Source organism: Dermacentor variabilis, chromosome 8 (genome assembly GCF_050947875.1).
Source record: "Dermacentor variabilis isolate Ectoservices chromosome 8, ASM5094787v1, whole genome shotgun sequence".
Taxonomy (NCBI): domain Eukaryota; kingdom Metazoa; phylum Arthropoda; class Arachnida; order Ixodida; family Ixodidae; genus Dermacentor; species Dermacentor variabilis.
This window is the reverse complement of record NC_134575.1, coordinates 65,040,533-65,112,621: the sequence shown is the minus strand read 5'-3', so window position 1 is coordinate 65,112,621 and position 72,089 is coordinate 65,040,533. Positions and strand designations below refer to the sequence as shown.

Here is a 72,089-nt window from a genome sequence, read left to right as displayed (position 1 = left end):
CAAAAATCTGCTTCCTTCCGTCCGCACAGGACACGCGCTAATGGACCTAAGAACGCTTCTCAGTGCAAATGATGCACTTACTGGAAACCTACGCGGTTAACCTTAGAAAATAAAAAAAACGCATAAAAAAAGAAGGTTAACTAATACACACGCGCGTTACGATAGGCCTCTCACCGATAACCTTGACCCTCAGGTTACTCGCACACAAAAAAAAGAAAGCCTATGTACTCATTAAAGAACACCTCGCGAGACTAAACTTTTACCTAAAATGCATCTTTCCAATCTCGGAGCTTCTCAAACGAAAACGCAAAGCTCAAACCTTACACATTGAATGAAATCCTAGTCTCAAATCGCGAAATTTATCCAAAGCTCAAATAAAACAAAACAGAACTTTTTTCTTCTACGGAAGCTCTCTTGGCCTCCCATTCCAAACGCTTACTTCTGACTCATACTTTGAGTCGTACCCGAGGTGGTCGCGGTCCGAAAGCTACTCTGGCTACCGAGGAACAACAAAAGGGCTGACCCACTATCAGCTCCTCCAAGACGTTACAGTCTACTGCCAATTTGCGTCCTGGCGCCCCGCTTTCATCACGAACTCAATTAACCGCGTCGCTACTCCCCACCTGGTCTCGTCTTGCCACCTTGCGCTTCTTTGTACTACACGCTGAGCTTCGAAAATAACGAAGGAACGACGAGGAATTTAACTGCTTCGTGCCCTTTGTCCGCGTCCGTGCAGAACATGCTTCTCGGTCCCCCTTTGACCGGTGGCTCGAAAGTGTTTGATGCGTCAACATCGTCACCGACGACCGCATCTTTCTTTTCCTCGCGCCTGGCCTTTTTGCGACTGTCGCAGTCTCTGGCTGCTCTACATTAGTCACCGCATTCCTACCTTTACGGCGCTTGTTTCTGTGGCGCCTTTTCTTTGTGCTTGCTTTCATGCCGTCGTCTCGCGCCTCATGCTGGTCGTTACACATCTCCTCGGCCCGGATCGGTCTCTTACCCGCACAGTCTGAGTGATTAACTAGATCACCCCTCTCTTGGCTACCTAGACTGGCGGAGAGCCGCACCGATCCCTGAACAATGCAGTTGTTCTCTCTTGAGCTACGCAGCTCGCAATCCTGAGAGCTGCCCTCAACTGCATCGCTCAGCTCGCACTTCACTTCGGCATGCAGATCTGGCTCGACATGGGTGCTCGCGTCTGTCAAGTCCGCAGTATTCTGTACCTCGCCAACGACCTTGCTAACATGACATGCGACGCACATGCGCGGTGACTGTGCCAATTTCTTCGCAGCTCTCTACAGTGCTCTGTTGGCACAGCACCTCGTCGCCTTCACTACGGCCTTTAACGGCCTCTGTTGCCACTAAGCCATCGTTAGCAGCTAGCCCTTTCCCTTTACCTATGAATGTGCAGCCAATATCACAGGCAGTACTCTTGTCGTCGGCTTTTGGCGAAAATTCGGCAGATACTTCCTCATTCTTTTGCTCTGTACTACCTACAGAATTTTCAGACCGGCGTTGTCTTTGTTCCTTTAACTGCTGAAAATATTGTATCTGTTTTTCCAATGCTGCTATCTCTTTCTCGTGCTTTTGCTCACGCTCACGTTCTTGATACTCACGTTCACGTTCATTCTCGCATTCTTGACGCTTACGCTCACTCTTACGTTCACGACGCTCACGCTCACGTTCACGACGCTCACGCTCCCGTGGTTCTTGTATCACCTCCCAAGCAATCTCAATGCTTTTATCATCATTGCCACTATCTTTAATCGCCTTTATGATAGCTAGCGTTTCAATCTGTTCGTCCGCCTCAACTCCCAAATCGTCGCAGACCAACAACACGTCTAACCTCGTCAACCTTCTAAGATCCATGGCAGCCGCCCCGACTGGTGGTTAGAACTGTTTTCCTTAATTGATTTGTGCAAACACACAATGCAACAAATTCCCGATTCCTAGAACTATCAAAATGAACACACAACATTTGAAGTCTGGTGAATCAAAAGGAAAAAAAACCACGCGCTATCTTATGGTTGCAGCACCCTGCCATCTGGTTCATTGGTCCGCTGTTCCCGGCTCCTCAGGACTCCCTGGGTCGAAGGCTCGCTCTTCTTCGCTACTCCCAGTTCCTCACGACTACTTTGGACGAAGACTCTCTTTTCTTCACTGTTCCAAGTTCCTCGGGACTCCTTGGGACGAAGGCTCTTTTTCGCTGTTCCGGGTCCCTCAGGATTTCTCTCGACGAAGGTTGATCCGTAGCGCTGCCACCGGTTGTTGCATTTGGAGGCGATCCTACCGCTGGCAACCAGTTGTAAGAGTTGAGGAGGACGTCGTGATGAAAAACTTGGAAGGTTTATTTACATTATTCACAGTGAGAGTCAATTAACAGTCTTAAAGTCATTACGGGCCGGCAGCAACTCGGACGCTGCGGCCCGCGGCAAGAAGCTCGAAAGAGAAGAATTAAAGAATGTTCTAGGAATCTCTCTTGCTGCTCCCGGTCTGTGTCTTTTAAGCCCTTCGGTGTCTCGAAGACACGTCACGCTCGGCCAATCGGCGAGCCCGCTCAGGCGTCGTCATTTTCGGCCAATGGTAGGCGCCCGTGCGATTGTCAATCCTGGCGAAGAGTCGCTGTTTGGTCCCCAATTGTCCGAGGGCTTACTTCTCCCTGCGGTCTTGACTTGCTGACTTGCAATGCGCCCTCTCAATAGGCGGGTGGGGGTGACGCTGCCAGGCTTTCACGGTGCATTACACCCGTCTTGCCTCTTGGACCCAAGTTACCTGGAACAGTGCCTGGCTCTCGCTTCGCTTTCGGGAAGAGTCAAGCAGTGAATAGCTCCACCTTCGGCACACGAGGCGGGGGCCGCCAACTTGTTTGCACATGCCGCGTCTCTGGAATGTGGTATCCGTGCTTCTGCGCTTCTTAATTAGCTGTGGCGCGATTCGATGTGGTCTGGTGAACTCTAAGTAGGCTCAGGAAACGGTCCCGTATCTAACAGTACCAATGTTCAATGAAACTCTTTGACGTCTACTTGGAGCACTGAATATGTGGGCTGTGCTGATCTTCAATGAACCTTTTTGATGCCACTTTGAGTAACTACGTATGTGCCACTCGGAATGTGCCGTTTTACAATAACGAAAAAAAAGATCCTGTATGTTTTTCCGATGCTGGGCTGAATTGAACCCGTGTAACAAGCATTACTTTTTAAAGGTAGCTACCCGACGATTTAGGAGGCTCCGTCCAGTAAATGCACTGCATATGTGCCCCTTTTAATAAACGTCCTTCACGTCAATGCTTTAGCGAGCTGCGCCATGGATGCAATGGATGTGTGCCACTGTTCTATGAACTTGTCGCCAATTTAGGTCAGTGTGTATGTGGCAGTTGGTGTGCGCAAGTGAGGAGACAATTCTCGGCGTGCGGACGCCCGGGCGCGCCACGCTTCCTATTCTTGGAGGCCCCTCGCAGACTTCAAAGGGCCACTCGATCGCACGACGTTTCAAAAACAAAAAAGTGACAGAGGAGCTCGGTTGCCCCATGACGCCTTTCTTAGCATTTACATGCACCCGGCCGCCATGCATTTCGGAGGCCTGACGCCGGTTTCGCAGTGGTGCTTCTAGATGCGGCCGAGTGTTCTTATGAAAGCGTGAAATAGGAGTCCCGCTGCAGTACAGGCCTCGCACATTACTGGTTTCAACGGTGGCAATATGCTGTTGTCGTTACATTGATTCCATGCTAAACGCATCAATGTCGACAGTCATCGTGAGATGGAATCTGCAGAATTTTTTTTTCTCACAGCAGGACTTGATTTTCGAGTCCAATTGTGCGATACTTGTCCTAGCAGGAATGAACCTAATGAGGGGAATGTGAATTTCAGCTATAGAGTCCGTCACAAGATATATTTTATAGAAATACAACAGTTCAACGCAAAAAAAAGAAACGGCCGGCAATCCCTGCACCTCTCCCCTCCCTCCCCCCCAAAAAAGAAAATTAAATAAGCAAGTGTAATTTTAACTAGACAGGAAGTTTATTGGAAGCTGTTGTCACGCGTAAAGAATGTTTATGCGGTTATAGTGTTACATAACTCAATGTTATATAACCGAGAGAATGTTATATTGCGTATTGTAGCCCGTACGCCTCCTTTTCTTTCTCTGCACAATATCCAGATTTGTGATTTCAAGAACGGTCTTAAAACGGCCAAGTTTGGGCTCGCCGTCTACGACATCGATGCTGACAGCGAGGCTAAACCGTGTCCCGAGGTATTGTACACCGGACAGTACAAGAGGCTGATGCTGCTGCAGAACATCCACAACTTCGTGGAGAACTTCACCAACGTGGCGGAATGCAAGCTCGTCTCCTAGTCGGCGTTTAAGTGCTCAACGCTATGCGGTCCACAATTGCCGGCCCAATGGGACATCTTCATGGGCCAAGGCGCCTGTCGTAGATGGAGAATTTCTTGAACCTACGAGTGTGGCTGTGCTACTGTGAAGTGACATTGCAGTGCTTTTCTTGTTTTATGCATGATTTTGTTTCAGACCACCAAATATTATAGTTCGAGAATAGCATAATTGAGTCTGTTGCTGCCTAACTTGAGAAAGGAGACTTTAACGTAACTGTAAATTGACAAGTTGCTTATATTCATTTGTAGTACACGCGAGGATAGAAATTTTGACTTGACCATATGATGTTGCATGTTTGCCGCCGTCCACTGAATCTTGTTGCTTGTGTTTCATAACTTTATTTGTACCGCTTCGCCTGCGCCTATGTATGACCCCCGTGATGGAAAGCGGTGGCGCGCGCTCTTTTCGGTTGACTGGGAGATAACTGATGTCTTGTATGTTATAGCGAATGGGATATTAAACACAGGGGTTTATGCCAGGAAATTTGTACTGTATTCTTCGTTGTTCTCAGAAGTGGGAAAAAGACTGCAGTAGAAGCGGAAATAAATGCCCCATCAATTGGCTCTGAACTATGCAGTATTGTACAGCCTGGTGTAAAGCAAACATATGAAAACACGACAAGAGCCGTGATTTTGCAGCTATTAATAATGACATGTTTCCAATGCTAATACTATTCGCGTAACATCGGTGATCAGAGTGATGCTCCGCCTGCGTCATCTGCGGCATCAACCGGTCGTGATGGTGGATGATGAGGGTGGCATAAAATCGAGCGCAAGGCCTTCGGTATGGGAACACTGCCCAGTTCCTATTTTACGCCATGTGTTTCTTTTGTTGCTTATTGGGATGTTACAAGAACAATGCACACAAATACCATAACATGAAGAAACGCAACACCAACTTCACAGTAGGTGAGAGACTCGTGATAAGGTTTTGATTATATGCCTCAAGGAAAAGAAAATATAAATACATGAACTGAACGATTCATTCTAAGGCGGACACAATTGTATTACACGCCTATGAGAAATATGGCAAAATTTTTTAGTGAATCTTTTATTTTACTCAGTCAGTAAATTTGTATATCAATCTTATCTGCTTTGGATGATCTAACGAATTCAGTTTAGAGAAGCGGGATATATGGTTTGGTGCAGAGTTACACATTTGAAAACTTCGTCTTTTCTTTTTTGTCACAATGATCGAAAAAAACTTTCAAGCTCTAAATAAGTTTGCTGTTTCCTACAGTCACTAGAGTTTAAATTTGTGTGTCAAATGCAAGACATTTCATTCAAGTAAGTCCAGCATTTGACTCACAAAATCATTTCTGCAGTTGAAATGTATTGGTATAAGGAAGTAGGCGTCGGCCCCTAGTTAAAGGAGGTCTGAAACATTTTTTGAACATTGTACGAAAAGTTTGTCGATCTGTCGTAGAGGCTGCTGTAAACATTTGAACCAACCATTACTGCGCTGCAAGGAGCAGGGAATTTACGACCTCTTGTCAAAAACAGTAAAAATCGCTTGCTTCCACTTCCACAATATTGTCATGCAGCGTCAATGAAAGCCACTAACCACTGAACGCTATTGGCTGATTTCGTGAGCATGAGGGCATTCTCATGAACATGACTCCTAATTTTGACCTCACTCAAAGAAATTTTATATGTCGGCGATTTGAAAAAAAAAATAACTAATCATTTCATATTTGCACTGCGCGTAGCTGCGTCAGCGGCGCGTGGACTCCGAAGTGGCAGTTGCGTGCTGCGTAGCGTAGTCTGCGGCAGGCGCCACACGTTGCTAGAATGAGAGAGAGAGAGAGAGAGAGAGAACACTTAATAATATTGAGCTGGAGCCACTTCCTCGCAGAGTGGAGCCCTTAGTTCAGGGTCTCATGGCTCGCACCACTCTCCCTGCCCACTGGATCAGCCGTCGCTCCTGTTCCGGGTCTAAGCTGGTCAGCGCAGTCTACCTTGGGGAAGTTGAAGGTGAAATAATAGGGAAGTAGCCCGGAGGGCGTAGGAATTCCCAGATTCAGTGATGTATCTTGGGCCTTGTTTCACAATAGGGACAGTAAAATGTATAATTTGTGAGATGGAAGAGGTGTACCTAAAACAGCCAGGGGAATGAATGAGGTTGTAGCTATCGCCATGCGACGACATTAGCTATCGCCTTGTGCCATGCGACGACACCAACCATCACGTGTGCTTGGGTTCAACCATGCGAAGACGCAGTTCAGTGTCCGACGTACTCCACTGCTGCATCGACAGCGGATGCCCGTGTTGTACTTTCGATATTCCATGGGTCAAAAGCAGGGCACCAAAGCGTACAAGAGGTGCGAAGGTAAGAACTGACCAAGTGGAAGACTACGAGACATGGATGATGGAAAAGATGTTCCATATGTTGCTTTTGTTGTATCTGTATAAAACTGGCCTCCATGCTTGCGCTTACTTTCTTTCTAAAGTTAGGCCACGTGACAACGCTAGCGAAAAGCCGAGGACACCTAAGCACTTAATATGAGTTGTGTATGCGAATTCACTAATGTCCAAGTGAACGCTGCTCAGCCATCCTTGTGGCGCTGCGTTTAATGTTTTCGAGATTTGACGTGGTGTATATCGTCAAGATTTACTGAACCGATGCTGTCTCACTGCTTCGAATCGACACATTTACAATTCGCGTTTCTGTGCTAAATGGTCGCTACGTTCCTCAAGGTTCACCTCCGCCACTCGACACCGCTCCGCTTCGCATTTTAGAGCCTCCAGACGTTCGCTTTCTCAGACACACTTCGCTGCATCGCTGCACTTCGCGCAGCGACGTGACGTTCTGCGTCACGTCGCCGTATCATCTCCGTCGAGTCGCGCTAGCGACGTGACGTCGCAGCGATATCCGCTCCCCGATTTCCGCTCCCCGATGTCTTCTCCCCGATGCGGACACCTGTCACGCTATCACGGCAGCAGGTGTTCTGATTCCACCGCTTTGGTCCATCGAGGTGCGCTCGTGACGTGATGCCACAGCAAATAGGAATTTAGATGCTTTTTTCTGCTACGGATGGCGCCGGCTGTTGCGCTCAATGGGCCATTTCATGCTTTCGCAAAAATAAAAATATTATGGACTGAACATGAAGACAGTAGATGACAATTTGAAATATTGGATTATGAGGTTCAGTAAAATAAATAAAAGGCAGAGGGTGATGCTGCTACTATTCACTCGAATAAGATATGGAGAAAAAATTACGTGGTAAGAGATTTGTTTGATTTCTATTTCTATGGATTTCTTCCCAGAGATGACCCCGGGAAGGCTAACATGCAGTAGCAGCTGGCAAAGAGGGTGGCGGGGCCATGAAACCTGTCACAAAAACCGCGCCACATAGCCGAGCTATTTTTCGCTAACTGTGTCAAGCCTGCGTCGCCTGTGTCAATGCGTCGCAAGCTGTGGAACAAAATTTCTCGCCTTGCCGCAGTCCAATAGTGCAGTGGCGTAACGTCGAAGTTCACGAGGAACGCAAGAATTCGCCGGGAGCTCACCAAACCAGGCTAAATTCAAAAATAGACAAACAGGCAGACGGGTGACCGAACAGGCCAACACTAAGATGCGCGGCCGGTCTCCCTCGCTTCGGCGGTGTCTGAGGAATGACGCATGCACCTGGCCCGCCATTTGCCGGTTCGCTTGTCGCTAGTCTACGGAAGTAAGCCGCAAAGTTTAATTTAATTTACACGCAGATATTTTTGCTTTCGCCGGAAAAGAATAGAAAAAATGAAACAAGTTGTGGTAATCTCATTTCACATGTTTTTTTTTCGATGCTCGCAGCAGCAAACGGTCGGCGTTAATACCATAGCGTGACGTGACGTCTTTCCTGTTGCAACTTTTCGCCGAGTGTCCTTTCTCTATGCTTGCGGCGTTGACATTCTGTACAAGAGCGAGTGTACTTTTGCACAAAGGTGTAGATACCGCGCTAGTAAAACCTATGACGTAGTCTGGCGTAGGTTTTGAAGATACCAGCGTGTGCGCACTGAAGGTTGGCGCGGTGCATACTTCAGTGCGGAGATGCTGTGGTATTATTAGGAGCCATTTGCGGCCGTCGGAAGGGCAGTTACGGCGATAAACGATTCCGACGTGGATGGCGAAATGCGAAGCTCGTCGGCATTACACTCGGGATGGTGGGCTTGCAGGCGTATTCGAGAGGTAAATCTATCAAACATGAAATCCAGGAGTGCTTGCGCTGCTCCAAAGCCATGTCGAGCTACGCCGACAACGCCTCGTCATCCGCCGCCCTGTTCTGCAACAGAAATCGGTTTCCAGCTTAATACCACGTTTTCAAAATCCCACCCTCCTCTCACAGATCAAGGCTTTCGTGCGGAAAGAAGTTGCTCGCCAGATCTCTTTCATCTCCCAACTGCCGGAGTCCAGTTTGTCCCTTAGTCGGACCCTACAGCACGTTATACTATAGAAAGTGCCCGAGGTCCCTTCACAGGCGCGGGCGCCTCAGGTGACTTATGCCGATGCTGTCGCACTACCACCGACGTTCCGGGCTCCGCCTCCGATGCCTAGCCCTGTTTTAACGTCCATGCCCCCACGAGCTCGTCATAGCTTTGGCACAGCTCGAATACTTGGGCAACCGTAGAGGGGCTTTACGAAACCAGCGTCTGAAACGGGTCCTCGTCGATACCCTTCAATATGTGCTTTATTTTATTGTCCTCGGTCATTGGCGAATCGACCCGTTTACAGAGGTCGATGGCATCTTCGGCACAGCTGGTAAATGTCTTACTAGGTTGTTGAGAGCACGACTGCAGGCGCTGTTCGGCACGAAGCTTGCGAACAGCAGGGCGGCGGAGAACCTCGCTGAACTTTGTCTTGAACACAATCTAGCTTGGGATATCGCTTTCGTGGTACCGAAACCACAAGTGGGCAACTCTGGGGAGGTAAAAAGGGACGGCGGACATCCCATTTGTTCACACTGACGCGTTCATAAGATGAGAGCCAGTCATTAACGTCGCGGTCGTGAGTACCGCTGAAGATGGGAGGGTCTCGCTGACGGAGTGTGCCGGGGCATACGTTGGACGAGGGAGCAGGTCATGGTGGGCTCGTGGTGGTTTCGGTGGTCATGATAGCAGAGAGAGTCCGGCTGCGCAATTCCAGTATTACAGGGGACTCAGCAAACCTCCACAAATTATGTCAAAGAAGTCCCCGACACGGCTGTGGATGACACGAATGACGCCTACTGGAAGACTCAACAGCGTAGGCTTAGCCAGACACACCAGGAAGGTCTAGCCCGAGCCCCCCTCACGTTGGGCTGGCAATCCAGCCGCGGAACTCTGCACAGTGTACTTCTTCATTAGAATAAATAAATAAATAAATAAATAAATAAATAAATAAATAAATAAATAAATAAATAAATCAATAAAAACTTAGAATTGATTATGCTAACAGTTTGAGCAGTTTGAATGTTTGTGTGGTCTTTAGTGTGGGCTAACATAGTGGCTCAGCGGCGACGACTCCCCGCACCACCGGGCACATTTCGGAAAGGGGGCGGAGCAATCACCCGACTACTCTTGTATTTCTTCTACTGGGGGCCGTTGCGGGAACCTTGAACGCGTGGCTGAAGAGTTCCGGCGCAATGTGCACGTCCGGATGAGCGTGTGCGGCAGGGGACCGTATTGGAAGACGAGCCAGTAAGTAGCGCGGTTGTCCAAGGACGTCGTGGCACCGGCTGAGGTTGACTTACTATCAGAAGCAACTGTTGAGGCAGCCTGGCATCGAGTAATGAGCGGCAAGTCCCCAGCGGTGGCGCACTGCGTCGTCCGGACTCCTTGAACAATGCCGTTCGGCGACGGAGGGTTGCGAGCGTGTAACGGCTTCGGCCCACAGAAAGAAACCGTGCTACATGTGCCCGCTCACCCTAAGCAGCCGGGCATATGCTAAGCGTCGAACAGCTACACGGCTTTCTACACCACCCACCATTTGGTCAGGAGGCTGGGGATGTCTTTCACCGCATGCAGGCTGGCTTCCTGGTACTCTGGCAGACAAACGCCCAGTGCATGAATCCAGTTTCAGCCCAGCAGCGTCGGCGATGACCTCTTGGTTAAGTGAATGGGAAGGGTTGCCTCCCATTCACTTAACCTGTAACCCTGTAACCCTGTAACCAACGCGAATGCTGACCTGTGCCTGACCCTCGACCTGGGAGAGCTGCCCAGAATAGCTGCCCGAATAGCTGCCCGGAATCCTGGACTGAGACTGACACGCCGGGAAAGTACGCTTTAAGAGTTTCCCCGCCATTACTGACACGCTGGCCCCTGTGTCCAGCTTCATGGAAATGGGGTGCCTGCAGATTTCGACGGTCCGCATGTACGGCGGCACGTATGACGGTACGCAGCCTGTGTGTCACATGCCGAAAATCGGTGGGTCCTCGGCCACGTCGTGGAGGCTGGCTGGGGAAGAACTTGAGCCTGTTGCCACACGCCCCCGCCGCGCACCCTTGCGACGGCTACCCTGGCCGCGGGCTTGTGCGCTACCTGGGCTTAAACCAGGCTGCTGCTGTTGCTGCTGCTGCTGTTGCTGCTGCTGCTGCTGCTGCTGCTGCTCGCTGTTGGCCCTCCCCCTTCGGCATACCCGTGCCAGGTGCCCAGTTTTCCCTAACGTGAAGCATTGTGCTTGAGAGAACTGGCACTTTGAGGGGGAGTGGGCACCACCACAGCGACCGCAGGCACTGCCCTTTGTCGCCAACTTGTTGACCGCCGCTTCCGCCGACGGTTAGCCAGTCCCACGGGCAATCTCGCCGGCGTCCTTAGCGGCAGCTTCCATTGCCGCCACTGCCTTCACGGCGTCGTCCAGCGAGGGATCGGGAAGCTCCAGGAGTCGCGCCTGCATGGTAGTATTGTTGATGCGGCAGACGAAACGGTCCGGGTGCAGCGAGTCCAGCTGGTCCCCGAAAACGGAGGCACTCGCTAACCCTCGCAGCACAGCAACGTATTGCCCGAGGGTCTCTCTCTCCCAGCGGCTCCGGTTGTGGAAGCGGAAACGCTCCATTAGTGTGGACGGTGCTGGTTGAAATGTCAGCGCAGTATGGCGAGCAGCTCACCCAGTGTCTTAACATGCACGCTGGCTTGAGAAGGTCGAGCAGGAGACTGAAGACGCGGGTCTCGCAGCTGGCCAGGATGTCCCGCTGTAAGGCCTCGGGTGCGTTGTTTGCCCGGAAGAACACGTGGGCTTGTTCCTCGTAAATTGACCAGGCGGACCCATCTCCCTCAAACGGTTCGAGCCTTACGTACAACAGCATGGCGGCAGCAACGGGGGCGGTGTTTCGCCGCTCATGGTGGCGTTGGACGATCCGTGGTACTCGTCGCCAGTGTAACGATCCGCCCGGTTTCGTGATCGAGGGAGGGCTCGAGGCACCCTCCTTTAGCCAGATGCTCCGCAGTGTGGTGGTTATGAACGATGACTGACCGTCGAGCAGCTGCACTCGTCGGTGTTTATTGGTGCGGTGACCAACGCTGGCTATCGAGCCTGGCAGGACAACAAAGAATATGCCAGAGCGGGCGTCACATGCTTGTTACAAAGAGAAGTTCCTGGCATTTCTGTGATTACGACAGACATTTTTGTCTTTACGACATAAATTATAACGTCGCAGCAGAAACATTCTGCCGCGATGACCAAGCGTTCTGAAGTCGCAACAAATATTTTTATCATGTCAGCGATTCTAACAACAGCAACTATTTGTGGCACCGAGAAGAGTTCTGAAGTCGCAACAGAAACATTCTGTCGTTACAACAGGAGTTCTCAAGTCGCAACAAAAGCTTTCTGTCATGACAACGGTTCTGAGGTCGAAACAGGAACTCTGTCGCGACGACAGACTTCCTGACGCGGCGTTAGAAACGTGCCACTTTCTGTCGCAACGACACAAGTTCTGATATCGCGAGGGAAACGCTTTCCTTCTTGCGTTCCGACTATGCTGATAGCACCGAAACTTGTAATGAAGTCGATATGGCCAATGTGCCGTGATGACATGGCAAAAACAATCACCCTACCCGACTCCTCAACATCGGCCGCTGGTCCAAATCATCCCATCTGAGGCAATGGCTGCGTATTCATTTTGTTTTATTTTGTGAGATGTGAAACACAGGCCTGTGGACTCGCGCATATTGTTACGCTGACAGATTAGTTAATTTCAGAGAAATATTGCGTAAGCTTTTATTGAATAATCAGAACTATTGCACAAAAGAAATTTTGGGTTAGTCACCAAAGCTACGTGAAAATGTGTCTCACTCGGGTGTCAGAGAGAGAGAGAAATTTATTTACAGAAAGGCAGAGAGGTCGGCCTGAGCTATAACTTGCTCTGGCCTGCTACTCTACTCTGGGGAAAAGGGACGGGGAGGGAAAGGGCTGATGAATGATGATGGTATAAGGAAGAGATGCGTATATACAAATTCACAGAGTTGTGGAATCTCTAAAGGCGTGCGTCCAGCCCAGTGGCTTGGAGAAAAGCTACAGCGCCTCTTGTTACCAGGGCTGCGCTGGTTGAATTAGGCCAAGGACCTAAAAGAAACTCGTCCGATAGCGGTCTCTCATGGATGTTTGCTATGGAAGAGACAAGTTGCTGTGGTTCTTGCGCGTACGCGGGACACACGCAAAATATATGTTCAAGTGTTTCTGGCACCTCACAGCATTCACAGTTTAGGCTAGTATCACTGGCACCTATCATACTTCTATAACGGTTGGTGAATGCGACACCAAGGCGAATCCGGTGCACCATGCTCGTGTGGTTTCCTTTGAACTTGTGAGGCATACGAAATCTCATTTCTTGGTCCCATTTGTGTAATCGTTTGTGTCGTCGATCTGGTTGGGTCCAGTGGTCCAACGTAGAGTTGCGGTTTACGCGACGAAGTAGGGCGTTTGTGTCTGTTCGTGAGAACGGAATACGTACTTCACAAGCAAAAAGCAGTTTTCGCTTCAGCGTCTGCCTGTTCGTTCCCTATCACGCCACAGTGTGATGGTATCCACTGAAAGGTGACATGGTGGCCATTTCTAGTTGCGTGGTCGAGATACTCTGTAATTTCTATAGCCATAGAATAATACGGGCCCCGTCTGAGGACACAGTCAATCGTTTGCAGAGCTGGCTTGCAATCGCAGAATATCGTCCATGCGTGAGGAGGCTCCTCGGAGAGAAATCGAAGTGCTTCCCGTATAGCAACAAGTTCTGCGGCAGTTGATGTTGAGCTATGGTCTAGTTTAAACCGGCGAGCGATGATCATATGTGGAATGACGAAGGCTGCAGTGGAGGCATATGGTGTGACAGAGCCATCGGTATACACATGTACAGTATCTCCGTACTCTGTAGAAATGTGCAACAGGGTGAGTTGCCTGAGGCCAATAGATGCAACGAATGACTTTTTAGTAATTCCAGGGATCTGCAATGTAACGACAGGTTTAGGCAGAACCCACGGGGGTGTTCTCGGAATACAGTCGGGAGAAAATCTTGACAGCAAAACACTCTGATGCCGCAATATAGTCCTTGAAAAGCTGGAACCTGGGTGTGTGGTAGGGAGCGATGACAGAGCATGGTGCCTCTGTCGGGTCAACACGCGAAGGTACATTCGAAGAGGCTCGCAGAGCAAGTACACCCGAATAGGACAAGCACGAGCTTCCGCTATTGTTCCATTAGTTGACGTGCATCGTGGGAGGCCCAAACATGTGCGCAATGCTTGAGCTTGAATGCTCTCCAGCGCGTGCACACAACTAAGTCCCATGCTTGAGAGCGCCGGCATGCTGTACCGTATATACCCTACGAATAGGGCTTGGTACAATTGGAGTAATGACGACTCCGAGGGGCCCCATCTTCTTGCTGCCACGACGCGAAGGACGTGAACAAAACTCTTCAGCTTTGACTTCAGTGCGGCGACGTGTCTTGACCAAGATAATCCCCGGTCTATGACTAAGCCAAGGAATCTGTGGTGTGTAACCGTAGGTATCGCTACGCCGTTAACAATTATCGGATACCTGGTCATTCGTTTTCGCGTGAATGTAATCACAGAACATTTTTCTGTTGAGAGGCGGAGGCCTTGACGCCGAAGATACTTAGCTGTGATTGTCACTGCACGTTGAAGCCTAGCACGCATTTGGGGCGGGTGGCTCCAGATGTCCATATGCATATGTCGTCGGCATATGTGCTAATCTTTACCGTGCTAGGAAGTTCGGATGCAAGACCAATCAATGCAACATTGAAAAGAGTTGGACTGAGAACTCCCCCTTGTGGAACACCTCGATGTATATGGTACTGTCCCGTGTCGCCATCCTCGGGTGTCAGTATTCTGCATAAGCGCTACCGTGGAACACCGGTAGGCTGCCTAAATGAGCACTTGTCCACAAATGTTTATATAGCTATTCTGAACAGAACACATAAATTATACGCACATTAAAACGTTTAAAGAACGAAAGGCAGCTGTCGAAATAAGCAGCAGCAACTCTAACAGCGATACCCGATCGCTGTTTATTTCTGAATTTTTTAACAGATATAGATATCGTCAATAAAAATCATTGTTCTAGCACTTCACGGAATACTTGTTGATAGTAGTAACACCTTTTCTTTTCTTGAGCCGCCAGCTCACGTGCCGGAGTAAAAGCGCACCTTGACTATCAACGTAAACACCAGCGTAGACAGACATTTCGATTGTTGACAAAGTCAAATGTACAAATACGACAACGTTCGGCATGACGCAGTACTTCTGCGAGCTCGGCTGACCAGTGAGGAATACTACTGCGATATTGACACAGGGGCACACTTAGGTACTTAAAGACTTGCGTCCCCTGAATACCTGCAAAGTTAATTATGAAATATAAATATACCAAATAAACGGGCACACACAAGAGGAGAGATTGTCCGTTTATTTGGCGTCTTTATATTTTATAATGAACAGCTACCAACTAGCCCAACAAGATGTGCTTTAACCTGCGAAGTGAGTTTGCATCGTACATCGTAGACGTAAACGAAACTGAGCTCTTCTCAAGGTTTACTGCTGCACCGAAAGCTGAACGAAACTGTTGCGTTATGACAAGGGCAGCCTGTACACTTTTCTTGTCCGCGGACAGGAAGACTATTTCATCTGCATAGACAAGTAAAGGAATCACGTTGGATAACAACTTGCTGATGAAAACATTTTGTTGAAAGGAAAAGGGGAGAGGAGTTAGGAGAAGGGTGGTCGGATTCTTATTCCGGAATTCCATTGGCTAAGGCTGCCGCCCTAGCTCTTTCCACGAGGGCTCGCTGGTCCTCGAGGGTTGAGCTGGATAGGGCTGCCTGCCATCCTTCTCACGTTGGCTGTCGCACAGGCCCGTACCATATGGTACAAATGTGCTTACTGCCCGCAGAATTTACACTCGGCAGAAAAGGGTTGTGGCTCAATAGCATGTAGCTTGACTAAGTTATTAAAAACAATTTGAACCCGTGAAAGGAATGATCTTTCACCATTCCTGCATTTATTTGTACTTGGACCCTCTTACTGTTCCAAGTACAAAGCTAATAATAGAGTGGACAAGGGACAGCTTTGCGTTACCGATTCTTTGAGGTGAGGTAGATAGATTCAGGTAGACAACTATATATTGACTATATTAGCCGCACTATATTAGCTTGGTTATGGGAGCATGAATGATTACGGGGGTATGAGCCATTGGTGATGATAGCTTTTGTTCACACGGAACAAAAATGCACGAAGCCCTAGCAATATACAGGTTCGCTGTAAAAATATACGCCCTAATTCCAAATTGTTCTTCACATACACAGTAAGCAGAATTCATAATTTGTATGTATATGAGATAAAATCAGCTCAGCCGTTGTGTGATTAAAACGTGTTTGTGTTTACATGTATTTCGAGGACAAAGATCGGTGCTGTCCCCGAAAAACCCCTATTTCAAGCGTAGTTCGTGTTTTGACAGACACTTCGAAAAATTCAGAGGGAGGAGAAGTGGCGGAAGGAAAGCAGGAAACTTCCTTTCAAGAGCAGCTCGTTTGCGGTGAATACACCGTCGTTTACGTCCGCCTTCTATATGTCCGCTGTCGCTTCTAAAATATTTTGATAGGAACGCCGGTACTCCCAAAATTTGCGTGCAGTGTAAAACTCCCCATAGAACCAAAGTGGCACGAATGCATGTATCCGATCCCGGATGACTGGACCGGACGTCGGGTTGACTCGCTTCCTATGTTGACAACAGTAAAAATAGGGATGTGACCCGATGACTGCTCACGGGCCCAAGTTATATAGTAGTATTGAGCTTTTAACTGCTGTCACAATAAGTGTGCAGTTGCTATAAAGCCAATGCGTAAAGTGGTTTGCAGGAAACTGCATTGAGGGCAGAGTGAAGTGGAAGGATTGCGGTCGGAAACATTGAGTCAAACGCACATGTCGCTTCTTTATCAGTTTCAGCATCGCAAATGTTGGAGCTTGGCGACAGATTTCCTGTAACAGATTACGTAAACCGCCACAAGCGAGAACCGCTTCGCAAGCTACTCCGTGAAGCAAGCGACTCTACATCTCTGTCAATAGTTCGGGCAGGAATTAATATTTCAGCAAACGTAGAGCAGATTGTTGTTCATTTTTGGATTGCGGCAGTGCCAACTGGACGAGGCATCGTCTGACTGAAGAGCCACGTTGCAGTAGAAAAGGAACACTGATAATAGATAGGGTGTCAGACTTTGTTCAGTTTTTTTGAAAGTTATGGTAACAGCTGGTAGCCGCTCGTGTAGCTGTTTGTTCTGTTTGGCGGCTGCCCTTTGTTTCTTCATAAGTAGATCTTGAACAAAAGAGGAACGAAGGCACTCATTCTTGGCGTGAAGGTTTCCACCGGTCTGAGTCAAAGCATGAGTGTGCTGGCTACGCTCGTCATCGCGACAACTCTGACATATCCGTTCGCCGTTTGGGCCCGCGATGGTAAGGTTACCGTCTACTGTTTTTGTCTACTTTCTTAGTACACAAGAGACATCTCTCTAGTAAAGGCTTTGAGTGTAGGTGCCGTTTTTAAACAAGACGGTGTTATTTCACTGCTGTAAGGTGACATTCAACGTTTTGTCACGCTGTCTTGCGCATTGACTTCATTTAGTGTAAAAACTACTCACTAAGATGTACAGTTGTCTGCATATCTTTTTTGTGTTACAAGAGAAGTGTTTTTTTAGAGGCAATGCATTTTGCTTTGTATTACTTATAAAGTGCGTGCAATGTGTTGCATTTACTATAAATAAGTTACAAATATAAGGTTTGTGTTATATGTAAGAACATGTAGTTTACGCAGTACATGTAGAATCAGTTGCATATGAAATATATCGCATTATTTGATACATTGTACAACGTAGTGTGCTTGAAAGACCCTGATCAATTTGAAGCCTGACATAGGCTTTGTTTGTTTCACGGAAGCAAACATTGTTAATGCGCGTAGAGAAGCCTGAAGTTAAAGAAGCACTTTATTACACTACTGTTATGTCTGCAATGTATGCTTCGTATATTAGCTTGATTAGCATAAGACTGGCAGGTCTTCATTTCGCGTAGCTTGCTCCGGTGTAAAATAAAGGGCAAAACTAAGTTTAAAGACATTGATGGGCCCCGAAAGCTCTCGCACTCACCTTTGTTTTTGGAGGCTGAGAAAACGTGGCACAGTTATACATTGGGTCAACATCGTAGGACGACATGGTTCGTCACAGGTGTAGATATGAAATATTAAGTCTGTACAAAACGTCGTAGAAACGTAATTCCATAAAGAACACAAACATACTGAAGAGCTTGTATAGACATGGGATTTTTTTTGCATTCTTTAATCCTTCTGACATCTCTTAACATTAACAGTGCGTACAATTGCAAAATACCAGTCAATATTTCTCAGCTATGCTCTAGCTGACCCTATTTTATATCTGTCACATCCTTTTTCGAGTGTGCTTAAGGGCACATTTTATGTGCAGGCACTGCCACTTCGACTTAAGATGTGGTTTAAGGCTATGACACTTTCAGAGCGCCAAAAAAAGTGACTACTGAAGATTTGTGGATGTTTTCTGTGAAATCTGAACGACTAGTTCGAAAAAGAAAGTGCACTGACGCCGGAGGCTCTAACTATTAATTTTCATTTCACCTAATGTTTTATTATATACCTCCGTTACTTAATGAAACCTGAATCATCTATGAAGTCATGTCCTGAATTAAATTTCTCTTTAGATATGAAACATATGTTACATCACTGGGTCACACATATTATTGTGGTCACTTAGCTTGGTATTCAGAAGGTGTTCTAAAGGTTACACTATTTTTGTATTTGTATACTGTCTCAGTAGTCTCATTTGAAGTATCCAACTGCCTTATTTAGCCAGGTAAGACATCTTCATCCTTCATTAAACTCTTTCGATCTACCACAACTTTGTAATCGAAGTGCCATACATTGTTCAGAGGTATTTTTTAAAATTTGCTATTGACACCTGTCTCCCGGAAGCAGCATTCTCTTTTTTCTTTCCGTAAATTTGGTCTTCAAGGCCACCTGGGAGTACAATATACTACTTCTTGAGAAAATGGTCACCTTATTTTTCACATCGCTCTTTGAAGAGGTGTCGGTAATCTCTTTAAGCAGTTACAACCAGTGCTACGACGACACCTCTATCGGGAGGCGATGAAAGCCCTGCTACAGGGAACTCTGAAATGGATCGAGTACTAGAAGTTCTCCGAGTGATTCAAGTGGTGCAAGCGGTGAGGTCATCTTGTGCAAGGAAAACTACCGAAGCTGTTCTTTATGTACGAGTACTACGGATGATGTAGATTTGACAAGCTATATAGCATTTTGCGAATAACACTTAAAATTTCATTTTAGGGGCCCCTACGAATGAAGGCGGCATTTCAAGTGCGGGAACGACAACCCGTTCTGAGGAGACCACAGCTGGGACGACAGTGCCTGCGAACAATGTCACCACCATGGCTCCCGAAACAACAAGACTTGCTTCAGATGACGGCTGCATTGAGGGCTCGATTCCCAATGTTATGAACATTGGGCAGGTAAAACAATAACTTCACCACTTATACGCTTATATTCGCTTCAAACTTCGAACCAAGGAGACATGCAAGGCTAGTGTGGTTTTTTCGATAGCCTGCCAGATGTAATATCGAATGAAAATTTAGGAATGTAACGAAACACTAATGCCGTTATCTGAAAAATTCGAAGGAGCATTCTTATTTTCCTCCCACTCCCTTCTTAACTTTGCCGCGTGATTTCTCAGGTGGAACAAAATAAGACGATAAGCTATACGAACATAGAAATTACACAATAATATAATATCATTGCCTAAAAAAACTTATGTACTGTGAGAAATGTGAATCTACGAATTATCAGCGGCGAATTGTATTGTAACAACAATGCAACAATATAGTGTAACAATATAGCAATATAACAACTCAATGGCAAGAATTTTCGCACCAATTTGTCGATGTCTTGTGCATCATTTCATGAAAACTGTGATGACACAATGTTTTCACAATGGTATGCTGTCACATTTGGCGTTGGAAGTATCGAGTGAAACTGATTATTTGTGCAAGAACCCAGAATATTTATGTACAGTAGAATTGTTGCCCTTTAGATGATAAGTTTTCGAGAAAAGAAAGCATTGTTAAATCGACATTGAATGAGCTCTGACTGTAGTGGTGTGTTATGAAAATGGCAAATGAGACATGATACGAACAGGCATCATACAGTTTCCATGCGCGCAACCAGTGCTTATTTTCTCGTAATTTGTTAATCTATTTGAATTTGCCCCCTCTCATAATTCAGAAATATGCTTCTCCATAAAGTATCTTTTTCTTTACGGTACTGCGATTATCATATCGCCTGCGATTATCCTTTATACGAAGTTTACTCTGAGAGATCTAGTTTGCCGCAAAGGTGACATTGACATATTCTACCGCGCATAAAGCAGCACCTGAGCAGTAGGCAGTGAAGTGGTTAATGGATGAACCGCCATTAGCTTTCCTAACAGCACGGTGGAAAAATTACGCATAACACGTAAGGGAAAGATCTATTACCATTAGCTCACACATTGCATTCCACCTATATAGGGTGGACATGTCGTCCTGCTATCGAGGCAGTTGTAAACGTAGATAAAACCCAGGCTTTGCTAGAAAAGAAAAACATTACATCAACATGCAAAATGGTGAAGGTGGTTATCGCTGGGCCTGCTTAAGAAAAGAAAATTTTGCACTCACGAAGTTTAAACTCACTCTATATGGTTGGCCGAACCAGATTTAAAGCCAACTTATAAAAGTCACTGTTGACGGTTTAGCGGTTTTAGTACAAATTTTATAGGCGTTTGGATGTGCTGCACAATTTAATACAGCTATTTATACAGGATTTGGCCGTGAAGTAATGAGACTGGGTCGGGTAAAAAGAATTTGCTCGTCCGATTGGTACGTATTATTAAAATTCTTCAAGATAGTCTCCTTGGGCGCCGGTACACCGCTGCCAAAGCGATTCCCATGCTACCAAGGCTCCCTGGAAATCAACTGCCGTAACTTCTTTCAGAGACCTTCTGACAGCCCTTTCGGTGGCGGGAACATTGTAGAAACGGTAACCTTTCATGCGTGTCTTGTGCTCTTGGAAGAGGAAAAAGTATTTCGGGCTCAAATCGGGGCTGTACGGCGGCTGCGGCAAGGTTGCATCCCCTATCCGGGCTAGTAGGCGGTCACCGCGAACGCGGTGTGGGTGTGGTGCTTTTGTTCATCACTAAACACTCTTGGCACCAATTTCGAAGAAACCTCCCGCATGCTGAAATTTTCAGAAACAATTTTGTGAACCGCGCGTTTTGCACATGTCGAAGCCTTCGTCGATTATTCTGATACTCAAGTGACAGCCGGAGTCCACGACATTTTTTTTTACTTCGGCCACATTTTTGTCGAACCCACTCGTTCAAGGGCCTCCAGATTGCTCCATTTCTTCAACTGTCTCCCGTCCGCTCCCCAACTCACTGAACCACCGGAAAACCTGGGCCATCGACAGGGTGTCGCCTTTGTAAGCCTCCTTAACCAGGGCAAAGCGTCTCGGAAGTGGTTTTGCCCAGGTGAAAGCAAAACTTAACCGCGTACCACTGCGCCAGGGAGCGCTCCATTTCTGACGTTTTCTGCCGTGTCAAAAACTCTAAAGCAGCTTTTGCGCCACCTCAGATCCTCAGTGCGTGAGAGTTCCGACAGCATTGCCGCCCAGTACGTTACTTAGCCTAGAACCCAAGCCAGAAATGCCGCCTTCGGGGTACGTGCTACGGGCGCCAGCAGCGCCGCGTGGCAGGCAGTCTCGTTGCTTTGCGAACAAACCCTGTCCTCCATATTCAAGGATAAGTGTGAGTTGGAAAGTATTTGTGGATGTATTATTTATCAAAAATATGCGTGAGGACAATACGAGTGAACCATGGAGCCAGTCAGCAGAGCAGTGTCCTGTATTATTGCAGCCGAAAACCCTTGAACCACTGCATCGGCTTTTACATCATTATCATCATCGTCACCATCACAATCATCATCATCATATTACATGCCCGCTGCCAGGGCGAAGGCCTCTCTGAACAATTTCCGATTACCCACAAGTTGTGCCAAGTTGTGCCTGAAAATTTCATAATTTCATCCTTTCACGTAATTTTCTGTCATTCTGGACTGCGCTTGCTTTCCAGTGGTACCAACTCTGCAATTCTAATGGACGACCATCTATCTTCCTTACGTACAGCATCACCTGCCCAGGTGCACTTTTTTCACGTGAATATCAACTAGGATAAGAGCTGCACCCATTCGTTCTGTAATTTGCTAAGCTGTCTGCCATTCTCTTAGCGTTAAGCGTGACATTTTTTCATTCAATAACTTCTTGCGTGGTCCTTAACTTGCTTTGAAAATTTTTTGTTAACCACCAAGTTTCATCTTCACGTGTTGGTACCGCTAGAATGCAATATTTGTACACTTTCATTTCAAACGTTAGCCGGAAGCTCCCGGTCATGCTGGGCTAATGTATACCGTATGCGCTACAACTAATTTTTGATCTGCTGATTTCCTTCTCAGGATCAGGTCCCCTGTGTATAAATCACCCAGACAAACGTACACCTGCGTTAATTCTAGAAGCTGACTGCCGATCATGACTTCTCGGTTTCCTACAGGCTACTGGACATTGCCTTTGTCTTCTGCATATTATTCTTCAACCCTACTCTTACACTTTCACGATTTTGTCCCCTTGTTTGACTCAGTTCTTGACAGCTATTTTCCACTTTTCTCGCACAGAATCAAGCTGACTGGGAAGTGTTTGTAGACGTTTCGCAATACATTCACGCACTTTCCAGTATTTCTTGAGCGTCTAGAACTGCTGGTACCTCTACTTAATCAAATGTCTTTTCATTTTTCATTTGCTTTATCGCGCCCTCGCCAATTATGTCGAACACATACACATATAACAGCATCGTTTATGCACATATATTTGCCTATCCAATTAGCGGAGAAAGATAGCGACGTAATTCGCAATTTCACTCAGCATAGATGGACGCCGACAACAAAAGTCGGTAACGGGAGAGGGAGAAAATGTTCTTAGATTATTACAAAAGGTAGCTCGAAAACAAAGCGAAGCTTGTACTTTCAATTCCGGCACTGTGATCTTTACCTAATACGTTTGCATTGCTAAATGACATATGTTACCAAGGCAAACACTTATTAGGTAATAAACCGGGCATTTGTTCCACTAATTCCGTGCGTCGTTCAAGCTGGAAGGTATTTGAATGTGTTGGCATTGATGTTACACGCGAGTTGGCAGCGACAAAGAGAGGTTAGCGCGCAGAGCTAAAGCACGAGTTTTCGCATTTAGTTGCAAAGGCTTGGCATCGAAGGGGGAATGGCTAGTGGAGCACTTGGCTTCTCGTTGGCCAGCATGTCCCTCTATTTCTGAATTTCATGCATTAGTGTGATGCAGGTATTCTGGGTCAGTGCGATACATATATGCGGCGAAGATTTCTTTTTACATAAATGAAAAAGAAGAACGCTTGGTTTTTCAAAGCAACGCTTTAGATCTCAACGCTTTCGTCGTCGTTGGTGCGCAGGTAACGTGGATTGCCCAACCTCTGAACACAGTGGGTGTGCACACCGACTGTGCGCTGGAAGTATTAAAAAAGAAAGAGTTTTCTGTGTTCTTTGCAAATGTTTCGGAGAACTTATTGCGTGAGTGCTGCGATTTCAGTGCCCCACACCACATGTTTTGTTACGCAACACAAGTGCGAAATCGAGAGCAGGAAATATTTACTGCTTGAGTTAGGTGACACCCAGATGCCGCAATTGTGTAGCATTTGGCGATAAATTTTCTTTACATCCTCCATGTCTAGCCAACGGTGACGTGCATGGATATAACAAATCACTTGTCCGGAGTGCACGTTGGATAATATCTCAAAAATTGACTGGTTGCTCCTTTATAAAGCCTAAATCCTTACGGGCAGTTGAGAACATATTGTCACGTCGTGGTGACGTTGAAGAACACAGTAGCAATACTGTGAACGACAAAACTAACTTTTATTGGGCGAACGTGTGCCCACAAAACAGGCTACACCTATAGCACAACGATAGCGGCGAACACGGTCGGCGATCGTCGAAAATCTGCTCAGCGGGTCGAGCACGTCGGCTTTTATACAGCAGTCGTCGAACGTTCCAGAATAATCGTTGGGACCCGCGCGCCTTCCACAAAGTTCTACACAATTCGCGTCACGCGATGAAATCAGATAACACAAGGTTCGGCGACAACAGACAGCGGGTAGAAGCATTGATATCTTTCCAGAATCTTCAGATACATGTAGGCGCGTCCCGCGCTGTGCGATAACTAGGCATGTAGGTAGGTAGGTAGGAAACTAGGTACGTAGGTAGGATAACTAGGTAACTATCTAGGTAGGAAATTGAAGCGCAGGTGAAGGCAGCCGTGCACGAGAGGGCACACACAGTGACAACACGATTTCTTTAGTGAAGGGAAAGGAAAAACCAGTTGATTTAGTCAATTAAATCTGCCCCCCCCCCCCCAATGTGTACTCTACTTCACTAAACATAAGGAAAAAGGGTATAATACTCTAAGAATACAACGAAGCAGCAGAAATGATGAAAACCAAGCAAACGTGGCTGAAAAGAATTAAGGAATGAACAAATGAATAAGGAGCCTTTATTTATTCGTATCTTCACGAAATCGGGAAACTAAGTCCCGCTGGAGTTCGATACATGCAAGATCACATAAATAAGCTTGGTAAGACTAGGCTGCGGAACATAGCCCTGAGGAGGGCTGTTTTTTCTTTTTTTAGAAGTACGAAGGCATCTTGCAGCGCCCGGCCCCTACACCCGCACCGCGCCCCTTTTTACGCCTCTCTGTGTGCACGCAAATACTGCTCGCAATACACAATGCGCTGGGTAACAAAACAGCTGAAGATACATACGAGGTGGCGATGTGGCTAGAATTGTGGTCCGAGATAGTATGGGCGCACAAATAGGAATTATCTCTCTCGTTCTAGTATACTTGAGCATTTGAACCGATCTGTACATAGCTGTAATTGGCATTGGTTAGCAAGCACAGAATTATGGAATCTCTAGAATGCCGAGTCGTGTGCGAGTAACAAAGCATAGTGTTCGAGCAACATTAGAAAAAGACAGTAAACGTAAAAAATTATTGCTTTAATTAAGTATAACATAGCCCCATCAGCCGCTAGTGCGGGTGGTGAGGAATTCCAGCGCCAACGACTCAACTTTTTTTCTTCTATTTCAGTCCTTTTACAGGGAGCGTATCCTCTTTTTAGAGGCTGTTTTTGTACTGTGAATTTGCACAAGAGAGTAGGCAAGTGCTTAGTTCCATTGCTTCGTTTCTTGCGTTACTTTTGACAATGTCATTGGAGGAAAAATATTGCAGTTAGTTGATCTCAGTTATTGAAAGCTTATTGCGCAAAGCTTGTCAACGAAGTGCGAGTTGCTCACAGAAGCTTCTTGGTGTTTGTAGTTAGCTTCAAACGAAAACATATAGTTTGTCGACGTGTGTAATAATTGTTTTCTTAATGTGGTAACAAAGCGCGAATAGATACTGATTTTTTTTTAATAGATGGCCATAACGACTATTTCTGCTTCGGTATCGAAGAATGCTTTAAATGTTTTAGTTTTTCTTCTTGCTTATCTGCAGTGTCTTGGAGATGACCTCGACTTGTGCTCTGGTAAAAAGGTAGGTTCCTTTTATTGTGCCTTGTTGAGACTGTTCGATTAAAAAAATTTCAATAAAATAATATTTCTACTGTTCAAGTTGATTATTGCTCAGTTTCCTGTATGGTTATCGAACTCGTGGCTCAGTGGTAACGTCTCCGTCTCACACTCCTGTATGGTTAAAATCTGTCTTTCCTTATGAATATAAAGCACTTGGTTTTGTTTTAGAGCAGCAACTTCAGAAACATCAGTGCCGCTGCATAGCTACAACTGTAGGTGATTTTTAATTTGTGAAAGCATTGCCGTCCAAGTTGGAAGTTGTTATATGATAACTTCCTGTTTATGGCGCATGAGTTACTTCAATGTATTGTTGTTGTTGCCCATTTCAAGAATGCTATATTTATTATTGACCAGGGTGTGGTTTATGGTTTCATTGCACTCGTAATGAGAAACTACTAAACAAAAATTTTCTACCTAGATCAGATATATTTCACAACGTTGACGGAAATGCACACGAAAGCCTGGCGCCTGACGCGTGATGCGGTTGTGTAAAAGTTTAATTAACGCTCATTCGGAAAACTAGCGCCGATAAGAAAGTATGGTGCCAAAGAAAGCCAGTACATAATTTAAAACAAATATTTGCTTGTTGCAGAAGAGAACGTTTGGCTGAAGACGTACACTGCGCGCTTAGGAGAAACAGCCCCTGTCAGGCCATATGGCCTTTAGCTCTTGTTTCCTCTTTCTGTAATGAAGAAAGAAATAAACTTCAAACTTCAAACACGGCTGAAGCTAACAGGACAAAATTACAAAAAACGAAGAGAGGCGCTAACGAGAATGTGGGGATAGGGACCATAATGAGATAACACCATAAAAGGTGGAAATTAGCAGTAATTTATAAAAAAAATCGTAGTTTCACCCGCAATGCGAAGTATCAATGCGATAGGAAATCAGTAGACAGCTATACGAAGAAAGGATAGTAGCTTTATCGCCCACTTGGAAAATTCGCTTACTAACTGAATTAAGAAGCATGGTTTCAGCGCGCCTAAGCAAACATGAACACATTACACTCGATGAGCGGGGACACTCACTGTCGAAACGGCGGTGTGAGCAAGCGCAGAAGCAGCAGCGAGCGAAGTGGCTTTAGGGCGGTCTATCGCTTTAACAAAGGAGCGGCGAGAACACAGCGCGCACAAAGGTGGGAGCCACCTGCAGATCACTTTCAAGATACGTAGTGGGCGACCGCGCGCGGCCGTGCAAAGTACGCACTTGTTGGCGGAGTTTAAGCCGCCCCACTCCCTCCCGCGCTGTCTACCAGCTTTCCTGCATATATGGCGCGCGAGATTGAGCCGAGATCGTCAGCTTCTCGCGCGTGCTTTCGCTCACACATACAGCATACGATGCGCAGCGACGGTGTTATCGCCCGTGGACTTTATACAGAACATCACGGCGTCGGCGACAGTGACGGCAAAAACGCGCGTGGAGTGTCCATATAGTTACTATCGCGATAAAAAGAAAGAACAATAAGCCTCCTTCGAAAACTCCCGTGTTTGAGGGCATTTGATTTGTAATGGACTTGAAGATGGATGTCGCAGCCAATTCAATATGTAGAAGAACAGAACGTGCAAAATTTACGGAACTATTTCTTGCTTTTGGTAAGAAATAAATAATTGCTGATGCAAAACTAGCATCGCTATTATTCGTGATGAGCTGTTCAAAAAAAATAAAAAAGAAAACGAGTGAACGCATCTATAGATCTCACCAAATTTCCAGATAAGCACTATGCTAGCCTAAATTAGTCAGATAATGAAAAGAGTAGATGTTCATAGAGAAGCGCATTTGTGTAAATAAAAATATTAGATGAAAGCTGCGATGCGCGTAAGTGATTTGGAGGGCGTTGTATTAGTGCAAGTGTTGTATAGACGCTTCGTCATCACGTAACAGAAGTCAAAAGCTGATGTAACGTGTTCATTGGTAGACCGCTGAATAGGTGACGCTCAGCGCATCATATTTTAGAAGCAGTATATTCTATACTACAATCATTTCTGCACAAAACTGAAGTCTTTGTGTTCAGGAGTATTTCTGATATCCCTGTCAATTTTGGCTTCCAGACGGCTGCGCAAGCCTACTTGTCACTTGTAAGGGTAAGTTGACGCTTATTGACAAACGTTAAAATAGCTTGCACGGATTTCATAAATCATTTAGGCCCATAAGTCGCTTTTTGAAGAAGGTTACACACGGCGTAAACTACCACAAAAAACGCTCCTTTCTGTCACGTTTCGCTTAAGTTGTTCGAAATTGCTGTAAAAGCAGGACAGATTTTTAAACGAATTCTTGTTTACCAAATCAAATCAGCTTGAGTGCCCAGCAACTTGAATAACTTAACGTAAAGCTTCAGACGACGAAGGTGCAAGGATGGTGACCGCGTGCACTACAGGGCTGTACGTCGATAGCTCTACTGCAGACATACCGGTTTTATGAGCTTCACAGCTGTTGTAACCTCTGTGGAATTGCTAATGGGATATTGTGATCAAAGATTTAGTGTTCACTCTTGAGCATGCATCGCTTTCAAGAACGTGCGTTGTGAAGACCTGTTTCAGAGTGCACTTAGTACAAATAAAGGAGCGCTCGACAAAATGCCTGTCTATCAACAGAACGCACGTGCTCAGCAGCGAATATAGCACGTGGGGATGAGGTGCCGGTGCGTTCTTTTCTCTCATCTCGCGTAGTGTGTCGCGGTGAAGTACTCGTCCCGTGATCATACTCGGTTATGGTGGTGAGCGGAGGCTTGTGGCATCTTATAGTGAAACTTTTTGCGACTAAAAGGCAAGGGAGCTAGTGATTGCTTTCACACAGCGTGCTCCGCGCTCGCGTTTCTGAGAAGTCCTCCTGTGCATGCATGAAGCGCGGACGACTGCGTTTGAATTTCTTTTTCCTCTTCGCTGTTCGCCACTTAGGATGATAACTGTTGCAAAGTATCTCTTAAAATTTGACCTACGTTGTTAATCTGTCATGCCGAGGAAACATGCCCCACTAGAGTTTCAGAAGCTTTATTTTTTTTTTTTACTTGGATGAAACGGGACGGCAGCGCCACCGAATCTTCGCGACGTCACGATCTGTTGCTTGATGCAATTTGACAGTTTTTTTGTGGCGTCGCGGAGGTACATATGTCACACTCAGTACTAATTCACAGCGGAGGCTCGTAGAGGTCCCGGGACCAATTTGGTCGCGAAGTAACCTGTCTCAAACAGTGTTAAACGGTCACTTATTTCTCAAAGTGACTAGTTTGGGTCACTCGCTCGGGGACTAATGAGTTTTTTACTGACGCATCTCGCTGATCTCTTTCTATCTCTCTTTCATTAGTGACACGATTTAAGTCACACAGCTGGTGATCAAATCAGCGGTGCAGGAGCATGGCGTCTGTGTATGCGGATGTGTATTTTACGCAATGATGAAGATGCGAACTGACGTGAAGGGCAATAATCGCGACGCATTTCGGTGTGGCGAGAGGCAGGTTGGAGTTCCCATTGGTCGCCGTTCGCTCCTTGGTGGCCAGTCACAGTCGGTCACACGACCGCTGTAAATCGCCGGCATGAATGTGTCTTTGCAGACCGATTTCTCAGCTGTTAGCTGCAGTCTCAACAAAAACTTCATGTCACTATCGGAGCACAGTGCCGTAGGGTACCGAACAATGCTTTATGTAGTGATTTTGGACGCATGAATGGACTACTTGGGACAAATGATAGCGGAACAGACAAAAAAGAAATACTGATGATTACGATACTCCCTAATGCGAAATTTGAGTGACGTTTTATACGCCTTTTCATTTCGCGATGTAATGTCTGGCACGGACAGTTAGTTTGCCTCGCGCGGTGCGTTGCAAACGGAGGCAAGTCAGGCGCGAATGCCTCGCTAATCGCAAGATCGCGGGAGGCAGCGCGTGGGTGACGCGTGGGTGTGATTCAGAACAGCTGCCGCAGATAGACCGCCGCTCAAGCAGTGCTTTGTTTCCACATTAGGTATCAGTGAATGCGCTCGCGGCATGACTTATCGATGGGGAAATGAAACAAGGGCAGCAAGTACCAAAACAAGCATTTCAGTCAGCACTAATATGAGTAGCAAGCCAGTAAGACTGATTATAGAGTTCTACCTACAATAGACATTTCTTTGCTGATTTATTTGCAATTTATTTACGAAACTGCTTAGATCGGAGCAGAAAGTCAGAATTCAATGTAGAAAAGAAAAACACAGAAAAACATTTCCTAGACTTTCCTAGACCAGCCATGTATTAGAGCGCGAAAGGGAGTGTTCTTTCCTGTAATGTTGAGTAGGTGATGGAGAAATGTGTCTGTATCAAAAAAGAATTTATACCAGATTCGCAACCGAGGCGCACCATGCCTTGGTCAGGCCGCATTACCTATAGATGTGAGCGCTAGCAATTTCTTTCATGAGCTATTAGTGGCACTACATCGAATGACACTCTTGTTTCTGTCGCAGTGCTTCCAGTTCACCTCCTCAGACGGGCGGGGACAAATTCAAAGTAAATCAGAAAAAAAAAAGAAAAAAATTGTACAGTGCGAAATTCAAGGGTTTCATTAGCTTCGTTAGACATATCAGAGCATAAGTTTAGTTACAAGTCAAGTTACTGAAGTGTCTGGAATAATTAGAATTAATTAGTAATAACCGATTACGGCACAACAAAGCACAGAATCATTGACTTTAGAGACCCTTCACGTGAGGACGAATTTGGCGAAATTTCTGGAAACCGGGAAGTAGAGAGCGGATGTAATGACGTCACACACAAGAAGGTGGCATGATATTTAACCGGGTAATCAATGGAAAAGAGTTGCCTGCCACAGCCTGAACGTCTTTCTAGCAGAGCGGATGTGACGTCACTGCTCCCTCACTTTTTTCTCTCCCGGCGGGCACCTACGCACTCGCTCGCTCACTTGCAACAGCTGCGCGCGCGCATTCGTTACATGCTCTGACGTCACCACTGGAGAGGGCGCGTAAGGCGCGCATCGTGCGTCACTCGCTAGGGGGCTAGGCCCCACCAGGTGGCGCGCGCTGCGCTTCGTCCTCCTTCGCTCCTCGCCCGGATATCGCGCCAGGGGAAAGATGTGCGCTCGCTTAACCTAAACAACATCAACGCCGAGGTGCGAGTGGAACTAAGAGACACCTAAGTCAAAGATTAGGGTCGCATGCCATTTTTTCAGCGCTGGAGCAGCAAAGATATTTTAGTAAAAGAAAGAATCATGAAAGAAAAAAACTGCCTATATGCCGTCCTTACACGGAGTCAAAGTGGACCACCGGTCGAAAGAAAGCAATATTGCCTCTCAGTTTACAGTCACAAAAGGTTAAAAGCTGCGTCAAGAAAGAAGAGTAACGATTTTTCCTTTTTCTATAATTAAGTGTCCTCATAAAGATAGCATCTTATGTGTTAAAGCAGCTACAAGGATCGTGCATGGCTACGAGACACTAGGAGCTCTTTCTAGTAATGATAACAAATAAATAAGGAGTTTATAACACAGTAGTCAAACCAGACATTCTTTTCCATAGCCGTTTTTCAACGTTCTTGTGGTTTGGTATATTCCAGTGCACAGCAAGGGGAACCTTCAAAAATATGTCTCCGTTGAACAGCTTCATTGCTTTAAGAGACATCTTCACCGTTGTGATCAACAGGTTTAACCCTAACTGTAAGTTGTTTATCTAGACCGTTCCCATGTAAAGGGTCACCGTCCTAACGTAGAGCCTGGTAGAACATTTTCGAGAAACAAAGAGCCCATTGCTTTTCATATGCCCCCCCCCCCCCGCCCCTGTTTGCAAATCGAATTGTGAGTTTATATAGCCAACGTAGTAGGATTGTGTACGCATTCCATAAATTATGTACATGATGCACGACTGTGCACCACATGGTCGAGCGGTCACTAATGATCGCTCGACCGTACACTTTTCAGCTTTCTGACGAGAATCGCTTCCTACTTTTGTATATATATATATATATATATATATATATATATATATATATGTATACATTGTATCCAGATTATTGTTGATGCTGTGGCCAGTTATAGCGAGACTTGTGAATTACAATGGGCGCGCGACGCCCAAGGGTCTGTGGACTGCAAAAAAAATGAAAAAAGAGAGGGAGCAATAAGCTGAAAATTGACATTTTTAATAGCGAAAAGTTATTTCGATGGCAAGGTGGCAGTGGAATATATTTTCTTTCTGTTGCCTTTAAAGGATTTTATTAGGTTTTGTTCGCATGCATGCAGTCGCGGGGCACTTTATTGTACTTCGTAGGTTGTCTGTCAGGCTTGGAGAAAAACCTTTAGGCAGGGTACATTGACCAACAAAAAGCTGGTTTAAGGATTTTTAGTTATGGCCTAGAGGTTTCTCATTTACACTTTTGCCCGGAATAGAATAATTATGTTGAAAACTGCTAATAACAAATGAAGTAATTAGGCTAAATACAAAAACTAATGTGACTTGCTCCAAATGACAGGAAACAACAAAGATTTTCGAAAAATGCAGCTTTATTTAGCAGGTCGATAGAAGGTGCACTTACACAGCTTTCACCACTCCGATTGATAGCTTGTGCCTCAGTAATGATTTCGCACGTGTTTTGTTTCTCTGTGCCTCACTTGCACAGGATGGCACGCTATCTTAAAACAATAGTAGTCGCGTGAACACGAGAGCTGCTTCTTCGGCTCCAAAAAACTTCGCAGAGTGTTTCGGTTGACAGACCCGAGCCGGAAGTCTGCAGTTGGATGTTCCAAAAGACATCGAAGTCCTTTTGTGGATTGGGAAGAGCCATTGGTGTACGAGTTACCGCTATCCTGCGATAAGAAGCACATAGGACAGACAGGACGATGTCCTAATGACTGCTCGAGAGAGCATCCTTTGAATGTGAAGGATTAACGTGACGGTCCTCTGCCTGCTCAATGCCACGAATCGGCGGCACTCCTTTGTTTGGTGTTTGTGTGGTTGTGGCCAGGCACCGAGATAAATATCTGCACGCAATTATTGAGACATGGGGCTAACAGTGGGAGTGGTCGAAGCTGCGTAATCACTCCTTCTATTGACCTGCTAGATAAGGAAACGGCCTTTTTGGAAGACTTAATTTGACATTTTGATCGCTTCGCATGGTGTATAAGGTTTTCTTGTTTATTTTTCTGTGAATACATTTGTCGAAGTAGCGCAGTATCTGGTCCAAATCTTCCTTCCGTCCTTGTCTGCTGGCTCTAAATATGTTTTCCAAGGGTCATTCAATCTTTTTTTAGTTTAGTCCGCGATGTTCTATCTAATTCTCATATCTCTCCGTTTCAGTGGCAAGCTGGGTAAGAAATATAAATTTCAAACCCGACGGCAGTGATTTGAGCGACAACATATGCCGCGAACCGATCAAGCTTGGCTTTCCCAACAGCCTAGGAAAGGTAGGTCGACTCGCAGTTTCTAAGGCATAGTATTATTGTTTGACACACAGACAGACAGACAGATGGACGGACAAACGAATATATATATATATATATATATATATATACAAAGAGAGTGATAGAGAGAGCGAGAAGGCTGGGAGTGTATCCAGTTGAGCGTTTCTGGTCTGCTACTGTGCAAGGGACTCATGGGGGAAGGCACAGAGAGAAAGATACAGCTGCAATGTTGATTGTACACGGTGGATACTTCGTTAAGCGGCTAGACACGGTCATTGTTTTTACTTGTCTTTTTTTTTGTGGCCAGCTGCATGAACACGACCTGCGTAAATGTGGTAACCTAGCTAGAACTATCACAAACGTAAACATTTTTTAAAGCCAAAAGCTACTTATTGTAGATCAGTTTGATAGTTTAGCTACAAATGTACTTTCCTATATTTTCAGAAAGGCTATGAGTTTGTCAATATGTCTGCTCCTCTGAATAGAAAAAAAAGAATTAAGTTAGAAGGCAACCCTGATGATATATGCATTTCATCCGAAGTATTTCTGAAAGCATAGACGACGCAAATGTTTGGACACACTTTTCATTTCATCAGCGTTTTTCTTAAGTGCTATTCTTCAGTCGACTGGAAGCGGCCTATGCGTATTCAAGCACGCAGCATACTTGCAAGTGGCTAAATTGGCCATTCTGATAAACACGTGGCCAATCACACCAGCACGTCGCGCAGTGGGCGCTTTTACAGGTGTGCTTAGGTTGGCGCCAGACGGGAGAACTGCTCTTTAGCTGGATTAGAGAGCTCCACATTGATATCCACGTTCATACGATAGGATGAGTAACGGGTTGATCATTACAGTTACAGCATGGGTGCCAAGAGAAAGGAAGCTAAGTTGAAGACTGCAGAAAACTTGGTGGGGTGATGAAATTAGGAAACTCGCGGGCGCAAGTTGGAATCAGTTAGCCCAGGACTGGGGCAATCGGAGATCGTAGGCGGAGGCATTCGTCCTGCAGTGAACACGAAGTTAGCTGATGATGATGATGATTACGTTGGTATTCCCCATGAAGATGGTGGGGAGCTTCCTCTCTCTCGAGAAATACAAGTCCGTTGCGTGTCGCCACGTAGAACGCCAAAAAACGCCCTCTCGGGTTTGTCCGCCTCTCTCGGCACGTAGCTCGCCTGAGCTCTCCGAACCCTAATTAAGCAGCACCGCCTATTCCTGGCAGGCGCACCCCTAACGGTGGGAGGAGCAATGCGAGCGAGCGAGTTAGGGCGCCAAGCGGCGGCTTCTCGATCTGCACTATCTCTGGGATCGGCCCACAGTTGGCGCACACAAGACTAGATGAGTAGGTTCTTCGCATGTGAAAATCAACAGATCCCCCGGATATGTGACTTGCGGAGATGGGTGTTAAGATGCTTGCCGATATCATGATGAATACGATAATGATGGACCTTCAGAACATGACTCGCTACCCAATATGGGAGATGCAGTGCACCCAGGTAATGAATTCAGAAATATTAGGCAGGAGAGGTAAAAGTGCGAATAAAGCAATTGTGTGTAATTGAGAAGTGAGAGCAGATGAACGCGCCATCATATCTTAAGACAAATAAATAGATTAAGCGAACAATTTATAATGGCAGAAATTTCAAACGTTTACAAAATTGGTTCTAGGGAATAAACTAAGAATTAGTATGATTTACGTTTTGTCCCTTCAATTATATCACACATAGTGACAGAAACTTTCCTAGTACTAAAATGCATTTGTGAAGCCCAAGGAAGAGTTATACCCACATGCTTAAATTCAAGCCTAGCTTATTAAGCAGCTTGACTCTCTTCTCTGCGTTTAGACCCACCTTGCTTGATACACATCATTACCCCTATTCGGTCCCTTCAATTTCAAGTTTTTTCTCTGGCATAGACTGTTTCTGTTGCCGACTTTTTCACTTCCTGCTTGTTAATAATTTACACCACAAGAAAAAGACAACTAAGCAAACGAACAAGAAATAATGACAACAGTGTTGTTGTACTGCCTGTCTCTGTATTTTTTTTCGAGGTAAATCATGAACCTATTCCGACTTGCCCACCATTTCATTCTTATTAAGTATCTTGCCGCTGGTTCTCTTTGTCTATGGGGGCACATACCCCATCGAGCATGCTCAGTGTTCCAAGTTGTCTTTTCGTGCACTTAATGGCGCTTACCCAGTTGCGCATACCCAGTGGCCCAAATTTTCTATTCCGGAACATACTCAGTGGTCATGTTGCCTGTAATGCAAAAGAGCAACCATCAGCCGCAGTCCTGGGAAAGAAGGTTGTAGCACCACCACAGCGACGGTAGCGCTGCAGAGGCTCCCACCTAGCGCGAGAAAACAAAATTATGTGTAGGGAAACGCTGAACGTTGTTACAAAAAGGAATGGCCTGATAAAACGGCCCGCACAATAAAGAGGTATAAACGTATATATACCATCCAGGCGGGAGTCGCTACGGTGGAGGTAAAAAAGGCAGGGGCACCACAGTAACGGTGGCGCTACGAGACAAGGAAAGCTTGGATTTAGCACAGGCTGTCAGAATACAGGCGGTGCGGGACAGCATGTCCAATGCATGAAAAGGAAGGTGGACTAGCTTGTTGACCGCGCTCAGCGCATTCCGAGGGGATACTTATTAAATGTAACTATGCAAATGGCTAAAAAAATTAAATTATGGGGTTTTACGTGCCGAAACTACTTTCTGATTATGAGGCGCACCGTAGTGGAGGACTCCGGAAACTTCGACCATATGGGGTTCTTTAACATGTACCTAAATTTAAGCAAACGGGTCTTTTCGCATTTCGCCCCCATCGAAATGCAGCCGCCGTGGCCGGGATTGGATCCCGCGATCTCGTGCTCAGCAGCCCAACACCATAGCCACTGAGCAACCACGGCGGGTCTATGCAAATGGTCAACAAAATTCGTAAATTTATTCGTTGGTGAAATTTCCAGTGGGTATAGTCAATGTACGGTTGTTCTGTACCAAAATAATTGATTGTCTATTCCAAGGAACTGCTTTTGAATCATGGGGCACAGAATGTGAAGCATCCATTTAGGTACAAACTGACTGCGCATCTCTTTCTAGTGCCTAGGAAACACCTACAAGTTGTGCGAAGATGGAGAAATGGTTGATGTGAGTAGAATGCTTTGTGTCATTCATAACAAGCGTCGAAGACAAATATATAGTATTCTGCGGAAATACGCAAGGAGGCGCAAGTGTCATAAAAATAAAACACTGCGATTTACCCGACAGTAGCACGAAGCTGCAAAGGAGGTGTATACGTGTTTCTTCAAAAAAAAAAAAAACCCTGGTTGGCACCTGAATAAACATTTCATCAGGACTAAACATTTTCTTCATTCTTCTTTTCATAAAGAATGCCTACGGAATTCCTTCTTCGCTTTGGGTATTTAGAGTGGAGGAAAAATTTTCGCTCTCGCAAGTTTTGGGAGCTTACACTTTCACTAAGGTCAAGGCAGCACCTGCTGTGGAGTTGGACAGAGAGCGCTTATCTGACCAAGTGGAAATTATCCCTTCTGTAGCACCTTCGAATGACCCGCATGTTCGATTAACAATGTCGTTCACGCGCCAACTGATGTAAGTACACGCCGACGCCTGCAGAGCAAACCTCGCAGAACGAGCTGCTGGCCTGAAAGAAATTGTGACATCTAAAGGCAAGGCCTGAGATCCACATACCTACTGAGTGGAACTGGCAGCTCTACGGAGTGATTACGGTGTGGTGGTGCAGTTCATCTCAGTTCAGAGGCCCTCGGGCTGCGTCAGCAACGGCGCGGCCCAGGGGTGCCGCGAGTGAGCTGTTACTGCACCGCTCATTCCCCGCAGGGCCCGATCCCTCTCGCTCATTCACGCCTAGACTTGGAGCAGAGGCGCGAAGGACGCAAATCTCAAGGATAACGGGTGTTCAAGTTGAGGGGACTCAGGGGATCAATTGCAATGCATGCTCACTGACCTGGAGAAGCAAAGCAGAAGAGTGGGTCTAAAAATTAATCTGCAGAAAACTAAAGTAATGCTTAACACTCTCGGAAGAGAACAGCAATTTACAATAGGCAGCGAGGCGCTGGAAGTCGTAAGGGAATACATCTACTTAGGACGGGTAGTGACGGCGGATTCGGATCATGAGACGGAAATAATCAGAATAATAAGAATGGGCTGGGGTGCGTTTGGCAGGCATTCTCAGATCATGAACAGCAGGTTGTCATTATCCCTCAAGAGAAAAGTATATAATAGCTGTGTCTTACCAGTACTCACCTACGGGGCAGAAACCTGGAGGCTTAGGAAAAGGGTTCTACTCAAATTGAGGACGACGCAACGAGCTATGGAAAGAAGAATGATAGGTGTAACGTTAAGGGATAAGAAAAGAGAAGATTGGGTGAGGGAACAAACGCGAGTTAGTGACATCTTGGTTGAAGTCAAGAAAAAGAAATGGGCATGGGCAGGACATGTAATGAGGAGGAAAGATAACCGATGGTCATTAAGGGTTACGGACTGGATCCCAAGGGAAGGGAAGCGTAGCAGGGGGCGGCAGAAAGTTAGGTGGGCGGATGAGATTAAGAAGTTTGCAGGCATGGCCTGGCCACAATTAGTACATGACCGGGGTTGTTGGAGAAGTATGGGAGAGGCCTTTGCCCTGCAGTGGGCGTAACCAGGCTGATGATGATGATGATGATGATGTTGAGGGCTTCGCTCTATGCCCGCCCTCTACCCTCGGGGCTTTCTGGGCGAGCGCAAGTCCGAGTGCAAAAGGCTAGGACGGATGCAGCCCTTGCTGAAGACGTCCTGACCACGGAGTGAGCGTACCATCAGAGGACATGCTAGGACAACGAGGCAGGTGAAGAGACAGATTATAATGAGACGTCATCGCCAGTGACGCGTATCAGGTTTGACACCGGTGCCCGTTACATGGTAAGGCGCCTACTGTCCGATGGGCCCCGTGTCCAGATAGTGAGACCGAAGCACAGCAGGCGTGACATTACTTTACTGGAGACGTGGACTAAGCATTGCCTCGTGCTGTTGCCCAGTAGACTATAAGCATTTAACTGTAATTTGTGCGCGTGGTCAGCTCTGCATGCAGGCGAAAAGTGCGTTATTTTTCTTTATTTATTCATTTCTTTCCATGAACTACATTGAACCTAACAAACCCGCTCAGACTACTGTGCTATCATTCTTATTGAGGTTCATTATATCTGTATTGTGCATTATTCTTGCGTATATTCTTAGTAAAATATAATAAACGTGCTAGCTTGTGAAGTGAAGTTGTTACCAATGGCTGAAGGAAGCCATAAGTAATAAAGTGGGCAGGTACATTTCATTATCTACCGTTTTCTCTGGTTTATCACTTATTGACTGTTTCCTTCTGATACTAACTTATCGTTGGAGATTGACGTCGATGTTTCCTGTTCTTCAGCCATTATAGCTAATTACTTTATCCATCCAGGTTCCATTTACCATGTCATTCGCTGCTGCAGTAGCGGTAAGTGCAGATAACAAATTTTTGATAAAGCTGACTTTCGCTGCTCATCCAAATAATTGCTGTTGGAAGTAAAATGTGCGTGCCGCGTGGGAAGCCAAGCGAATAAAAAAAAATTGCGTGCAATAATGAAGTAGGAGCATGCGATAAGAATTATTGCTTATCTGAGTCTTTATTTCTTTAATTCTGATTGGGGGGGGGGGAAGGGGGGGGGCTCCCTACCCGCAGTCTTGCTCATAGTCTACTTGTGGACACTCTAACGTTTTGCCAAAAGCTTTTGCCTTCTCCAGCGTATGGTAGAGAAATAATATTTCTCTTATATTTTGCTTAGACCACTTGCTGGTTGTAGCGGCTCATATCTCGGTTCCCACTATCGTTGTCTTCTTTTGGACACGCAGTGTGGATTCACCGAGCTTGCGACCACAGCGCCGATAGACACTTTCCGCACCATAACCTGCGACGTTATAAAAGGCTCTCAAGCCATGTTCGGAGTGATACCATTCATCGGAGATTCGACTTATGAAATGGCAAAGGGTATATTTTGTAAGTATTGGTAACGCACCCTATGGAAGGTGCTACGTTTAAGTGAGCTACAATGCGTTTCATGCATAGCAGGGTACACTGTGGAGGCTAACGCAAGTAGCACGGTCATAGTAGTCAAACTGCGGGCGCTTCACAGTGAACATGTTTTTTACCTGCGAGCACGTGTACGGGGTTTACTGTGCATATTACAACTGTATTTTGGACGCGTATGGTTACGTAAATATCGTATGCTTCGCGCGACCTTGTGTACGTACAGCGTATACGACTCGTGCACTTTTTGGTCGCAAGCGCCGGTGGCGCACTCTAGCCGCCGATAGCAGAGCCGCGCGACTACGCTTGCTGTATGGGAAATAGGTTCGGGCATGGCAAGCCTTCCCTAAAATAGTTACGCCACATTTTGCGACGTAAGTGCATCAGACTCAGTTTTACAGTGCACCACTTGACGCGTTCCTTTATCGCGCATATGTGACGCATCATTTCTAGCTGGCGTATAATACGAAAATCAGAGAAGAAATACAGTGCGAATATCCACTTGAACAGAGAATATATATACTTCCGATGTTAAAAAGAGCGTCAAATGGACGGATATACGTGAAGTGATCCAGCATAAATCTGTTTATTTGCATCATATCGAACTTGCAATGGTGATAACAACTGGATATCGAACAAACTGACTTGGTTTCTAAATAAGAGATGTATGGAAGCTGATGGCATATTCTACATCTTGGAAGCGACGCGTATAGTGACACAAATGAGGAGGATGGTCCCAAAGAGTGCGCGGTATCCAGTAAGGTGCTCGGTGAAGGAGCTTAGTATATAGTATTATGAGCACCGCACATTCATTTACAAGGAATCTGAGCCTGCATAGTGGAATTGGGCAAATACTAAAATGCTTTACCTAAATTTGCCTGAATTGAGACGATTTCTTACGCTACCCAAGACGATGCATGCTTATATTTGCACTTTAGAAACAGTCGTGCAGATGTGGTGTCCAGCAAGCATTCGCGCAGAAACTGGGGCCGAATTAACAAAGTTTGTCGCTCTTATGTATGTGCTGTTTACCGTTGGCCAGCCGCCTTTGCATATGACATGTCCGACACCACCAGTGGCTGCCATCAACTCTTAAGAGAAGTTTTAGTATAAGAACTTCGCGAATCGGGCCGCTGGCTACAACTTGCTGTAGCGAAAACATTCAGAGGAGCCCTCGCTCCCAATTTCACTAATTCTTGAATCGAATACGAATGCAATAATTAAAAATTTTTATCTGATTCGAAAGCAAAAATTAATGCACAACCTCTCGAATAAATGCCTGGATGTCTCAGTTTCGTAGCGTAGGCTGTTGTGTATGAGACATATCGTACTTGAGCAAGTACCTCGATATTTTTTATATATGTGAGTGCATGCGTGTGCACGCGTCTGTGTTTGTGTTTCATTTCTTTATACGTGCATCCCTTCATCACTTTCCTTTCTACGTTATTGTGTCCTGTTACTTGTCCAGCAGTTTACGTGCTGTACGGAACTATATTTGCTTTCGTTGAACTACCCTTGCTGTCTCAAAACATGGCTCATACACACTAGGAAAAAAAGAAAAAAAAGAAAACACATTTAACGTACTGAAAATTGTACACAGCAAGGAACGAAAAAAAATCAATCAGAAGGGGCCGCTGCGCAATTTACGCATAAAAAAATTTTGTTGGAGCTTACATCACGAAAATAAATAAATAAATAAATAAATAAATAAATAAATAAATAAATAAATAAATAAATAAATAATGAAAATATAGGAGGCTCTGTACCGTTGTCAGCGTAGCCTTCCTATCGTTTCAACAAACTTATGCAGAACAGCTACATAGCATCTATGTCATGCGCCACTGGAGAATAGGGCTGATGTTCGTAGAGTTAAATTACTAATTGGTAGTACGAAAAACATTCTGTATGGGGAGGCGAAGTGGCCTTGCTTTTGTAATCTTTTATTTCTCTATGGCTATATAAAACGCTTAGAATCTTGGTATGGTCACAATTCATCGCCACCATGTTATGGTGATGATAATGATGATGGAAGCATTTATTCTGAAACGGAGGGATTTGCCCACCAAGCTCGTTCTGTGGATTTTAGAAGTCTGTCTAGATATCGAAATACTTTTGGACAGTGAGATATATTGTTAATACCGCAAAAAAAAATGACTTTATTGCAGTTTTCCTTTTCTGCACCCTTTAGGTTCTTCCGCAATACGTGGAACACTGGCAAGTTCAATGGCGGCATTCAGGGTGCATTACGGGTGATAAGTTCGCGTCTTGTATTTGAAACTATTTAATTCAAGAGTCTAAGCACACAAAGACAGAAGTTATCTCTTTTACTGCTCTATATATTATATGGTTGCACGACATTTGAAGTTTCGCAACTTCCTCTGCGGCATACTTATGACATGTCAAAGTGATAAAGTAACAGAGGGCATAATTTCAGAAACATTTTCTTCATTCTGAAATGACGAAAGAAGCCCAATGCTTCAAAGAGTTCTTGCAGCGCAAAAATTTCTGATTACGCTTGCACTGATACTTATGTGTGTTCTGAGATTCCCTCTCGCATTTGTCAACCGAGTTCTGGGAGCATGCTTTTAACTCGAAGTGTAAAATCTATTTTGCAATGATCAAACCTTGTGCCAAGTTCAATTGTGACTAATTCTAGAAGCGCTACAAACAGTAGTTAGATGTTCTGGTAAACTGCCATGCGATGCATGAAATTGATTCTCTTTCTTCAGGGATGTGCGGCTATTCGTTACTTTCAAAAAACAACTAAGATATGGTTTTATTCAATTAGATCGTCAAACCGAATTGTGATTGTTTGATTACGCGCTGGAATAAAAGAGTCATTATTTGAAAATACGAATATTTTTCGAATGTTTTTTTCCGAACACGCTACGACGGTAACTCCACACGATCTACCATTAAATTTAAGGAATAAAATCTCACCTCCATTGGACGTAACGTATTTGAGCCCTCGATGTACGCATTCTATCAGTCCTACTTTGCCGGCTGACAACGTTGGCTCGCAATGAAATTTTTTTAGGACGTGCGTCATTTAGCAGTAGATATTCATTCGGTGTCATTTAGAGATGCAGCACCTTTGGCCTCTCTTCACAATAAATAAGAATACGTTTAACTGCGGCATACTTCATTGTATAGTGGCCCCACTTGCTCCACCTATTCGAACTAGAGAATAAGTGATTTCTTTATTTTGTTGTGGCCACAAACTACATGTATATCTCGTCGCGACAATATACTCTAGTATTATTTAGACCCCAAGGTTACGTTTATAGTACCTTGATAAAGCATGACCGTTTATTCTCAAAGGAGCCTTGAGCTTCCCAACACTCTGGTTGGTTGTTTCTAATGCAATTCCTATAATGCACACTTTGATATGCGTAGTGTAAAAGAAACTTTCTGTTATGGATAAGATGTCAAGTTCTTTTGATAATAATGGTAAGAAAGCTCTACATTTTCCGCAAAACGTTGAAAATTATATTCGATTTCTATTCTGTTCATTTTTGTCACTCGAAGGTCTCGAAGATTGCTATTCGCAGACTACTTGATTGCCAATATTATATCTCTGCACAAAAGTGCACGTTCAAATTCCGAGAACGGCGTCTGTGAAATGTGAAGTTCATAACAATGTATTTTTCTGTTTGCGTGAATGCATGCCCGATGCTGCACTACATCATTTTTACACTTGTTCTTTTTTCTTCACACAGGTTAATCGACCTGGACTATACCTTGCCATATTTATGAAAATTGCAATCCGTAGATCCAAGAACATTTTGGCAATCAACCGCTGCGCCCATTTTCATGCCTGTGCAATTACTCCTTTCCGCAGTCATATAAAAAAGTCGCATTGATTTCGACAACAAATTATTAGGCAGCTATACACAATATGGTTCGTCGTTTTATCAGGTGAACATATTGCTGTGAACAGTTGCTCGCCAACTTAATTAGTAAGAATAGCGTCACACACGTAAACAAAAACATAAACACATTTCACTCGATGACCGAGGACAGTTGCTGTCAGACCGCTGGGGAGATGAAGGACAGTAGCAACAGCAGCAGTGAGCGGATTCCCCTTCGTGCTGCCTCTCGCTTCAAAGCGAACTAGGCGCGCGAGAGCACAGTGCACACGAAGCCATCACCTGTCTCTGCAAGACTTGCCTTCAAACCCATCGCAGATGACCTCCAAAATAGGAAGGGTGTGGCCGCCCTCAGCCACGCCGTGTGCAGCGACTACCGGAGTGGATGCGGAGATGTGCCCTGTCCTGACAACACCTTATCCTAGCTCACTGCACCGCAGCATCCGGCAATAGCTCAGTAAGACTTCGGTGTGAATCCCATAGCATACACACTTTATTATTGACGATAATGGACAGAATACCGACTACACGTTTAATGTGCCTGACAGGGGCAAAGAATGCTTCGAAGAATGATTACACATTTACTGCTATCACACACACATACACACATACACACGCACGCACGGACGCCTGCAAGCGAGGAAACAAATGCGGTAACGGCTGTACTACATCTTGCTAGTTAAGGATGCAACCGATTGTAGAATAAGAATCTGCATCACTCTGTGCAACTTTGTTGGCTTCTTATATGACTAATAAAAATTGGGTCCCTTGGTTAACCCCCTTTCTTTTCGTTTATTGCGCCAACAAGAGACTTGCATAAAAGGTACGCAGATATGCACCGTGCTGATTAGCCCGGTAGGTGCGATTTATTGTAAGGATGCCCAAAATTTTCGCTACGACACTGTTTGCGGTATTTTAATGACACACTAAAATGCAGCAATAATGCCACACCGTTCAGGTGAGATTTTGTTCGTTGGTAACTAGTGCCACGTTTCGCTCAATGTATGCCACTCTTTGTTTCGTGAATTTGTTTGACTGGCCAATGACGCGCATACAAGCAGAGGCGGTAGAAATATGACGCGATATCGTTAAGCAGCGTTTATTTATGATTTCAATCAGGAAATCAAATGACACTGTACAGAATAAATTTGAGGACAAAACACATTCTTTAGCATCACAGTACGCTTTTATTTGACCAAGTTTTGTGAGTTGGAGTTCTTATTCTCAGGGATTTATGCTGCTATGTATGAAACAACAACAAGACGTCTGCATTGCTAGAAAAGAAGCAAGTAAATGGAATGCTTAAACACATTCGTGACTTCTTATTATTAATTGATTGTTCCACATAAGTAGTTAACCTAGCGGTGCAAAACTTACTTTCCTTTGTTAAGCAGTTTATTTGCCGCTATAGGTGGCGCATCAACTGCCCATCGAAGGAAAGCTATATGGTTTAGGTACCTGGGTCTGCACCTTGGTGACCACCATGCTGGAGTTACGAACGTCGTGCTACCAAGCCGGTGCGTTTCTATCATTCTTCGCATTTTTAACTGGTCAATCCAGCGATTGTAAATACTTGTTCTCCAGACGCTATGCTCAAACGTCGGCCCCAATTTGATAAAAAAACAACTTAAACGAAATAGGCGCCGGCTTGTCTGGGTCCGGTACCCAAACAACGCATTAGTTTCCATAGCTGGTGGCATATTAAATTGTCGCAATATCGACGTAAAGTGCTAGTGTGGCAGTGTAACAATTGCAAAAAGAAATACAATGCCGCAGAACCCATCTACGATGACTATGCACGGTAATGCGTTGGCATTGAATCAATATAGCGACGCAAAGTATTGCCACCTTGAAAATGACGCACGTCGGAGGCATGTGATGCAGCGGGACGCCTCGTTGAAGTTTCCCTAAGAACACTCGGCGCCATCTAGCGCCGCCACAGCGAAGCCTGCGCGTGGCCTGCGAAATGCATGGCGCCTGAGATACGCGTCATGTAGCACCGGGTTCCTCTATGCGCTTCTTTGCGGACACGCTGCGCCATCTAGTGGCACTGCCGCGAAGTGCCAGCTCGGCCTCCGAGATGAGAAGCATGGCGTGCCAGCCCCTGCGAACGCTGAGAATTGTTCTCGCTTGGTGCACACTCAATGGCTCATACTAGGCAATGCAGGTTGCCGAGAGGTTCATTGAAGAGCGGCACATATCTAGTGCATACATGGCGCAGGTCGCTAAAGCGAATTTTTTTTGGAGACTGCTGTGTTTTGGCTATGAGAACAAAGTTCAGGTGCCTACCAGAGTGGCAGGGTATCCTGATACTCTTCATGACTTGTGTTTCACCAACTGCAAGAACTATAGGTGTGCTCGCATTCTTGTACCTGGAGTCAGTGACCACTTACCACTTTTCACGTTCATCACATCACGCACCCGTCAACGAAAAAGATTTGCTTCAACTTATTACAGAAATATTACCACCGAGAAAATCAAGCCTTTTAAAGAATTAGTTTCTGAAGCTCACTAGAGCCAAATTCCCGAAATCACTGACGCTGAACTTGCGTTGGAAATATTTCTAGTGAAAGTTAGATTTCATAACTGTGATTCCCACCTGTATTCAAAAAGACGGATAAAAAGCGAGAAAGCCATGGATCACATTTAGCCTCACTTTTACAAAAGAATTAAACAGCTAGATAAGCTACTTAAAGGGAAGCTGAAACGGTTTTCAATTTCCATGAATTGCTGGGATTGCGAAGAACAGACCTAATAATTGACGGCTCCGCAATTTTTTTCTTCGTTTTGTTAATATAAGGGGCGGAAATCGCTTTCTAAATCACCCCCGCGGACACGCCGCGATCGCTTCCCGGAGCGCCGGGTGAGGTGGTTGCCAGAGGAGAGAACCGGTGAGAGTGACGTCATTCGCGGAGACCGAGCTGCCGGACCGGCGTGCTGGCATGTGCTGGCATGCCTCTTTCCGTCCTGCGCTTTACTGAACGACGCTACGAGAGATCTGCCGCCGCCGCCGCTCACGTTTGTTTTCTTTTGCGATTTTCGTAAACTGTTCTTTCCTTCTGTGCTGCGTGAGTGCCTACAGCCAAGGGGGCCCAACATGCCCTCGTTCTGTGCAGCATTCGGCTGTGCGAACACATGCGGGTGAGACGATGTGGTGTTTCACAGGTTCCCGAAAGACAAGAAGCTTGCAGCGCAGTGGGTCCGTGCGGTGAAGAGAGATAAGTTCGTGCCGACGAAATCAACTGTGCTGTTCTCGGACCATTTCCGCGATAGCCGGATAGCCTTACGACAAATGCGGAAACGCGATTCTTTAGAAGATTTTCCACATATGAAATGAAAAATGAATGAAATGAAAAAAAAATATGAATGAAATGAATATGAAATAGATGAATGAAAAAAAAAGAATTTACCCATAGAAACAATCCGTGTACTTATACGGCTGCTAACACGTTCTTTTAAATCAATTTTCTTTTCGGCATTTTTTAATTGCAGCCCGTCGCGGCTGCTTCACGTGCATGCTCGCGCGAGCAAACGCCGCTGGCACGCTGCGAAGCATAGAAGGAAACGCGCGCAGTAATAAATTTTGGTTACCGGACTTCGCGCGTAGCTTCCACAGCGTTGCACCTGAGGTATGAAATGGAGTATAGGCCTGCCTAGTGACATTCGACGTACGGTTGCAGTTATCGTGTTTACTACACGGCGGTGCTAAAACTGCCTAATATCTTTATGTCAACACTAGCATGGAGCACGCATACCGATTCTTGATCGAGCCACAATCACAAAGTCGTCGAACCATAGTATGAATATTGCACATATAATACTCTGGATGTGTATGATAAGCACCTTCCATGACTGTACCTCGCAGAACTGCATGTGCGCGCTTTGAAACGCGGCACTTATGTTCGCGATCGTGTATCAACACTCAAAAAACCACGGGACTTTAGACAAGCAGCGGCAAGGTGCTTGACATCGCGGAATTGCACCCGTGTTTACATTCTAATGAGAAGTTAGTGCTTCGGCATTCTTCCAGCAGCATGTTCCCAGTGACACTTTAGCGCATTTTTTCTCCCGTCATTGGAACGTGCAGCTACATAAAAAAAAACATACGTACGAGCTAAGATTTCCAACGCGCGAGAAGGTGCACACATCGCTCTCGCTGTTGGCACACTCAACATCGTCGTTGCCGCCGTTGCCACCATCGTTTTCCGCATCGGCTGTCGGTTCGAACATGTACGGCGAAAATACAAGCTGTCCGAGACAGCGAGAACGTTCCATAATGCTTACAACTCAGCTATGAAGCCAGAACAGAACAGCGTGCTACGCGCTGAAACGGCGGCGCCGACCGGCGACTGCCGCGAATGACGTCACAGCGGCGCCGACTAATCACGGGCAACAGCGGCGTTCGCGCGATGCCCTGAGGCGCTGGCGCGCGTTTTTATGAAAAAACAGCCGCTTGCGTTTGTTTTCGCCCTTTTTGAACCAAATATTCGTGTTCAGGGGACACAAAACTGTAGAATGCCGCAGAGAACTCATTTTTTTCGAAAAGTGTTTCAGCTTCCCTTTAACACATTTATCAAAACAAAACCGATGGCAGTACTTCCTTCAATTTGAGCAGACAAGGAATAAGTTAGGAGCTTATATAAAGCGGGCACGCATAAACTGCTAAGAAAATAAGTTGACAAGCATTATGAATGATTAAATAGAAGGAGAATTAAGCAAACAACACGACTGTTCTTTCCTCATGAATGCAATGCTTAGCAGTAAAATTACGCCACTTAAGGCACTAATTCATACCTACTGGGCACTCCTTTGTGTAATAAACACGAACTGCAAAAATCAGCCTATAAGACACTTACAATGCTCATGCTTTCCAGAAAAGAAAAGCGTATCATGCCTACACATGAAGGTTGTTCGCGCGGTTTTCCCATCGGCAATTACTGAGATAATACATAAACACGAACAGTAATTTTTCAGCTGTGAATACGTTTGTAGAAGGGTGACGCACAGAAAAATCACCGAAGGTAGAATGGAAAGCTGGGCGAGTTACTGAAGTTGCAGGATGAGACTTGGCACAGAAAAACAAGTCATAGACCAGGTGGAAATGAGGAGGAATATCTATTTGTCAGCTTTCTCTACCGGTAAGACGGAAGTGCAGCACAATCAAGGCGCAATGACTCCCGGAGACTCGTGTGTGTTCGGAGACTCAGTGTTCGTGTGCATACGCCTTCTGATGTCCTTCGGTCTTCCACTCACCTGCTGCCTTTCGGTACCCGGAAGAGCCTTGCAGGGCTTGTTTTTGCCTGTGGAACACACACCTGACGTATTTTGAAGTATTCGTGCACCACTGCACGATGCAAGAGTCGTGCGAGTCGTGAAACGGGCGAGAGATCGCGGAGCACAAGCACACTGCTATCGAGGACCACGAAACTGACGAACATGCCCACGCCGGTAACCCACCACAGCGCATGCTTCCCGACAATAGTAGATAACGAAATTTGAAACTTCATGGAGCGGGCTAAGGTGGTGCCGGGACGGCGGGCGCGCGCGGAGACAGTCGAAAGTGAGGGATTTGCGAGGGAGGACAAGGGCAGAGGAACAGAGTGAAGGGGCGAAATGACACGGCCAAGTGTGGCGCGACTGCTCACCTAATTTGGAGATTGCGATAGCCAGCCCGTGGGTCACGCGTGGGCGCGATACACATCAGCAGCCGCCAACCGACTTCCTCACCGACGCTCGCTAAGCTAGCGCCAGCTCGTAGCCACCGCGGGCGCAATACGCTTTTCTTCTCACGCTTTCGCTATACCCTCCTCCGCTCTCCGCTTCATCGTTTCACTGCGTCCCGCTCTCCACTTCTCTCCTCGCGTCTTTCATCTCCCGCAGCGCTCCTCGTTCGCTCGCTCACGCCGACGCTTGCCGCGGGAACGGGCGCCCAAAAGCTGCGCTCTAGAAACAAAGACTTTTATTAGGTTTAACTCACCTTAGCCTTGAGTGCCTTCTCCGTGTCAAACGTAAAAACCCGAGTACTGTCATTAAAATATTTTCTAAACTTAAACTATTTTCAGCATGTTCATGCGGCATGGCGATATTGCATTAACACCAGAAAAATGTGCACGGTCCAGCCGGGTATCTTTGTTTCAGCAAATATTATAGGAATCGTTTGGGATTCTCAAATTTGTTTCTTTTTTTCATAAGTAGGCTATGTGTCACATGAACCTGTCTTCAACCGAAACGCACCGTTGCTGGCACCGGTGACCATTACTGTTGTCTAACTGCTCACCATACTGTAACATAATGAAACATCATAATGGTACTGATACATATTGGCCGGCAGGCTTTAGTCAGAGGTAAACCAAGCTAACTAGAGGCATACGTGATGAGAGCAAATATATATAAAGCTACTAATCAACCGTAAAAATAGCTCATTGAATAGTTTTCCCTCACAGTGTTGCATTTGCTTTGCGTGTGTGTCTTTCTGTGTCCTTGACTTTCGTGCTGTGCTCGTGTTGCCATAAATTAGGAACTTGCTCAAGCGCTTGTAAGCTTTATTAAACAAGGGATTCTATTCAATTGAATCTAATACTACTTGTCAAGTGACTGACGTGTTATTCGTTTTAATAAATATTACGGACTGGCAGTACTAAAGCAAGCATTAAACCACAATATTCTTTTATTGCACTTAAGCTGCGGTCGTGATAGATTGCCAGGGAATTTTCATTAAAACAGCCAGGGTAGACTTCGAAAAAGATCGGGGAGTTTGAAAATGTCAACATAGGGAGGCTGTCTTGTTATATGTCATACGAAGATTCCTGAGAATCTCTCTATTCAATCTATTTTTAAAACGTTTCACCTTACAAAAAATTGAGACAAATATGTCCCATTTATGGAAAAGAAACGAAACTGAAGCATACTGACTTGGCACTTCTTACAAAATTTTTTTTGCGTTATTTAACGTTATTTTGCGTTATTTTTGCGTTAGTTAACCTCGAGACCCTAAAATATTACACATGTTTGACAGCACCCTAAATAATTTACTGTGATAGGATTTACTCGAGCTATAGTTTCTGTTTTCTTTTCCAGGAGGTACATATCTGTCGTGCTGTGACACAGAAAGTTCTCGCGAGGTATTTGAGGTGCTCATGTTGTATACCTAACTTGCAACAATGTTAGCATGCCTAAGAGGCCTCATTATCTGTAAGAAACTAAGTGACGATATCATTGCAATCATTCTATCTGCCGTCTGTTAAAGTTACGGCCAATGACCCATTCATTTAAAGGTATGAGAAAAACATTTATATGTGTATTAAGCAAAATAAATTAAAATCTTTGGCTTGATACTGTCAACACTCTAGTCACTCTTTCAGCACATCAATATGCGCTGGCATATTTAATTACCAGCTAAGAGATGTACAGACAGTTCAACGCGGTCACTTTGTTTCAGCAGTTAAGCTATTAAACTAGGAAGGTTTAGGATTAGAGACCGACGGCGAATACCTCCTCAACCTTCGGTTTGCCGATGACATTGTTCTACTAAGCAACAGTGCAGACGAGTTACAACAAATGATTGAGGACCTTAACAAGGAGAGTGTAAGGGTGGGGTTGAAGATTAATGGGCAGAAGACAAAGGTACTGATGAACAACCGGTCAAGGGAACAAGAGTTCAGGATCGCAAGTCAGCCTCAAGAGTCTGTGAAGGAGTACGTTTACGCAGGTCAACTAATCACAGGGAAACCTAACCATGAGAAGGACATTCACAAAGAATAAAAATGGGTTGGATCGCATACGGCAGACACCTTGAGCTCGTGACTGGAAGCTTACCGTTATCATTGAAAAGGAAAGTATACAATCATTACGTTTTACTGTAGCTAACATATGGGGCAGAGACTTGGAGACTGACAAAGAAGGTGAAGAACGAGTTAAGGACCGCGCGAAGATTGATGGAACGAAGAATGCTAGGCATAACTCTAAGAGACAGAAAGAGAGCTGTTTGCATCAAGGAGCAAACGGGTATAGACGACATTTAATTGACATAAAGTGAAAGAAATGGCACTGGGCAGGTGATGTAATGCGCAGATTAGATAATGGTTTGACCATTAGGGTGACAGAATGGGCACCAAGAGAAAAGAAGTGCAGTAGAAGACGGCAGAAGATTAGGTAGTGCGACGAAATTAGGAAATCTGCGGGTAGTAGTTGGAGTCGGTTGGCACAGGGCAAGGGTAATTGGAGATAGCAGGGAGATGCCTTCGTCCTGCAGTGGACATAAATAGACTTATGCTGCTGCTGCTGATGAGGATGGTGCATTTCCCATATGTTGTCCTTGGTGTATGTTTGTTGGCTGCTGATGATGATCGTTAAAAATCGGGCGCCCCGGTTAGCGCCATTTCTACTCGTTCATATATTCTCGGTGATTAATGCTGCCATGTTTGAGACGCCAAAACAACGTCTGCATTGATAGAAAGGAACAATGTAAATAGAATTTTTAATTGCATTCATGACCTCTTATATTTTATGGTTCCACATAAGTACTTAGCCTGGCGGAGCAAAGTTTACTTTCCTTTGATACTGACTTATGCTTCTACAGGTCAGGCACGGACTGCTTATCAAAGGAAAACTATATGGTTCATGGATCATGTGATCGAAAACATAAGCCAACTGGGCGTCCGCTTGTCTGGGTGCGGTACCCAAACAATGCGTTAGTTTCCTTAGTGGGTGACGTCTTTGAATTGTCGCAATCTCGACGTAATTTCCTAGCGGACCAGTGTAACAATTCCAAAAGGAAAGAAATTGCCGCATAACCCATCTTACGATGATTGTCGGCGGTAATGCCTTAGCATTGAATCATTATAACGACACAAATATTGCCACCGTCAAAACGAGGTATGTAGGATGCATATGCTGCCGCTGGACGCCATCTCCAAGCTTCTCTAAGAACACTCGGCGCCATCTAGCGCCGCTACAGCGAAGCCTGCTCGTGCCCTGCGAAATGCATGACGCCGGAGATTCGCACCATGTATTTTGGATTGGATTGAATAACTTTAATGAAAGGTCCTGCGAGCTACGGGACGCAAGGCACCATGTAGCATCGGGCTCCTCTATGCACTTCTTAGTGGACTCGCTGCGCCATCTAGTGGCACTGCCGCGAAGTCCCGGCTGGGCTTCCGAGATGAAAAGCATGGCGTGACAGCCCCAGTGAACGCAGACAATGTTTCGAGCTTTATGCACTCTCAATGGCTCATACTAAGCAATGCAAGCTGCCGAAAGGTTCATTGAAGAGTGGCACAAATGTAGTGCGTACATGGTGCAGCTCGCTAAAGCTAAACATTTCTTGAGACTGCTGTGTTTCGCTTATGAGAACAAAGTTAATGTGCCTGCTAGAGTGTCAGGGTATTCTGAAGCTCTTCTCGAGTTGTGTTGGTATCTTCAACTGCAAATATTATACGTGTGCTGGAATTCTTGCAACTGCATCCAGTGACCACTTACCAATTTTCGCATTCATCACGTCAAACACAACTCAACGAAAAAGATTTGCCTCAAGTTATTACAGCAAGATCACTATCGAGAAAATCAAGCCTTTTAAAAAAGTAGTTGCTGAAGCTCATGAGAGGCAAATTCACGAAATCACTGACGCTGCACTTCCGTGTGAAATATTTATTGTGAAACAGACAGAGTCTATAAGTTTCATTGTCCACCTGTATTGAAAAAGATGGACAAAAAAGCGCGAAACCCATGGATCACTTTTAGCCTCCCCTTTAAAGGAGAATGAAAGAGACAGATGAACTACTCAACACCTTTATCGAAACAAAACCGATGGTGCACTTGATTCAATTTGAGCAGATAAGGAATAAGGTATTAGCTTATATAAATCGGGGACGCATAAACTACTGCGAAAATAAGTTTACAAGCCTTATGAATGATCACAAAGCAGTTTGGAGTACTCTGAACGATCTTTTGGCAAGAGCGAATGCAAATACTATTTCTGAACATTTAACGGAGGGTGAATTTCGCTCCAGGCACATTCCTCGCTGATATGTTCAACGACCATTTTCTAAGGTCGGAGGAATTTTCTGAGATAAGTAGCGATAATCTACAAATTTTATATGAGAAGTCGTATTAAGAAATAAATTTTTGTGGCTCGCACCGATGAATCGGAGACGAGGTTAGTGATGATGTGCGCACGGAATAGTTGTGCTGCCTGTGATGATGGTACAAAAGCTGGCCATTATAAGAAGTTTAACAGCTTACCATTTTCACATACATGCAACTTTATTCTCATCACTGGAATATTTCCCGATAAGGTCAATATAACCAGAGTTTCAGTGATCTACAAGGATGGAGACTAAAAGGACATGGACACCTATATGCCGACTTATGTGTTGCACATATATTAAAAAAATTATAGACATTGCCCCGCAAAAACTAATTTCAAACAGCTTGTAATTAAAGGTGCGAACCGCAGCTTTCTTTCCGCGCTCCTTTGTCAAGGAAATCAATGAAATACAATTAATAATTTAATTAATTATAAATAATTAATTATTTAATTATTTATTTATTTATATTATATTGAACGATCTTGTAAAATAGCACCAATTCGAATTGCAGAAAAATTATAGTACCGAGAAAAGCTTCCTAATACAAGGCCAAATTAATTGATAACTTTGGGCAGAAACGTCGCACAACTGGAATATTTCTCGATATTCAGAAAACCTTCAAGCGTGGAATTCTCTTGGAAATGTTAAACCAATACGGAATAAGATGTGTTTGCCTAAAGTTAGTGAGTAGTTATGTTAGATATTGAGTTCAGCGCACTAGCATGCAGCACGTAATATAAAAAAACGGGTAAAATAAAATGCGGGGTTCCACAGGGGTGTAGAAATGGCCCGTTTTTTCGTGTTGCATAGAAATGATACCCTATGTATACCACTATTACCAAGCAACATTACATACGCTGATGGCGCCAACTTGCTTTTCTGTGGTAATAATTCAAGTAATCTAGAAAAGCAAGATAATAAATTGTTTAATCATTGTCAGTATATGGCTAAAACAAATTTGAGCTAAACACTAAAAAGACAAGGTATGATTGTTTTGACTACGAATAGAACGTATACTGCGCGAAATTCAAATTATATTTCGAGGGGTTTTCTTTGAACGAGTTGTATGTCAATGTTGTTCGGCCTCAATTTCCATGAAACCCTAAACTGGCCATTCCACCTCAACAAGCTTCCCACAAATATGTCACGGTCGATAAGTCTAATGAATAAAATCGGGAGTTTATTGCCGCTTTATGTAGCAAAGCAGCACTATTATGTGTTTGTGTGTTCACGAATTTATTAGTTTGTTATTTGGGGCACAGCCGCTGAAATAAAGTGCTCAAACTTTCCAAAATAGAATCGTAGGCATAAATAAAGGCGTTCCCTACCGAACGCATTCCGCCCAACTCATTCACAAGCACAACAACGTAACGTTTGAAAATATTTTTACAGAAAAATGGGGACAAATATTTACGACCAAATTACCTCAAACAAGCAACCATACCGCGAAGCCTACTTTTGGAAACACATACCCATAGTTTCAGATACACTACCAGTAGTACACTGCGAGAATCCGGTCAAATTACGGCAGGCAAAAACTTGCACACCTGGTTCCTCAGCTAATGGATACAGATCATGTTCATCATGAGCAGCATGACAGAAGAATGCCGCTCAGTAGCGCTTTTTGGAAGGGGATCCACGCTTATCTACTTACGCTTCAGTGGTGAAGTTTGGTTATTGTGTGAAGATGAAGTTTGGTTTCTTGGGGTTTTGTCTTTCCAGACGCATGTTATATCCATAGATGCGATTCGCGAAGGCACGCTATAATGTAGCAATATTATACATTGATTTAACTTTATAGTCTGCTTTCTCATTTCTTGTACATTTGAAATGTTTATGACCTTATTGCTGGGATCAAGCGTCGGTAATTTTATTTTTTACGAGCTGTTTGTAAAATGCTGGCTGTTTGTGCTTCTTGTTGTTTTTTAAATTTTTTATTCATAATTGTAAAGGTACGCGCTTCTTTTACTACCGTTTTATTAAAAATGTAGTAGCCTATGGTGATAATTAAATTTCAATTATAATGTAATAAATTAAATTTTACGGCAACATAACAATACCCATTACTAAGGAAAACGCCCATTGAAACATCCCTCGTATTGCTTGTTCCTTTTTTTATTTTTCCTGGATGGCCCTTTCTTTTGTGTCTTTTGAGTTTCCTCTTGCTTACAATTCTGAGAGCTTTGTACTGTCGTTTTCACCAATTTTTTGGCATTATCTTTCAGCGCATTCTCGCATTTCTTGTTTTCTTATTGAACAACGGAAATTTAATTAATTTCGGATGTCCAAAAAGAAAAATACAGAAGGCAGCGATCGCAACGAAATGACTGGCTATTCTATCACACAATGGAGTCTTTACACAAGGACTCCCTTATGTGACTAAGGTAACGTTATGAAAGGAACGTATTGTGAAAAAAACAAAAAAGAAAACGTACAGTATAGATGTCGCTGAAATAACATAGGGTAGCTAGTTTATATATGGAAGAGGTATATACACGCAAAATAAAATGTGCAGTTTTCACCAATAATCGTAGTAGAAAATCAGGCATCAGGTCGTTTCCCTACGCCACGCTTCACAGCCACTGTAAACACTTGCTAGGATACACTTTCGCAGTCCTTCTTGTTGGTGTACTGCTCCATGAAGCCGTTCAGCTTGCGGAGCAGCTTCAGCCTACTGTACTGACCCGTGTATTTGGTCTTATTGCACGGGGCTGATGACTCGTCGGCATCAATGTCGTACACGGCGATGCCGAAGTGTAATTTGTTTACTCTTTCCTTGTAGGCACACATCTGCGACAGGATGTAGAGTGCAGAGACCTTAAAGCACATCACAGAGAAAGTGGAAATCACTTCCGCGTTAGGCAAGCATCCTAGGTCTTTCTGGAAAAAGTAATTGACATTCTGCGTAAGAAGCCACGCTGTTGATAGCAGATCGCGTAATGTGTCCCCCTCTTTTTTCCATTTAGCGACTTAGAAGCAAGCTCACGCGAACAGCTTTTTACGACAAGCTTGTTTGACAATCATAAATCTGATAATCAATTATAATCGATGTGTTTCGTCGTTCACGCTGTTTTGTATTACCGTCTACCTAAATTCTCTGATTCTCTGACGGCGGATCCGGATCATGAGATGGAAATAATCAGAAGAATAAGAATGGGCTGGAGTGCGTTTGGCAGGCGTCCCAAATCATGAACAGCAGGTTGCCACTATCCCTCAAGAGAAAAGTTTATAATAGCTGTGTCTTACCAGTACTCACCTACGGGGCAGAAACCTGGAGGCTTACGAAAAGGGTTCTACTCAAATTGAGGACGACACAACGAGCTATGGAAAGAAGAATGATAGGTGTAACGTTAAGGGATAAGAAAAGAGCAGATTGGGTGAGGGAACAAACGCGAGTTAATGACATCTTAGTTGAAATCAAGAAAAAGAAATGGGCATGGGCAGGACATGTAATGAGGAGGGAAGATAACCGATGGTCATTAAGGGTTACGGACTGGATCCCAAGGGAAGGGAAGCGTAGCAGGGGGCGGCAGAAAGTTAGGTGGGCGGATGAGATTAAGAAGTTTGCAGGGACGGCATGGCCACAATTAGTACATGACCGGGGTTGTTGGAGAAGTATGGGAGAGGCCTTTGCCCTGCAGTGGGCGTAACCAGGCTGATGATGATGATGATGATGATGATGATGATGATGATGATGAAATTATCTGAAAAAAATGGCCGAGTTCTCGCGATCACGTGGTAAGCGCTGTTATTAAGAATAGAATAATTTTCGGGCATCCGGTATTCCGGCAAGCGATGGCGTATTGCCGGTTGAGCGGGGGCGCAAACGTGAACTGCCAGACTGATTGCGCCAGCTGGTAGTGCAACGCTCAACCACACAAAAAGAGACGTAATTACTATATTTTGCTTAGCTGCTGGCGTAAATTTTCGAGAGGGGTGTAATCGTGCTCACAATTACGCCGCTGCCGAAAATTTGCACCAGCAGGAAGCAGGATATACTGGGTTACTGCAATTTTTGCTCTGTGTTTGTCTGGTTGAACTCTACGCCACCAGGCGGCTGCAGCGCTGCGGCCGCTCCCGTTCGCGCCCCCGCATGTGCGGCAGTTCACTCAAACCGCCCCCGTTTGCCGGAATCGCGGACACGCTAAAAGTCTCTTTTTGGTGGTCTTATCATCCAAGTTCAAGATAAAACGTTTGTTGCAAGGAAAATCTTTATTTTTTTATTCTTAAAGCATCTGTTCTCTTAGTATTAAGACATGCGACTGCGATATTTGCAGTAAACAGTTTCTATTTTGCAGTTTCTTTTACCACCCTCACGGGAAAGCGTTCTTGTTCGCAATGATATTCGTGTCAAGAAGTCAGATTTGGTACATCTGATATCTTTGTTGCAACATATTAAAGAAATTATCTCGCAGATTACGGTTTTGGTCGCATGTCGCTACAAGGAATTTTTCCATAACGACATGGTACAACAATGGCTTACCAAATTGTATGGCAAAAAACTATGGAACGAACCTATCGTAGACGATTGTCGAAGTCGGCTACACCATTTTTCGCGTGAGCCTTCCTTCTTTTTCCGCTCCATTCCGGTCATTCACGCCAAACCTTATACTCGCAATTTGATTAGGCAAGTCACGTATACATAATCGAATTCCAGGGTTATACGTGCCAAAACAGCGATTTCGTGACGAATAATGCCATTGTTGGGTATTACGGAATCATTTCTAGTACCTTGAGTTCTTTAAACAAGAGGAGGAGATTTTAATTAAGAGAAAGGAGGAGAGGGTGGCGGAGACAGCATGCTTCTAGCCGGCTACTCTTCAGCGGGGCGAGGGAAGTGGGAGACGCCGATAAGACAGAGATGTAGACGGCAGGTGACTATGATGAAATGGAATGAGCTACAATATACACTTTGTCCAATACGCGGATGCGCGCTATGCAGACGCACTACATGCAGGAGTAATCGTCTCCCCGTAAAAACATTCCCGCGCAAGCACATTTCGCACGCTCTTCACATCCTATGACTTAAACACGATCGTCTAAACCTCTCTGCCATACAAAGTTAATGAGTGATTTTATGGAGCGTTGGACATGGGTTCTTCAATTAAGGTGCACCCAACACACGGCGCCCGACAGCTTTTGCATTTCGCCCCTATACTAAAGCAGTGTGGTTGGCAACGCAACGCCAGTGCAGTAAGCCAGCCCGGTGGGTGGTTAGATAAGCACCTGTCGGTCTCCGCGCACAATCGGAGACTACATTCAAGAAATTTTGATTCAGTAGGTGTGGCTTTCCCTGAGTTATAGAACTCGATAACAGTGTTCCCACGATGAAATCAGATATCCCTCTAGCAAGTGCGTGACATCGCTTGACGCACACAGTTCGCATTGGCGACGGACGTTCTTTCACGGATTTGCCCGGGCGTCGCTCGCATGCGTGACTTGACAGGCGGATATCTAGGGAATCTCGCTTCTCGGAGTCTGTCTTTTCCCTAGAGAGTATACTGTCACGGAGGAGGACGCGCGTTGCTCCGTCTCTCTCTAGCCGACCTGCACTACGCGGCCGCAGGTAAATACTCCTAAATAAGATACTCTTTCCTGATGCTTCGTGTCGTAGCTATCACCGCACTGCACTCGTTAATTTATAATTCCGCGGTCCAAATCGCATGCTAGACAGTTCTCTTTCGTTCCCTGATTTTTTTTTTCACATGTGCACTATTATAATATTTTCCCGTTTCACTTCTCCAGTAGTTGTTTTCTATGTATACTTCCCCACCAGACTTGACAAGGTGATTTCCTGCCAAGGGGAGCAAAGCACGGAAAGGGGTATCTGTGGAGGCGAGGTTAGGTAAATACAACTTTAGCGGCCGCCAACCAGTAAATAATGACACATTGTTGCTGCGATTTTCGGTCATTTAAATTACGCTTGTTGTGTTCTTGTTCACGACTGGATGGCGCCAGCCCAGGACGCGTCCATGCGGCACAACAACGTGGCATTGCAAGGCAGAGCGCCTAACAAGCACTGCGAAGCGGCAGAGTGGAAGCCACGTACGCCATAATGGGACGGGCCAACCACTGACGACAAAAAACGTTCGCTCGCCATGGCAGACGCCGTAACATGCCGCTGTGATCCAGTTTGGAAGTGTAAGCGGCACACGAAAGCAATTCGCACTGTCCTCCGTAGTACCTAGGCTAGCACACACTAGAAGCATGAGTCCGGTGCGAAAAGTCCCCGGATTTACCCCTCGCAGGTCGCGATGGGCACGACGCTCGGCCTTATACTAAAAAGATGTTCTCGTTGCCAATCAAACACGAAACTGATGCGTTTCGCTGGCATTCTGCTGTGCGCGGTATAAGATCTGCAAAGCAATATCTCTTCTTTGGCAGGTATAGAAAAAAAATAAAATAGAACAAAAGAAAATCTGTAAGCTCATTTTCTCTGTTTGGCGAATATGCCCACATAACACGCCACCTAACACTCGTCAACCTAAATTCACCGACGATTACCGTACTCCCTAATGCAAAATTTGAGCGCTACTCTATACGTGTTTTCATTTCGCAATTAACATAATGGCTGGCGCGAACAATCCGTCTCGTGCAGCACGTTGCAAACGGAGCCAGGTGTGGCGCGACCGCTTCGCTAATCTGGAGATCACGAGAGCCAGCGCGCGGGTCACTCGTTGTCACGATTCACAGCAGCCGCCGCCGACCGACTTCCTCATTGACACGCCCTAAGCTGGCGCCATCTCTTGACCTTCGTCACCGCACTACGCTTTTCTTCTCACGCTTTCGCCACACCTTCCTCCGCTCTCAATTTCGTCGTTCCACTGCGTCCTCCTCTCCACTTCTCCCCTCGCCTCTTTCATTTCCCGCAGCGCTGCTGCTTCGCTCGCTCATCCTTCCCTGTGCTCGTGCGATCGCTTACGCCGACGCTTGCCGTGGGAACGGGCGCCCAAGAGCTGCTGCTCCTGAAACAAAGACTCTTGTGAGGTTTGACTCACCTTAGCCCTCAGTGCCTCTTCCGTGTCAAACGTAAAGACCCGAGTAATGTCGCTGAAAAACGCTGACTCATAGTTTTTACTATAGAAGTAGTCGCCTTTAATTTTGCGAACGCAGACCTTTGGTGCAGAGAAGAAAGAAACGAAATGCAAGCATTAGTCTTAAGGTGACGAAGATCTTTGGCAGACGAGCGAAATTGGTTCAGTCACGTCTACATGCAGGCGCTCGTTTACTCGGTTTAGCTTAACTGTAGGAGCATATGATTCATTTCTGTGCTAATGAGTCCTCCAGTGTGATAAGGAGTGCGCGTTTACATAGAATAAAGAACGTATGGCGATGAAGACAGGCGCGTAGCTCACAATTTGTTGTGGAACCCAAACAATATTTAGACAACTATTATTATCCGACGCCACACAGAAAAAAATAAACAGGAACTAAACGCCCAAGCAACAAGAACGAGCACTCGAAACACACACGAACACGAAATCGACCAAGGTAACGAAATCGGAAGAAAATGGTGCGCCTGGGTTTTAAAGGGTGCACTACGTCTGTGCCTTAGACCTGGTCGCAGCTGGCTAATATTCCGAGGACCGCATCTCGTACACATGCAGAAATATCCTATAGTTTAGATGCCTCAACATTCGTCGCATTGGCTAAATTTATACAAGATCAAAGGCTTAACGACTAAGATAGGGTTTCGGCTGACACCGGGAGAAGAGATTGAATGTGATTTCCTCCATTGCATCGACTTTTGCCTTCGGGCGGTTGTCTCTGTCAAAAATTTACCAGCTTCTTTTATTTTTCTCCTTCAATATGAACATATACAGCCTAGTGCTCTAGCGAAAAACAATAGAATAAAGACATACAAAGACCAACGTTTTCAATTTGTCTGGCAGCTTCACCAGCGCGGTAGTCTAGCAGCTAATTCCTTCCCATAATTCCTAATGCGACGATTGTCCGTTTACATGCTCCGCGCGAGTCGATTCGCGCCCATAATTCTACCGTCGCCAGGCGCAATAAGTTGATGCGCCTTCCCAGAGCTTTACCGCTGTTTACATGAATGCGGCGCCATGCGACACTGTCGCATTCATGTAAACGGAACTACTTATGGCATCCATAGCTTTGCAGACGTCATCCCATTGGTATATGTGAGCACTTGTTTATAGTACCCAAGTTTCAGATGTTAAACTATTCGGCTAGACAGTAGCCGCAACATCCCTGGTAAAATACTGCGCTGGGTCAAGTAGAAGATGAAGAAAATGTGGCAGAAACCATTGAACCGTCAAGTTAATGCCCAACCAGCACACGCGGGCCGCAAAAAATGAAATTCCCCCTCTGACAAATGATTCCAAACTATGCTCCGGTCATGAACAGCGTTGTTTGATAATTGTCATATTCTTATAGTCGAAGGAATTGATAGGTGGAATAACAGCGTGACGAGGTCCTTGTTGTGTCGCGTTGGAACGATAACGACGGAGGTGATCTCGGCGCGACGACACCTGCAGTGACCAAGAGGGTGTGACGACAGAATCACGACAGCCTGATCATGACGGCATGACGATGGCAGTTTCACGGCAACGAAACAAAAGCGTGACGAAGTTGGCAAGACAGTAGTTTCGCACGTGCACTTACTTCTTCACTCGTTCACTCCGTGAACGTCAGACATTTCTGCGAGTATTCGCTTTCAAATTACGCACGTCCTACGCACAGTAGGAGCCAGTCTAAGCGATGTTGTGGTGAGCGACGACGACGAAACAGGGCATCTCTACACAACGCGCGCAGCGTAGTTCGGCAAGGATCGTGGACGAAACCATCGGACCCGGCGGCGGAGAACATGACACAGCGCCGACACTGAGCGAAGGATCCAAACTTGGAGACGTCAAAAATTCACCACCACTTCCAGCACGTGTAGATGGTCGAACAGCGAAGCTGTGTTAGTTACACCAAATGCTACAACATGCGAGTCAAACTTTGCAAGCAGCCTATATCGCGGAATGGAATACGGGTAACCACTAATTCAAATCTCTGTATCGGGGGCGCAAGGTGCACCACTTCACATGCGGACGCTGCAATCGTATTGACTATTGGCTGGATTGCTACGACTGGCTACCGGCACTTCTTGCTCGCGCAGGAAGTGCCGGAAACCACGCGATCCAGGTATTTTGTTTCGGTCGCTGGGCACTGTTCGTCAGCCTCGAATCGCCAGCCTAACAATTGTTTCTTTCACGGCAGGGTGCAATGAATCGTCGATAAATTCGATAAATTCAATGCCGATCTGGCTTGATCGCCGAAAATTCACCGTGCGATTCGCGTATAAGGTAGCATTGTCACAGGCGGGAAGGGTTCACTCCAACCCCTTTCCCTCTGTTGAGCTTTTCTTTTCCTGTCCTGCAAGTTGACGTGACCCCTATATAGCGAAGTTCAACAACGACGGCACGGGGTCTGCATTAACAGCTTCACTGTAAAAGCTCTCGCGCGAAACTTGTGCGCATCAAACAGCCAGTGGATGTTGGCACAAGTATGCGTGACTCAAAGATCACCAACCTCTCGAATAAGGAAAACGGGAAAATAGTAACAAAATGCCGTTAACAAAACTCAAGGAGCTTTAAGGTGAATATTTGTTGCAGTGATGGTATATAAGTGGCGTCCGTCGTTGAATTCCTTTCCTCTGCGTAGAACTGGGCCGGCCAAAGGCACATCTGTAAGATACTACAGATGGCTATGCGTATGTTAAGCGGCTTTGTTATATCAACGCTGTCCTATAGGAAATAGCTAACCGGCAAAAGAGCAGCGGAAGCCAGCAGAAACCAGCAGCAGCGACGGCGAGCGAAGTCCGGTACGGTGCGCTACAAAAACTTCGCCTTGGCTTGGGTGAATATATGAAATTCGCAGATTCACTACACAAACGTGATGCTCTTCTTTTGCTTCAGACTACCGCTGCTGTGGCACGCGAACGTTAGGTCGTATATGCATCGACGAGTAGGCTGACGTGCGCTCGCTCCAACTCATTTTAGAGACGTGAGACAGCGTATTAGTGAGTGACGATGAGTGCGACTGGACGTGGGTATGTACGTGAGACCTTCTTGCCCTTCTTGAAATAGTGTCGACGACTGTGAGTGGGCGTGAATGAGTGCAAACGACAGTGAGTGGAGGCGAGTGTTTGTGTGAGTGCAGGCGTGTGTTGGCGTAAGAGAGTACAGGTGACAATGAGTGGAGGCGTGTGCTAGCGTGAGCGAGGTCAGGTGGCTCAGTGTGGGCGAATGTTAGCGAGAGTGAGTGCAGATGATGGAGTGGATGCCAGATTTAGCGTGAGTGAGTGCAGATGACTGAGTGGAGGCAAGATTTAGCGTCAGCGAATTCAGGTGACTTAATCGAGGTAAATGTTAGCGTGAGTGCTGGTGACTGTGACAAGACGCGAATGTTAGCGTGAGTGAATGCACGTCACTGTGAGTCGAGGCGAGTGTTATTGTGAGTGAGTGCAGGTGACTGAGTGGAAGCGAGTTTTAGTTTCAGTGAGTGCAGGTGACTGAGTGGAGGCGACTGTTAGCGCGTGCGACTGCAGGTGACTCAGTGGAGGCCAGAGTTAGCGTGAGTCAGTGCATGTGTCTGTAAGCGGAAGCCAGAGTTAGCGTGAGTGAATTCAGGTGAATGAGTTGAGGCGAATGTTAGCGTGATTGATTGCAGGTGACTGACAGAATGCAAATGCTCGCGTGAGTGAATGCAGGTGACTGTGAGTCGTGGCGAGTGTTAGCGTAAGTGAGTGCCGGTGACTGTAAGTGGAGGCAAGTGTTAGCGCTAGTGAGTGAGGGGACTGTGAGTAGAGGTTCAGCGCTGGATTAAGGAGAGGGAGTCTAAGGGTGCTGCAGCCCCGGGCCTCACTTCGGACAGTAGGAGAAGGGGGCCCATTTATTCTAACCTGCTTAGTATACGGAACCATGGGCAAAGGAACTTCGAGCTACATGTATGAAGCGAGAAAAGCGGAACGAGCAGACGGGGCCCCCCGCCTAATGTAACAGCATGCGTTTACCCTGATCACTTCTGAAGAGCTTGTCTAGCTGCTAAAACAGGAATCCCCCGCCACCCCGGCGGGACCCTATTTCTTACGAAGCGAGGTGCGTTTGCTTGGAAGAGTTTTAGTGGTTTCCTGTCAGTCCGTCTGTCCAGTGTTGTCTGGAGAGGAGGGGCAAGGAGGAAATACCTAAAACATGTAATGTAGGATGAGAACCTGAATCTCCCTTGCCCCTCGTCACCAACAAGCAACCCTCCACCTTTCAAATAGCTCCGCCGCTGTCCTCATAGAAAGGATGTGCTGCAGTACCCAACAGTGCCTCCCGTTCAGCTTTTCTTTACCGTGATGGTAATTTGGGTGGGGAAGGATGAGTACGATAGCAGATGATGATGAGACTGATAGCAGCGTCTAGGCGGGAAAGGAAAGAAGACGTCACACGTTGTTTTTCTGCGCGTGCTGTGGGGCATGAAATGTTCACCGTTCGGGCTAGGGTTGTGGAAGAGTGAAAGGGGAAATTGGAGAACTGGACCCAAAGGCCTGTCTCCAGGGCCCATTCCTGCCTAGTGCCTGCGCACCCTCGTGCGCGCTCGGCGGAAAAAGTAGGTCAGACTGCCCGCCGAACTTTCCAGCAAGAAGTAGAAAAAGATGGTTCAGAGGCGATGGAGGGCGCGGAACTTCGCCCGCGCTAGGAGTCGCCCTCTCCCCTTTGGTCTCGCGCTCGGCGTCGACGGGCGAAAGAAAAATTGAGAACCTCCCAAAACAGAAGATTGCTCCTTGCTAACAGGAACACGAGACCGGAACGGGAGAAAGAGTGAGTTTGTGCGGAGAAGGAGGGAATTTGCACAAGGAACTCTGCGTATGTGAACGCCTGCTTTGGCGCTAGTAGCAGACACACGCAGCGCGCGTCTTAAAAAAAGAAATTGATCGTGGGCTGGGATTCAGGCGCGAGCCGCCGGTTAAGCTTGAATAAGCCCGCCCGCCGAGGAGCTCCTGGGGGGCGCACCACTCTCGGCCAGCCACGGCCCATCCCGACAGCTTGCGCCAGTCATCGGGACGGCCACCATTGGACACCTGCGGTCGCGTCGGACTGACAAAGTGCCCGGTCAAAAATTAGCATTCATTCATGCGAGAATGCTCGGTCGGAAGCATCAAAGTGGTGCGTCTAAACGAAAGACGAAGTTAGAAAGAGAAGAGCGTGAAAAGAAGCTGCCAAGGATGACAAAGTACCTACTGAATGCAGCTTACGCGGAGCAGTATGATCGCTCTACCCAGAGTCCGCGTCAAACTCCCAATAGTACCGATTTGCTTCTGTGGAGGACTTGCCAACTCCAACACCCCGGTTTCTTTGCAAGAAGCAGGGTTTGACTCATCTTGGTAGTCTGGACCCTGTGAAAACGGTGCCAACCTCGGTCATCCATATTTCGGAGCAACCGACGCTAAACGAGCGCTGTCCTGTTCCTGAGTCAGTAACGTCTATGCTACTCGGCGGGGCCCCTGCCACAGAGCTCCAGGTGTCCGGTCCGCCACGCCCGATTTCTACTACTGCTGATCAACACGTGCCAAACCTCCCCGATGAGCGTCCTTCTACTGACGAGAGCCAGGAAACAACACTCCAAAAACCGACTCACTTGTTTCATGTTAGTTTGGCTTCAAATAATCATGTTCCCGCCCACAAAGTGTGCCGTGAGAGGATGAATGAGACGGCTTCTCGTTGCGGCAACAGAGAAGTACAGACACCCCCGCAGTCAGAGGGACGTGGCGAGATCCTCTGAAGTGACTCTGCTAAGTGGCCGGACGTTATTACTGACAGCTTTCGGAATGTATTTTTCACTGTAATTCAGAGACTGTATGTGTTCTTTGCAGCCTCACCTAAGCAATGGACGTATCTTTTGGACAGCATGGGCGGAACTAGCCAGCAGCTTGTTTTGAAAAGTCTCTCTGAGACCAGGTGATCATTCTGAAAAATTTCAATGCAGTCTTGTGTTGCCTTGAAGCTATATCAAAGAAGGAGAAAGAAACCGGTGACACTAGGAACGAAGCGCACGCTCTCTTCAAGAAAATGAAGGAACTAGAGAATGCATTCATGGCGATTTTCTGGAGGTAAATCTTGGAGCGCTTTGAAAAAAGCGAGAGTAGCACTTCAGAAACCAGGCCTAGACATTTCAACTGCTGTAGACCTGCTGAACTCTCTAGAAGGCTTTGCTAATTCTTTGCGACCTCTCCTTGATACCTTTGTCATGATACCAATGTCATATTAGGGAAAGGTCGACACTTACAGAGTCCGGTGGTGCATCGTTGGTTTTGTTGAATTGCGTGCACTTCTTGAATATTTCCCTGTTTTGGTCTACGGGCCTTTTTGACGTAAACCAGCGGCCTTTTAACGTCACCGACACCGATACCGGAACCTTCTGGGACGCATTCAGAAGTTTTCGCAGGAACTTTGACGAGTCCTCCTTTACGGTCATGGAAAGAGACACACGAAGGGTATGTATTTCGCATGGACGCACATGTGCTTACATTTGCAGTGAATTTACCGGGAACTTTGAGCGTACGTGTCCTGACCTCAGGTTTTATTACAGATTTTTTTTATTCTCACATTCCTGCTTTTTTATTCTATATATGTATGCCTTACTGTCGCTAGAAAAAACGCCCCGCCATGCGGTGGTGTGTTCAGCAAATACATCGATGGTTGGACCCCTATTACTAGCCGTTGCTGTTGACAGGGGTAACCCTTTCGCAAACTATATAAAACTGAAAAGAAATTAGGGATTTCTTACTTACCAAAGTGCCGTAGTAGGTCTGGTTGTAGTGACTGCTGTAATTATGTATAGTAGGTGGCACGATATAGCAGTTCGTGGAATCAAAGCTGGCTTTATCATCGTATGGTGGCAAGGCGTAGTTTGCGAACGATGTGTGGCTGATGATAATAAAATTAGTCCAGTACGGGGGCATTCTGTAACATACCAGTCAGAAATCTGGATTTAATAGGCCGAACATCTCTAAACAACTCTTACAATAAGTGACTAGGCCATGTGATAAGTTAGGTGAAGCTATAGTGCGAAAAGTATAACTGTCCTCACTAACCAAAAAGAACTGGGACTCCTTCCCTTCATCATAGGCCAGCATAAGGCTTAGTGCGTTACTTCAATTTTTTTACTGTTACGATTACTAACTGTATATTACTCTGGCTAGTGCGATTTGTAATATTTTTGCACGTTCCCCTATGTTGTGCATTTGGCCTTGAGGATTAAATGAATAAAATAATAAATGTAATGACTATACTTCAATATATTACGTCCTCATATTGGCAGGTAGAGCAAAATATGTACAATCTCAAGAATTAAACAGTAGTTCACTGGTTACGTAGTTGGTATTACTGAAATAGTGCTGGCAGAACCCTTAACATGACATTTGCTACCTGTTATTTTTCTGCATCATATGAAGGTTGAAATTGTCGAAACCCTGCAAAAGGGTGTGGCAGGCGCCTGAGACAAAAAATTATTTACCGATGAGACTTCTCTCTGCCAAACATTTTTGGTTTCAGTATCAACGAGGTGTATGGGCCAAATAGTCATGACAAGGTGGTTTTCATTTCGCCGTTCGTGCTTTGGCTGTGGCTGCAACCTTGCAGCGCAGTCAGAAGAAACAGGCGCATTATGACCGTTAATTTGAACTTTTTTCTTTGTATTAGCAGCATCATCGTACGTAGGCCTATGGCAGCACAACGTTAGCATACGTTACTCTCTTTTATGGCTCACAAATATGTCGCATATCTGAGTCCAGGACGACGTGGCAGAGTTTAGTTTCAGATTAGAATTCTGCCAAGTGACCTCCAATCTTCACAATTGCTAAGTGTGTGTGGGATCTCCAACCTTGACAATTGCTAATTGTCTTGCTACAAAATGTGGATTATACATATAAGGTTGTCTAAAGGGTACCTGCGATTAGTAGTCTATGAAAACCTAAAACACAAGCGGGCTTACGCGAACAGGTTCCACTGTAACTACAGGTTAAATATTTCATGTGAGGTTAGTTAACTGTAAATAACACTGTCATAAGCAAACAGCCTTGTGATTGAGGAAAAATCGTTATGGAGGTCGTTGAAGTAAGTTAGAAAGATTGAGAACCCTAATATCGAACCTTGCGGTACACCAGAAGTCGCTAAGTGCAATGAAGTGCAACTCATATACATTGGTTGATGCATAATGCCTTCAAGAAACCAGAATTTAAATTTTATACTTATTTGGCCAACCTTTGAGATAGTTGTTTGCGATTGTGAACACACACACACACACACACACACACACACACACACACACACACACACACACACACACACACACACACACACACACACACACACACACACACACACACACACACACACACACACACACACACACACACACACACACACACACACACACACACACACACGCGCGCGCGCGCGCGCGCGCCAAACACGCACAATCACACACACACAAATAAACTCACTAATCAAGTTATCGACGCGCTAACTCCGAATGAAAAACGACATCGCGTTTCTGTCAGCTTGATATAATAAAAAGTCTAAAGCGTACTTCCTTGATGCATTAGACACAGCTCTTCAATTTATGAGTAAAGCTTTTGCTATGCTCTGGGAAAGACTGCACATATTCAACGTTGCCTGTAAATACATGCATCAGATTTGTCCGCTCTAGGTGCTCTAGAAATACAATTGACAGAAATGTATTATGTGCTTTCAGCGGACATCTTTGTCCATCTTTGGACATTTTTTCGGTGGAGATCAATACAGCGGGCTCAGCTTTTTTTAAACCTTATGTACATTTTTCCGAAGCTCCTGCGAAAATAACAGACTAAATAAAATTCTCCTTCTAGACTTGATAGAATGTAACTTTCCCTACAAACCAAACAAATCTTGAAAAAAACACCAACGACATTTAGAGGAATTACCTATCTACAGGGAAATTTTCTACCGAGGCAGACGTCTGTCAAAGAAAAAAAAAGAATTCCTTAACGAAAGAAATTATGCACAATAGTAAGCTTCATATTTATAAACGTTACTGAAGATTTTTATATGAAAAGATCGAGGGAAGCGATACGGAAGTAAATTTCAAGTATCTTAAATTGTAAAACAGCTACGTAAGCCGAAATACCTGATATCAATTTATTCGTTCAATTTACCCGACAGCGCACGCGGCCCGACGAAGCACGGCTCTCTGCCTAACATTTTCTGAGTTTGTAGCGCGAAGTGACACACACACAGAGACTAGAAGAAGGCAGGACGAGCGCTAAGAAGAATACGTTGCCGTATACCAACTCGCCACACTTTCTATACCTTTGCATTATCTATCTGTCTAACCAGTGCGAGACGCAACAGAGTAGCGTAAAATGGAGCTAGTGTTGCACTCCCCTCTTCGCACGAGCTGATTCTGATTGGTGGCTGTGCGCAACTCCTTAGAGGAAGCATAGACACTTCAGCGGCAGAAGTGAGACAGGCCGCTTTATCGCACAATATAGCGAAGCTTTTTATTAACCACCGCGCCACAGTGAATTTGGACCGCTGAATGCGCTTGGTGGCGTTGCGTGCGTAATTATGTAAACTGAATGATCAATTTCCACCCAGCCATTTTGGCCTGCGTAAGCATTTTAAAACGTCGAAATGAGAAACTAGACAATTATGGCAATTGTTTTCAAGATTTCGTTCTGAACATGGGCAGGGACGTTTATAATTAAAATGTAAAGCTAGTATGGAATACTTACTTTTTTTTGCAAAAGACAGCATCAGTAGATGCTTCACATTTCGCGATGCAAATTGAGCAAATATTGTAGGTTTTTATTTTAAGAGAGTGATGGACGTAAAGAAATGGACCCTGTATTCTAATTGGGAAAACAGAGTTACACCCGAGCTTAAGTTTCTTCTTAACCTAGGACTTAGTAAAAATGAGCGCCTGATGCCGCCTGTTCTTACCTCTTGTAGTCTTCAAGCACTTTCTTAACCATGCTTGGTATGTCCGTACTTGTGACACCCAGCACCAACCCGAAATCGTCTTGCACCCCACTAAGGCTCTCCAATTGCCTTCTTAAGAACTATGAAAGTAGAAAAGAAACAAGAACGAACGGAGTAAATCGAAGTAGTAAAAGCGAGCTTACGCTTCACATACAAGACGTTTTTCAAAAAGCAATGAAAGTTGGACAAGTCAGCGAGAATTCATGGCCGAAATGAAAAAAAGAACAGCTGATACGAACGCAACAGCTGAATATGCTCTTCGCCTAGTCCTGATGCCAGTAGTTGTCGTTACAAAAGTAATTTTTACCCCAAGAACACCGCGGAAATCATTTTTAGCCTCCCACCACCTGATAACATAGTTTTTACGCAAGAATCATCTGAGAATCACAGTAGTTTCCATTGACACCACTGTCGCTGCAAGCTACAGCTGAATAGCATGACCGTCTACCCACACCACTGCGAGGAGGTAAGTGGTGTGATGGCGACATTGCACTGTGTTTCAGGCTATGTTCCTCATCGCCTCATATGGTCCAACTTCTGTGGATTATGTGGTGTATTTCAAATGTGGTATTAACACGTCAGTTCAGGTTAATAATGATATATGCAAATTATATGGCAATAATCAGCTTCTGATACGTTCCATAGAAACACGGCTGTATTCGTAAATAAATACCGCATTTCAATGCAGGCACGGCTATGCAAGCATTTGAAACTGCTGCTTATCGCCGTATTTGTGCCTGAAGATATGGCGGGTGCACTGACGGACTGATTGCGTAATATTCAAATGTGAGTATAAGCGAGAAGTTAAAAGGCATAAAAAATGGGAGCGACCGTAGCTGATAACTTATAAAAATATTTGGAATCTGTTTTAAAAGAGCCTGTCAAGTGCCGTTTTCTGATATCGGGTGCAATCTTTTCATAACACGTGAGATTGTCATGACCGGGTTACTTAAAAACTGAGAAACCGCGTGGAGCGGGACGTTATTGGGAATACACTTATGTGGTATTGCACCCATTAGTTACCTGAATCTTTAGTTCATATTTTTAACCAGTCAACTGCCTGTGGCGAAATTTCAGCTGACTGGCTTAAAGTTAGAGTAGGCCCTATATGTAATTACGGCTGCCTGTTATTTCTCTATAACTACAGGTCTATGATTATTACTAGTTCGTGCTGCAAATGACAAGAATATGTTGTTGCCTATTAAATAATTTTGTCTTATAGGATGGCATCGCCATGTCACCAACAAGGTTTGCATGAAGGCCTTGTCAACGGTTTCGCTGCCCGTGACTAATGTGAACGATTTATCGCGCAGGTTCGATGTGCCGGAACACATTGATGTTCTTTCTTTGGGGCATTTATGAGGCGTTTGATAAAGTCCCTCATACAAATTACTGGACAAAATACCACGTACATTGTAACGCAGGTTCATTATTGTATGTATAAGTGTTTATCACACTAACAGAACATCGTTGATGTCATAAAAAACGGTGTGTCAAATGTGGTTTTTGTCAGTGTTGGTGTTCAAAGGAAAGTGTGCTGGGTCCGTTATCATTTCCTATTTATATTAATGACTTCGTCGAAGTTCCACGCACTCATGTCATGATTACATTATTCGCTGACAATTTGTGTGGCGTTTGAAGAAATAGCGTTTGCATCCTACGAAAATGTGCTACGTATTGATACGATGAAATTGTACTAGAGCCTTCAGTTTTTACAGTCCATGCTTGATGTAGAGACTGTGATATGGTGGCCGGGAGGATTACAAGAAAACCGTCCTGTCACACATTCCCTCGCATTTCCCTACAACCTTCATGATCGTCCAGTTGAACGAGTGGACCAATTTCAATACTTATTTGTCACGTTTGCCGGTATTCTAACTTGGACAACACGCGTCTCAGATATTACTATTAGAGCGCATTGGAAGCTGTGGTTCTTAAAAAGAAAGTCAAGCAAATGATCCTCGCTGCACAAAAAGACTGCCTACACTGGCTTTCTCTAACCTAGGAGAAAGTACGTGGCAGCCTATCGAGACCCTTTTGCCAAAAAGATAGTGCGCGCGTGG

General features: G+C 45.4%; 2 protein-coding genes across 3 annotated transcripts in view; both read left to right on the top strand.

Annotated features, from left to right (window-relative positions):
* LOC142591069 (uncharacterized) overlaps positions 1 to 4,856 on the top strand; it is a 12,136-nt gene extending 7,280 nt beyond the window's left edge. Inside the window, exon 3 of the mRNA XM_075703435.1 lies at positions 4,156 to 4,856. Coding sequence (XP_075559550.1) covers positions 4,156 to 4,350 — 195 coding nt within the window. The 3' untranslated portion in view covers positions 4,351 to 4,856. The remainder of the gene's footprint in view (positions 1 to 4,155) is intronic.
* Positions 4,857 to 17,102: 12,246 nt separating this feature from the next.
* Positions 17,103 to 43,697, top strand: LOC142590288 (uncharacterized). Of its 2 annotated transcripts, XM_075702285.1 has the most exons (10): positions 17,105 to 17,288; positions 19,201 to 19,382; positions 25,531 to 25,569; positions 27,656 to 27,688; positions 31,141 to 31,240; positions 32,874 to 32,980; positions 36,084 to 36,131; positions 38,452 to 38,487; positions 38,883 to 39,027; positions 42,777 to 42,866. In XM_075702285.1, exons 1-10 carry the CDS (start codon positions 17,219 to 17,221, stop codon positions 42,779 to 42,781), a joined length of 765 nt encoding a protein of 254 aa, XP_075558400.1. In that variant the 5' UTR covers positions 17,105 to 17,218; the 3' UTR covers positions 42,782 to 42,866. The 2 variants fall into 2 exon arrangements, with proteins under 2 accessions (XP_075558401.1, XP_075558400.1); XM_075702286.1 differs by lacking the exon at positions 38,883 to 39,027 and having other exon boundaries at positions 17,103 to 17,288; positions 42,777 to 43,697.
* Positions 43,698 to 72,089: the final 28,392 nt, after the last annotated feature.

Coding starts and splice junctions, on each gene's coding strand:
- LOC142590288 (XM_075702285.1), top strand. CDS start 17,219: ATGAGTGTGCTGGCTACGCTCGTCATCGCGACAACTCTGACATATCCG. Junction 17,289..19,200: donor CGCCGTTTGGGCCCGCGATG/GTAAGGTTACCG, acceptor ATTTCATTTTAG/GGGCCCCTACGAATGAAGGC. Junction 27,689..31,140: donor CCTACTTGTCACTTGTAAGG/GTAAGTTGACGC, acceptor GGTATATTCCAG/TGCACAGCAAGGGGAACCTT.